Genomic DNA, 71213 nt, shown 5'->3' with positions numbered 1-71213 from the left:
CTCATATCACACTGAGGAGACGATCAGGGTAGGACATGTGCTATGTCATATTGTCTTCTGTGATGAGACTCAAAGTACGATTGCACCACGCTGCAGTGCGCATGTAAACGTCCGCCTTCCAACATTGATCAGATAATGGAGGAAAATTCTGACCGTTTGATGAGGGATGTTTTCAGTTTGAGGGAGTTTCTTTGAATTTGATGTACTAGTTCGGTCTGAGGGTTCGGTTTCTGTGTCATCACTGATACAGGAACAGACACTTAAAGGGATACTCCACCCAAAAATGAAAATTCTGTCATCATTTACTCAACCTCAAGTTGTTCCAAACCTGTAAGAATTTCTTTCTTCTGCTGAACACAAAAGAAGATATTTTGAAGAATGTCGGTAACCAAACAGTTGATGGACCCTATTGACTTCCAGAGAATCCATCAACTGTTTGGTTACTGACATTCTTCAAAATATCTTCTTTTGTGTTCAGCAGAATCCTTTTTTCAAATTAAATACGTAATTTACACCTGTGGCCTGCCACGTTAATAAAAGTCTGAGTGACACAAATGCCAGTTAATGAATACATAAACCAACCTTAATCCACATCAGCACATTCTGCAGATGTAAATCTGTTAAATAGGTTTGTTCACCAAGAGGCTTTTGCCCATGTGAGGTAATGATCTAATGTAGTTATCTACACCTTCCTGCTCTGATCATTGAGGTGCATGTGAGAAAGGGCCATAACTTCACAGATTATTCTTTATAGAGGCCATGCCTTAGTTAACAGAAACACAGAGATGTACGCTGTGATAAGGAATTTAATGGTGACTCAGATAAGATTTGTTCATTGTGAGTCATTCCTGTACACTGATTGTCATTACTCAGGTTAATCGCTGGAGAAGTAAAGTCATCTTGCTTCCAGAAATAAGGAAGACTAATAAGTATTACTGATCCATAGGCTAAAAACATGCAGTTCTTGTTCAAATTTGTTACATTTATTTTGAGATGTAAGATCATCATGCTGTCAGAGCTTTAGGTAAAGCATCAAAGCAAGCAACTACTGCACAGTCTTGTATTCTTATGAATATATATGTATTTATTTTATATTCTTTAATATCTCTATGAATATGCAAGTGGCTAATGTCCCTGAAATATATTCAAACCAGCTATCTTGTAAGTTTAGGTGTTTTCCAGCCTGTTTAAAACCAGCTCAGCGTATTTAGTGGGTCAGGTGGGATGTGCTATTTTCTGATAATAAACAATGTCAGGGCTGTTTTAGCAAGCTCAACATAAAACATATAACCCCACATTCTCATTAAATTTCATGCAGTGGAGTAATTTAATTTAAATAGAAAAAAAAAACACGAAACGCTACTGTGCCACACTAATTAGAGTAATGACGGATCTAAAACAAACTTGCATTCATTTACACAAAAAAAATATATAGAATTATTTTTTATTTTTTTTACCTCATTGCCATTTTTTTTTTTTTAAGAATAAACCTCATAACATTTTTATCTATTCTTAAAACCAGAACTCCAGTTTTCCAATAGAGTAAAAAAAAGTTTTAGAGGCTATCTGGAAGGTCTGAACTGAAGAACGATGACCCATGGCTTGTCATGTTGCTTTCTACACTACACTTGCCTCTGTTTGCATTGGCCCTGATACTTATGTACTTGAAGTTGGTATTTGCGTAACTGTAACATCAAACTTTCCTGTTTGAGTAACAAATAGTTTTATCCTCTCTAAGAAGGGTTAGGACAACATAGACTGCAACATATATGATCACCTCAGTTTTTTCCTTATCTCATGGTGATTTGGACACTGTTGTGTCAGAATCTTTGCAGAATAAGGCCTAGTTTACGTCTAGAATGCCAATGTGTGGAGACGATATCTTGTGTAAAGAAGTTTTGAAATTTGAATGGGAAAATAATCAAATAATATGTAATGTAAAATGGTACAATAAAAACCTGTTAATTGGTTAACTGTGAGTTACCTTACTATATACCCTCAAAAATGATTTGATATTAAATAGGACATGCAAGTACTGTAAAATATTCCCAAAAAAATCTTGAAGCATGAATTGCCGTATAATTTACAGTCAAAATAAAAACATGAATAAATAAAAAATATATGTATTATCTAACTATTAACTATTTATTAGGTTGATATTTTAACATTTAGGTATATTAATAATAATAAAAATAATAAAGTGATTATAAGTGATAATACAATTATTGTGGATGTGTTTATTTACTTGTGAACTATACAATAAATAACCACCAAAATGCATGAAACAGTAATGCATTAAACATTATTGTCACCACATTTTGTTTAACCATTTCTTCTGGCAACCACAGCTGCCAGTGTTTTACTGCAAATTTACCAAGTTATTTTTCGCAGTACCAAATGCTAGTTTGCATAGTTTGATGCAACTGGAACTGAGTTGTGCATCACGTGCACATTTAGAATGTTCAACAGAACAATGAGCTCTTTTACATAAAGGCCACAATTTTTACTCGGTGCGAGTTATAGCTGTTGTTTATTGTGCTAGAATTAACAGAGATTTAGCAAACACGTAATTTGCTCGTTGAAATGTGGACCATTACTCTCAATCTTATACATTCGAGTTGAATGTGAGTGATCTTTTTGTACTGTCTAAAATGTGTCAAGAACTAGAGAAAGTAAAGTGCTGAGACCGGCTATTTTGTCCAGTAATGAATTTGAGACAAACAGACATTAAAATAAGACAGTAAAAACCCCTGTTTGTCTCCGTCTCTGGAAAAAAAAAACAACAACTCTGATTTAGCACTTCAATCATTAACACAAGGGCCATCCCACTACAGAGCGGGGCCGTGCCCTGGGAGGAGGCCCGGACTGTCAGTCACAGCAAGCCTCATCTTTGCCCTTGAGGACATGGCCCCTGTCACTCAGAGGTGTCTACCCCTCCGAGAGGAGAGGAGGGGCTTGGCCTATGAGGGGGTGTCCGAATGCTGTAGAGAGGACAAGTCTTTCCCCCAGCATCAGGTAGTTGAGAATGCGTTTGTCCAAACCACTAGTAGACATGGAGATGGCAGACTATAGCGAGGCCTTGGACCCAGCCTACACCACCCTGGAGTTTGAGAACATGCAAGTGCTTGCGATGAGCACAGGTGAGTCATCTGCTCAGACCCTGCAGTGAACTTTGAGACCTTTAGTGACTTAGACTGCTTTATAGTATATGGTCAAGCGTGGGAGGCAGATGTTTAACAGGGTTGATAGGGTTATAGTTAAGTGCCAATTGGCAAGTTCATAACCTCTTGCACAGAACACCCAATACTGATTGTAAAAGCCCATTCGAAATGCATTTTTCAGGAGAAGATAAGAAGCAGAACATGCTCTGTCCTGCAGACATGGTACTCTATAAGGAGAAGAGGTTCATTCATCTCCTCTCGCTTGTTCTCATACAGTTGGCTTGGGATAAAATGACTTGTTTGGATAGTATTTCAAGAAAAAGTTTGACACCAGGATGAATGATTACTGAGCAAAGGGGGTGTCATGTAAATGTTTTGCAGCGAAGTCTCCCATGTCTAGGTTTTGTGCAACAAATTGATATTCAACCACTGTCAACATGACCTGACAAAGTAATCTAATATCTATGGTAAAGTTATATCTAAAGTTTTAATGAAGTAGTAAGAGTCTAATTTATAAAATGTTTACATTTTGAGTATATACTCAAATATAAACATAAATGTATGTGTATATATATATATTTTTTTTTTTTACTGTTACATTGGCATTTATTGGTGAGGTTATTTATTCAATAGAGTATATACAATTATCAATTATTTTAATTATTATTCAAATGTTTTTTTAAATAATGAAATATAGCCATTTTTTTCATCACACATTATACTTTTTTTCTTGTAACATTTTTAATCACATTTATTTTTAAGCAGTTCACAAATTGTTTTCCATTTAGATAATCATGACATAATCACTGATGAGTCATTTAACCAGATTTTGCCTTTGATCACTGCTGGGGTTTTAATGTAATTATCTCTGATTACCTCTAACCTAAAAATGAACACTTAACAACTCACACATCTTTCCTTTGAAATCATGAATGTTTCAATGATTTCTGTCTTCACCATATACAATTTGTTTTCTAGAATTTCTGTTCAATTGTTCAATTTCTGCTGAATTTGTTTAGTAGGTCATCAAGAACACTAATAAGAGTTTATATAATACAACATGATCTTGTTTTAGCTTTTGTACAGGTTTAGTCCTAATCACTTCTGGATTACTTAGCAAACGGTCCTTTCCAGCACATGTTCTTGATGATGATTCACTGCCAATTGATTTAGCTGTAAAAATGTCTTTTTGGGAGTGCTTTTCACCCCATGACCTTTTCCCTATTTACTTTAACTCTGATTGGTCTGGAATCAGGAGTCTGACTGGTTCAATCTGCAACCCAGATATTTAAGCCTCATTCAGAAAAAGATATATTTCACAGCCTCACATATATTTTATTTATTTTGAGTCTCGGGTTTTAAGCAGCTCTGCTTTCTCACACTGTTTTTGTTGCATGATTTGAAAAACAAAAAGCATACTTGTGACACTAAATTCAAGATCCCGCATGATTTCAGACTCCTCACCAGCTGAGAGTGCCAGCATGAATGCTGCCAACCACTTAGGGGTGGGCACCCTATGTGCCATCTGTGGGGACCGGGCCACAGGAAAGCACTACGGAGCCTCCAGCTGTGATGGATGCAAGGGGTTCTTCAGACGCAGTGTACGCAAAAACCACATGTACTCCTGCAGGTTAGAAAAAAAACAACCTCTTTGGCTAAATTTTGCATATATAATTTGCAGAATTCTGCAAGTTTCCATCCATAGTGTCAAATGACTTTTTATGCTTCTGTACAGGTTCAACAGACAGTGCATAGTGGACAAAGACAAGAGAAATCAGTGCCGGTACTGCAGACTAAAGAAATGTTTTCGAGCTGGGATGAAGAAGGAAGGTACTTGCTCATGCTGTGTTATTACATTCACACAATGCTACCAAAGAAATAAAAAAAAAAACACAGAGATTAAACGCTCCTGGCCTGTTTGGAAGGTTTGGGGATGAGGTGGTGCAAATGGGAGATGTTGCAACAGCAGGGAGAGAGTTAGCGAGAGACATTTTGTTAATGTTCACTCAAAAATGCACTGAGGTCTATGTCTGGTTTATGCTGAACAAACAGTTTAGAGCCATCATAACCGCACACTGATAAAAAAGCGCAACCTTGAGGACTCCCCCCTCTCACAAAGTCAGCTAATATCCCTCATCTCTGCTATCTCGATTGGTTGTCGGAACTGGGTGGCATTCACTGCTACTGATAACCAAAGAGTATGTTTCAGTGGTTTGCCAAGAGCTGCTTTTGTCTGTACAACATCCATATTGGTAAAATAAACCTTCTCTGTGTTTTGTTTTTTAATGAATGCAACTTTAATTTGCTGATTGAAAGTGTTCCTTTCAGCTGTGCAGAATGAAAGAGACAGGATTAGCACCAGAAGATCCAGCTATGAAGACAGCAGCTTACCCTCCATAAACGCACTCATTCAGGCCGATGTCCTTTCTAGACAGGTACGTAGTGTAATTCAAATTGAAATACTCTATTAGCAAATGTTGAGAAATATTAAAGGTTAATTGTGTAAAATATGTTCTCTCAACCCAGTTTAATATGCAGAGACTGGGAATGAGACATCTGCAGGTTGATTCTTCTGAAAACTGTAAATCAGCCCAATTCTGGGGGGTAGAAATCACATTCCAAAGGGTAAAATTTGAGAACCTGCAGACTAGAAAAAATAGAAAAGAACCACCGCTCATCCGTCAAAAATGTCTTGTAGAGAGGTGCTGCTACATTAAATCATCAGGAATTGTAAAAATACAGCAGCCGCACACTCAAAACACTGTGCAAAATCAATTTTTTTGCAAAATTGATCAAAATTGATTTTGCACAGTGTTTTGAGTGTGCGGCTGCTGTATTTTTACAGAACATGCAGACTAAAAAAACAACCAGCAGCAACAGTGTAAAAGTGGCCCAATTGCATGGGAAAACCACGCTTTTGGCAACACTGACTGTGGAGCACAACATTGCTCTGTTTGATTGAGCATCCCAATTAGAACCGCATAGCAACACTGCCTCAACCAATGGTATAAGTTTGGGGACTATCTGACCAATAGTAGATCGGGGGATTGTTTAGGAAACCTGTTCAGAAACAGTCAATATTTCTGCAATTCAACTGGGTGTTGCTATTATATATTTTGTATTTATAATAGGATTTATATTTATAACATAATTATACATATACATATATGTAAAATCTCTAAATAATAAGTATAATAATAAATTAATAATAATTTTATAAATTAATAATTAAAAACTATTATGTAGATCTCATCACCAGGTCCTATCATGAACGGTGACATCAGAACGAAGAAGGTCGCCACTATAACCGATGTTTGCGAGTCAATGAAACAGCAGCTGCTGGTGCTGGTGGAATGGGCCAAATACATCCCTGCATTCTGTGACCTCCCCCTGGATGATCAGGTAGGATAGACACCTCTTATTTAGCTAAAAATATGCTCCCACAATATATATTTCATAGATAATGGTGTGAATTGATTGAAATTTTTGTAGTTGGAAATAAAGTTCAGAGATCTTAAGTGTTGGTGGTTAATGTATTCAGATGGCTCAGGTTAGAATATGATGAGCTGGTTTGAAAGTTACATCTCTTCTTGAGACATTTCGAATCATTAACATGCTGAGCACTGAGGCATGGTAAATGATCAGTGTTTTAGCTGTGGGTGAGACCGTCTGAAACTGCATCTTCTCACACAAACATGCACGTGAAAACACGCATGCGTATATGGTCACGAAGACCTTATTTTGCCCCCAGATGCGTTAAATCTTAAGTGAAAATAATGTTATTATGGTCATAAAAATGACTCTAACCAAACAAATGCATGTTCATTTGTCTCAGGTGGCTTTACTGAGAGCTCACGCTGGTGAGCATCTCTTACTAGGAGCTGCCAAACGCTCCATGCTGTATAAGGATATTTTACTATTAGGTAAGTAAAAAAAGCAAAACACATTGGTAAACACATTCTTCTGGAGAGCAGAATTTTACCTCACAATTTTCCGTGTTTCGCCCAGGTAATGATTATATAGTTCCTCGAAACTGCCCTGAATTGGAGGTGAGCCGTGTGGCTATAAGGATCCTTGACGAATTAGTCCTTCCCTTCCAAGATCTCCAGATCGATGACAATGAATATGCCTGCTTGAAGGCCATTGTATTTTTTGATCCAGGTATACAACAAATTGTCCTAAAAAGAGACAAAGCACAACAGATTGTCAAGTGAGTTTTCAAACTCATCTAATGTGATGGTCTTTCTCTAATCATGTAGATTCCAAAGGTTTAAGCGACCCAAGCAAGATCAAACGTATGCGATATCAAGTTCAAGTTAGTTTGGAGGACTACATCAATGATCGTCAGTATGACTCACGGGGACGGTTCGGCGAGCTGCTTCTCCTGTTGCCGACGCTACAGAGTATCACCTGGCAAATGATCGAGCAAATCCAGTTTGTTAAATTGTTTGGGATGGCGAAGATAGACAACCTGCTACAAGAGATGCTTTTAGGAGGTAACTGATTTCTTTTTGAAAAGAAAGAAGTTGTAGAAGTGAAAATTCATGGTTATCAGACAACTGTGGCACTGCACTCTTGTTCTGTAAATGACTTTTAACTTTGAATAGCTTTCAAAACCTGCAGTATCTGGGACGCATCATGAAACATCTGGGAACAGCAAGAACAGCTTGTTATTATCTTGAAAACCGAGATAAAAAAGGCAGCCTATACATGTAGATCCTATTGACTGAAAAAACAAGTTATTTGATTCACACTTGAAAATTATCTTCCCAATCCGACATTTAATTACCCTCTTTTCCTGTCAGGTTCAGCTAATGAAGCTCCTCATTCCCATCACTCTTTACACCCACATCTGGTCCAGGAGCACCTCAGTAGCAATGTCATAGTTACCACCAACATGGCCACTTCGATTCACAATGGGCAGATGTGTAAGTAACTGCATCTTCTTGAAGTGAATTAATGAACATTTGTTATGAATAAAGATCTAACAGAGAATACAGGTCCTTAAAATGTGAGAATCAGGTATGGACAAACAGGCTTGTTGGAGTAATCCCTGCCAGAATCATAGAAACTAATCAGGCTTATTTTGTCAAAGAAGGCTACTGTAATTCTTTCCTACCCTAATGCCTTCAGAAATTTCATAAGCGTGCTTATTTCGTGTCAACCAGTGGTTTCTTTTTTTCACATGTTATCATGCTGTGTAAATTATGTCTATTTAAGGTTCCATAATACCCCCATGCGGACCCCTGAGCTAATGCATCCTCTTGCTCTTTTTCCAAACAGCCACTCCGGAAACTCCAATCCCATCTCCCCCCACAGCCTCAGGTTCTGATCTCTACAAAATGGCTCCTGGGGTTATAGCCACAGTTCCCAAGCAGCCAAGCTCTATCCCTCAATCTACCATCACTAAACAAGAGGCCATCTGAGTGCACAAACAAAGCTTTTTTTTTAAAAAGAAAAACAAAAAACTGGGTACTTTTAATAGGCTGTGCTAAGCGTGACAATTCATTCTCATAAACATTTGGACACAGTAAAACTGATTTATATTCACAAGCTGTTAAATTTAAGGTTTTTAGTAAAGACACTGCAAATGTTTCAGATTTTCCCATTTTAAGAACTTTAATCCAAAATAATAGAGTTTGACGGTGTGTAACAATCACACTTTAAATGTATATGTTAATCCCATCTCATCTGTTTGCTGTATGTATGTTTAAAACAAACTGGTGGTGCATATTTATACAACCTAAGCCTAAGGGGTCACAACAGCATTCAAAAAGTCAGAAAGGAAGTTATAATACAAAGGATATGCAAGTTTTCTTCTCCTTTCAATGAGTTTGAGTTCCATAAATGTTACAGCAGGCCTAAATGTGATCAGAGTTTGTTTTATTGTACAGTATTTTAACATCTTGCTACAAATGACTGGCTCTTATAGTACTTTTACAGTAGCCTGATAGAATACATAACATTTTGTGCCTTGGAAATATTGTTATTTACCAAAATGCTGGTAATTATTTTATGTATGCTAAGAGTATGTGCATTTCATATTCTTCTGTATGTGCCGTACTTAAATTGTAAATATAATGATTTCCTTTTTTTCATAAATGGATTTAGTCTATTCTAAGTCATAATTTTAGGATTAAAAAAAAACATTTTTGTCTCCTGAACAACCCCTTAACTGTGACTAGATAGTGATGTATATGTACTGTATGCATACAGTACATTTCAGGAGAAAATGTCACACTCATTTGTTGTTTTAAAAATTGGTCATTTACTACCAATTTACGATTACTGCCTTCAGTGAGAAGGGTAATTACAAACTTTTAATGTGAACAGATAATAAATGTCAAGGCTATATTTTTACATACAAGTGTGCTGCCGTTTATTTTTTGCTCCTATCTCTTTTTGAATCTTATCTTTAGGTCACAGAAGCTGCTGTGTACATGTATAAACAGCATACTATAATTTCAGTGGGTGGTCTGAACAAACATTTCAATAAGCTTTTTTATTTGCGAGACATATTTTTATATAGTCTTCTGGGAAAACCAACTTAAACCATTCTAAAATGGTTTGCTAGTCTGGATTTATAGACCAGCTTTACCAGCAAAATCGGTAGACTGGTTTAAGATTTTTTTTTCAGCAGGCAGTTGAATTGTGATCACGCATGTCCATCTCTTTCCAAATGACAAACCCTATTTAATAGCAAAAGTTTTCCAGAGGAACTTTTAAGGCTCACAATCATCTCCAGCTGTAAAACCTGCTTCAAAACAAGATGATAAAAGTGAGTGTACGTGGCAGAGCATGGTCAAGGATTTTTAGTGCTGGGGGTGTGTGCTGCTCAACACTGATAAAAGACAATAAACCAATTCATACAGCAGACGCCTTTACTGATAATTTCTCTTAAGAAATCTGTCAGGGAAAGATATTAACAGATGTGCCAATTACTGAATGAATCACGTTAATCACATCTATAATTCAATAAACCTGGTGTCAAGTAGCGTTTAAGATATAATTCAACATGTTTCGTAACTGTTTCAAACACTTAGGCCACTAAGATGTGACAAGATTGTAACAAAATGTACTGCATATTAAAAGATAAAAGTAGATTTTTATAACAAAGAGCAAGTCAATGAATGTTGCAATTATGCCACCGAGCTAGGAAAGTGTGAATTGTTGTCATTTTAGCTTTTTGCAAAATATCCCCTTCTGTATTGGGTTTGAAAAACGGGCCCGAACCCCGAAAAGCTCGCTCTGTCTGCTGTCATTGGCCAAAAAAATCCATAGCCCCGCCCCCAAACTCACGCCATTGGGTGAGCTGGTAGTGACGTCTGGATCCTCAAACAAGGACACACCGAGCAATGGTTTGATAGCGATAGAATCACATTGTTTACATGTTAGGTTGACTCAGACTCGCTCAGACGGCTGATTTCTTACCTATAATCTGCATATTAAGCTGAGATATCTAAATGTTTTAACTTACATCATATAAAAAAACACACTTCAGCTTTAATGGGGAAAGGGCGTCATGCATCACATGATAGAGCGTGACCAATGGTAGAACGGCTTCTTCCTCTACACACGGAACTGATTGCGGATTTATTTGGCAGGTTGGTAATATTCACTGTTTTGATTTCTGTTCTGTTTATGTGAAGAGCATCACCATTTCAACGCTTAAAAAGCTGAAGCTATCACGTCAAATTTCCCCATTCAGATTTTTAAAGTATTATTCCTAAATATGTTATTCATATATTTAATTGCAGTGCTTCATGAGCGTTAGAAAGAATCACATTGTGTTTAGCTATGGGTCTGACATCAGTTATTAATTTTTTTTTGTTTTTTTTTTTGTTTTCTTGTGCATATGACAGTACAGTTATTGTTTAAGCATATAAATCCAACTACAGCTGTTTCTCATAAAAGGACTTGCTATGTATAGGAAATAATACCATGATTACTTTTTTAATGGTCACCCAAAAAAGAAAGATTGATCTTTACACTAGATTTATTATATTGAAATATAATAGGGATTAGAAAATAGTTCTTAAATAGCTTTATATCTAATGCACCCACAGTAAACTTATACGTTTCAAATACAATGCAATACAAATATAAAATACATTTGGTGAAGGATAAATGTCAGCCTCATACAAACCTGAATTTGCACTACTTCTAAAGAATGACCCATATATAGTGCTTGATTGTATTTTCTAAATGAAAACATACCAATAAACTGCTGTATGTCTGTCATTTACATGTGTCCATATTTAATAGTCCATGGCAGACCAGAATGGTCACATTGATCTTGGCCCTCCAAGGGAAACAGTGGCAGGTGTAGGCTTCCCAGCTCCTCCTCCACCCATCTACGCCTGCACCCTTACTACTGAGCTGGTGGCCAAGGCTCGGGAAGAGCTCCAGGAGAAGCCTGAATGGAGGCTCCGGGATGTCCAGGCATTGCGAGATATGATACTAAAAGACCACCCTAATCTGAGGACACGGTTAGACGATGCATTTCTGCTGCGCTTCCTCAGGGCCAGAAAGTTCGATTATGACCGGGCCCTTCAGCTTCTCCTGAATTATCATGCCAACCGGAAAGCCTGGCCTGAGGTGTTTCAGGACCTGAAGCCCTCTACAGTCAAGCACGTCCTAGATCTGGGTTTTCTCACTGTCCTTCCCAGACCAGACCCTCATGGACGCTACATACTGTGTTTACGGCCAGGTAATAATTGAACTGATGAAGGCTTCTGCTTATACAGCCATGACCAAAAGTATTATGTGAACAAAGTTTGTGTTTTGCTAAGTTTGCTGCTTCATTATTTGTTTGTTGATTCTTTTTTCACATGTTTCTGTGGTATACTGGATAACAATTGTAAGTATTTCATAAGTTTTAAAGACTTTTATTGGCAAAAACATTCAATATGCAATGAGTCAATATTTACAGTGTTGACCCTTCTTCACAATCTCTGCAATTTGCTCGGGCATGCTGGATATCAGCTTCAGGTCCAAATCCTAACTGATGGCGATTCATTCTTGCCTTATTAGTGCTCGGAGTTGATCCAATTTGTGGACTTCTGCTTGTCCACTTGCCTTTTGACGATTGACCACAGGTTCTCTATTGGATTAAGATCCAAGGAGTTGCCTGGCCACGGATCCAAAATTTAAATGCAATGATCTCCAAGACACTTCATTATTACTCTTGCCTGATGACATGGTGCTCCATCATGCTGGAAAATGCACAGATCAACACCAAATTGCTCCTGGATCGCTGGGAGAAGTTGCTCTTGCAGTAAGTTTTTATACCAGTCTTAATTCATGGCTGTGTTTTGGGGCAGAAATGTGAGAAAGCCCTTTCCCTTGTTTGAAAAGATACCCCACTCATGGATGGTCTCAGGATGCTTCTCTGTTGGCACGACACAGAACTCATGTTAGCGTTCACCTTTTCTTCTCCGGACAATCGATTTTCCAGATGTCCAAAATAGTCAGAAGGGCTTCATCAGAGAGGATAACTTTGCACCAGTCTTCTTCTGTCCAATCCTTATACTTCCTGCAGAATTTCAGTCTGTTCTTGATCTTTTTCACAGAGAGAAGTGGCTTCTTTGCTGCCCTTCTTGACACCAGGCTGTTGTCCAAAAGTCTTCGCCTCACTGTGTTTGCAGATTCACTCACACTACCTGCTGCCAATATTGAGCAGCTCAATACTAATGGTAACATGATTCCGTAGCTGATTCCTCAGTAGGAGACAGTCCTGGCGCTTGTTGGGACACTCTGGGACGTCCTGAAGCCACCTTCAGTGCAGTTGAACCTCTCTCCTTGAAGTTCTTGATGATTCGGTAAATGGTTCTTTCAGGTGCAATATTCTTTGCAGCAATTTCCTTGCATGTGAGGCCATTTTGATGCAAAGCGATGAAGCTCTTAAATCCAATCAGAATGATACTGAATTGTACTCGTTCACACTTTCCCATGTGCTGATGATATGATTAGTGAAATGTTAGCTGGTCATTTTGTGCCAGGGCCAAAAAACAAAAAAAAACAAAAAAACGGGGAAATTTGGGTTTCTTTTTGGCCAATGAAGATTTCTGCAATTATTCAAAATGCATCTGATCACTCTGCACTATAATCTAGAAACAATGTGATTCAACACCACAGCAACTGAAGCAGCAAACTTTGCTAAACACAACATTTATGTAAAAAAAAATCAATACTTTTGGCCATGGCTGTAGTTTTAACAATATAGACAATATATAAGACAATTCATATTTTTATAGAATATTGCAATGTTTATTATACTTTATGTCTTGACTACATAAGTTGGTTGGCCGATAAAAATTCACAATGTGTTTTTAAATATTTTGTCATTTGCCAAAATAGTTTAGATGGACATTAAGCTTTAATTTTGTGCACACCTTGCATTAATACTGTAACTGGTATTTTTTATTTTAAATGTTAAGGGCTGTTTAATTTTTGTATTTTCTCTCATTCTCTCTCTGATTTGTGCACCAGTGCTAGATCACAACAATCCATTGATCCAATCAGAAGAACAATATCAAGTCCTGCCCTACTTTTTTTCTTGTTCGAGAAGCCGTTTCTCTAGGATATTTGTTACAATAGAGAAGAAAACACTATTACAATTTTCCTTTAATGCTGACTTTGATAAATATGTTGCTGTTAGCAATAAAATAAAATAAAAACTAAGCATTTTTTGTCTTTCACTTTCCTAGGTAAATGGAAGCCTAATGATTACCCATTTGTGGACAACATTCGAGCTATTTATTTGACTTTAGAGAAGCTGATTCAGCCTGAGGAAACCCAAGTGAATGGAATTGTTATCCTGGTGGATTATGGGGGAGTTGGCCTCTCTCAAGCCTCTAATCCAGGTCCACTTTTGGCAAAGAAAGTTGTTGGTATCCTTCAAGTAAGACATTGCAAAAGTGATTAATTACGATGAAGTCATTGATTTTGGCATGAGCACTGATCGGCTGCTTTTGTGTTTCAGGATGGCTTCCCAATCAGAATAAAGGCTGTAAACATTATAAATGAGCCACGTATCTTCAAGGGTATTTTTGCGATAATTAAGCCATTTCTGAAAGAGAAAATGGCAGAGAGGGTAAGTAACTAGCTACTTATCCTGGTATTTACACACAGACATGTCTAGCATAATAATACTATAAACAAGGGCCTCTCTTTCTCCAACAGTATGTCCTGCATGGCTCAGACTTGGCCTCTCTCCATCGAGTCATTCCTCAATCTGTGCTGCCTCAAGAATATGGAGGAGTGGCTGGAAGACTTGACATGTCTGCCTGGTCCAGAATGCTGCTGGAGGCTGAGGAAGAGTTTGTGGTGGAGTTCTGTCAGCCGGATCCTCTGGAGGGAGTCATTCTGCCAGACTCCATGCTGTTTGAGGGAGAGCAAGCTGGGGCACATGGAGAGGACACCTTCAGACATCTGCGTTCCCAGCTTTATTACTGTTACTGACCTCCTGGCAACGTGCAACTGGTTCTTTTGAAACATTTGTTTAGCTATGACCAACTATATATTCACAGTGTGATGAGGTCACCGGATCAGTCCGACCATTTAAAAGATCTGGTACAGACAGCCACTTAGATGCTGGATATACACCCATTGCTTTGGCTTAACCTGGTAACCCTGCATTTTAAAAACTTGATTCAAACCTCCAAACAATATCCTTTTGAGAAGGAGCCCTAGGTTTTAATATATAATCAGTCTCTATATGTTTTCAGTTATACAGTGAGCATTGAAATGTCTAAAATAGTTGTTTTCAGCGCTATATCATTTTATGTTACATCTCAAATTTTATATTACATCTCAAATAATGCTTGCCTTAATTTACGGTGAAGGGAATATTATTTATATTTATTTAGATTATTTAGTACATTGGAGATAATCACCCATGTCAATTAAACACAATGCAATAACAATGTGCAATTTTAAATTGAAAAACCTCTGTACAGAGAATTATTTTATCCTACAATAAGGATATCCTAGAATTAAATAATTACCATGTTTCTTTTTGGATTTGTGGATTGAACAGCTCTAAATTTGTTTCTTTTACTTTTCGCAAGTGTGCATCACTGAATTTACTGAATTGATTTTCTGTACACAATACCTTTGTCCATATAAGTTACATGATAAGCTTTAGAATTAGTAAGACATCAGATAGTTGTATGTTTACAATATATTAAGCTGATGTGAGGTTGCTCAATACTTTACATCCTGACTACATAACATTTTTAAAGTTGAGTGGCCAATATAAAATTCACAATGTATGGTTGTATATTTTCATTTGCCAAAATAGTTTAAATGGACATTAATCTTTAATGTTGTGTACCTTGTATGGATAATTGAATAGAAAATGTAATTCATTTTTTTGTCTTACTGAGCACATTTATGCCTAAGTTTCAAGCCTTATGTTTGATGCCAGTTTTGTAGCCGTATCTTATTATCTAAACACTTTATTATTTATGTTTGTGGAAACAGCCAATAAATATAATTTTCGGAGTTAAGAGTTCATTCTTTTATTTTCGGTTGACTGGTCAAGTGCTGTGTAGCATGGAGTTTGACAGAAGATGGAGCCATACACCATTTGACAAACTTTTTCCACTGGCACACTTCCCCCTTTCCCCTATAGCTGGCGAATAGAATACATTTGTCTTCAGATGCCAAGTAATACTATAAAAAACATTAGAGTAGAGTTATAACAGTAAAAACACCCTAAGATAACATCTTCTTAAAAGTATATACCGTGCAAAAGACATATCTTAATTTGTTTATTTTGCTGACAGTGGTGGCTATACGTTGCCACAGTTTGTAATAGAACAATCATTGTAGTGGTATTTTGGCGGAAACTGTGGTTACCATGGTCATTTTGTAAGGGAATTCAACACTCGTAGTCACCTGCTCGGCTGCTCCAAGCTTGGAAACTTGCTCCTCTTCATAAATCTCTCCAAACAATGTCAAAAATTTTTTTTTTGAAAGTCACTGTTCAGCGCACAATTTGACCGCAAGCAACTCCGCGTGGAGTCGTGAAGAGAAGTGCTGTTATTGGTAAGAGAGCAGACGGAGTGTGATTGGCTGTGGGATCCACTCCATTTTGGAAACAGCTGTTTAAAGCTCTATCCCTCTTGCTACAATAGACTGTCAGACTCAGAGGAGCGTTGGATTTGACTTGGAATCTCGGAATTGAATCTGTATGGAATGAGGGAAGAGCGTTTGGAAATGAAGGGAAATCCCGACAAAGAGTGAATGTCGTAGTAACAAGTGGAAGAAAGTGAAGCGGATTAAGGTTAGTGCTTGTTACAGTAATGATGGGTGATTGCAGCCGACATAGTTTTGATAGTGAAACAACAGGCGTTGCAAATGTAACAAAACACATTGACGCATTGATGTATTAGGCTATGCTAAACATATGCATAAAGATTGTAGTTAAATTGCAGTTTTGCTGTCATTTGTGACGCCTATTTGTAGCCTTATAGACTTTCAAGTATGGAGGAGTCGTAATGTAAGGAATTATTTTGCTTAAATCTAACATTCATAAGTCGACAAAATATTTAAAAGAAATTGAAAAGCTCCTCCGTCCAAATGTATAGGCTAGTTGATTTTTTTTTTTATTTTTATAAAATGGCCTGTGTTCTTTTTTTTCTTTACTTGGACATTGTTTACCAGTAGCGTTTCTCAAGTGTTGCTTTTATAGGCAAAAAACAACATATTTGCCAATAAATATTCAGTGACCTTAAAGGGACAGTTCAACCTAAAATTAAAATTTACCTACCATCATGTTGTTCCAACTCTGTATGACTTTCTTGTGTGTACAACGAAAGGAGATGTTTTTTAAAGGATTGACAACCTCACTCTTCCAGTGACTTTTCCACATAATGAAAGGCAGTCTGCCTGACAACAGGAAGATTAGTGACTGATGACAGAACTCTCTTTATGCAAAACCAGTTGCATGTTTTTAAGCAAAAGCCTTTATATACTATCATACTTGCAAGAAGAGGAAGTATTATCATGACTCATAGGAGGAACTTGTCAGAGACTGCTCGCTCTCACATGCATATTAAAGGTTAGTTCAGGGGTGTCCAATCCTGCTCCTGGAGGGCCACCACTAACGTCATGCAAAGTTTAGCTCTAACCCCAATTAAACGCACCTGAACCAGCTAATCAAGGTATCACTAGACATACTAGAAACTTCCAGCCAGGTGTGTTGAGGCAAGTTGGATCTAAACTCTGCAGGAGTTGTTCAACTCTTATTGTTTCAACTCAATAAGACTTTCGTTTATCTTCGGAACACAAATGAAGCTATTTTTATTATTCTCTCATTATTTTATCTGTACTTTGAAAGTCCAACCAATGAAAATTTTCATGTGCATCAAGCAAGTGTGTTTAAGCTTACTTTTACCATATTTGATGTATATTTATGTGCATTGATCACTGTTTACATGAGACTACTAGCCTTTATATAAAGCATTCTGGATTAAACCGCTTGATTCATATGGATTTATTTTACAGTGTCTATACAAATCATGCTTGTGTGCAAAAGTAATGAGGGAATTGTTTTGAAGATGATCAAAAGTCTTATGAATGGGAAACTGAAAATGCAAATTTTTGGGTGAGCTATCCCTTTAAGAGCACTTTGCATGAGTTCAGCAGTAATGTAGTAACAACAAAGAGATCAGCCATGCCATTTCAGTGGTTCAATCATATATGGACATTTTTATTATGATGTAGTGCTTTGGCAGCACACTCGTGAAGATGAGCCAAAGACATTATACAAATCGAATGTAATCTCTTTTAGTGTATGTGTGTGCATGTGGATGACCTGTTTACTTTGATCTTGTGTATTTATTATGCAAGATGGTCAGTTTTTAGCTCTTTCACTTGTGAGGAATCAGTTGTTTAGGTCACTACATTTATGATATCCCTTGCCAGAACAGGAGGAGGGTCCCTTGAATTCAAAGACATCATGGACTTGATTCACTGAGGCGTTTTGATGAGTCGCACATCAACAATGAATGAACAATCTGAAGTGGAACAATCAGTTCATTGTCGTCAGCCTTTTAATTTTTCATAGTCATGTGAGCTGTGTAAATGTATCCGGACTATTCGTCTGAAACTAATTCTGAGTGAATGTTAATATTTGATGGTGCAATGGACTTTATGCTGTATTGAACAGATTGATTGGTGCTGTAATGAACTTTATGATATGTAACTTCAGTTTGTACTATACAACCAAGAAATCGTTGGTGTATTTTGCTCTCATGAGCTTGGTTGTCCTACTTTCTATCTATGGCCCAACAACTTCACTATAGCAACTGCTTTTTTGGACCTCTGAGTCAAAAGATGTTATTCGAGCAAGTCATCATCCACTTGGCTTCTTCAGCTAGAGTAGGCTGATGAAATGGCAGGTAGTGGTACTCAAAGATGTGTTGTGACTATTATCATTTATCATTGTGCTGTAGCAGAAGCATTATCCTCAGCTGGCAGCACTCTGTTTGGTAAGTGCATTCTGGCTCTTTGCTTTAAGTGAAAAGTTCATTTGCATGACACGTCCAGGTCAGGCTATGGCAAGAGTTTCGCGTCAGTACTTCAGCCATTATCATGCCACGGTATCCGTTGATGGGTTTTGTGGTTGTTTTTGTTTCAATTTGTTTTCCTCTATTTTTATAAATGTTTTTCTAGTTGGCCTAGTGGATAGGCTACTTAACTGTCTCGCATTTTGTTGATTCATGAATTTAAATATATAAACTACTCCGTTCAAAGCAGAGACTATTTGTGGGGTCTCCCACTGAGTAGCTTTGAATTGAAACCGATGTAAACTTTTACTTTTAAGCTTGACAAAATCCTATTTGTTACCCTGAAATAATTTGGTGTGCAGACTGTGCACAAGTGCTTTGATTGAATTGTAGTACTGCAATGTCTTGAGGGCCTCATCAACAAGGCTGTTGATATATTATAACATTATTGCTGGGAAGCAATTCTCCACTTAATTATAGCCTGCTGGGAGAGCTGTTCAGATTATTATTTTTATTGCACATGAAACTTATAGAATCAACACAATGAATTTATACAACTTAATATATGTATTTCAGGAATTGACACAGCTGTCGCTGAATGAATCAGGGTTGACACTTTCTCATTTGAAACTTTCTTTTTTTCACTCCATCCACAGTTCTCTTGATCCATTTTCCACATTAAATAATTTCAGTCGATTTTAGTGTTATTTGAGTATTTATATACTAAAGGTTTTATTGAGGCTTTTATTTTAATATTTTCAGGTTTTCTTTTCTTTTAATTTAATTTTGTCAATTTATGTGCTTTTGTCTTTTCTTTTCTTTTTTAGGGCTGTCACGATTCATAGATAAAATTTGAGTACTCGATTTAAAAAAATCCTTGATTGCAATTTACCCGTGTCGATTAACCGGTGTTGTGCCGAATTTCGACCCCCTGCCAAATTATTACCCCCCTAGCATTGGTGGGTTTAGGGTTGGGGGAGGGGTTAGGATTGGGGGAGGGGTTAGGATTAGGGGTGGGGTTAGGATTAGGCAATCAGGTACTGCCTTCAATGAGGGGGGTAATAATTTGGCACAACACCGGCAAAACACCGGAAGTGGCGTATTCCAAAGACATTAATCCATTATCCGCATTATTAGACAATTTTATAAGGCTGCACGATATATTTTTAACCATTTAAAAATAATGATAATAACATAATGCTATTGTGAGGTCACAAAGTCTGCAATTCCATTAAATAAGTAAATATACTGCTGTTTTCAGAGTGAAGCGCAATGCTTTAATTATTTACATGCGTAAATAATTGTATTTACTTCCAGCGTCACAGAGCAGCTCTGTTCACAGTAAATGCTGCTCCACACAAACCTGCATATGCTGTGAGTTTGGGTTGCTTATAACGTTCATCTGGAAATGCAACGTGCGCCATTTCGCCAGATCTGTAATGTAAACCACAGAAAAATACATCAATATGTTTCTAAAAATGCGAATTGTTGTTCATTGCGATTTCAAAATAAAATTAAACCCTCGCTGTAGCATTTTTATCGTAAAAAAGTGGCCAAATATTAAAGATTAAGTGGACCTTTGAATAAAATGTTGTTTGGCCACACTATTAAACAAGGATTTGATCTGCTATAACAGATCAGTGTAACAACAACAATCACCAGGCCTTTGGCACCCTCTGCAGGCATTTGCTAAATGCATAATGTACATAAGTTTATTTGTTTATTATGTTTTGTATATTACCGTAGATTATGTATTTTAAGTGTTGTTCAATAAAACCATATAATTTATTATTTACAATTTATACAATTTATTATTATTGTCTCAGTGTATGTATTTGTAATTTTAAAGGCTATTGTTCACTTATTTTTATTACAAAAATCTGAATACCCAATTAATCGTCAAAATAATCGACCGCTTTTCTTTATTTTTTAAATATTACTAAATGGGTTTAATTTATTTTATTTCAGTTTGAGTTGATTTATTTACCATAATTTGAATGCTTTATTTTAGATATTTGCCAAAGTAAAATGTTTAATCTTTTATAGCTTTACTGTTTTTAATAGATTTAGTTTTAGATAACAATAATAACCATGGTCTATATTCTAGGTAATCTTTTATCATGTAAAAAAACAAACAGTTTGTCACAGATGCCTCACAGCTGTTCCCTGAATACATGTAATCAGCATAATCTGAATAAATTAAATTACATGTGTATTCTTTTCTCACTGTTTTATGCTGCTTGCTCTGGCCTTTTACTGTGCAGATTAGTAAAAATAAATTGAAATAATTTAAATCAATTCTTATTCATGTCCTTGACAGCAGCACACAAGAGCACATTGAATTGCAAAATGTAGGTCAAGAGAGACCCTTATGAATCTATTGGCCATCTGTTTATTAATAAAAAAATATATTTTTAATGTTTGTATAAAATCATCTCCTCAAATATCTTCTTCAGTGTGTTTTATAACAATCATAATGGTTTTATTTGGACATGCACAGCCTGTAAATGATCATGATTAATAATATGCACCTAATAATAATTAGGGTTGTCAAGCGTACCGGTACTTTTGGTACTTAAAAAAAAAAGAAAAAAAGTTGACTGTACCAGCATTTCTGCAGTTCCGGTAGTACAGAGTTCTGGGTATATTCGGTACGCTCCTTTCAAATGCGCTCGTACTCGTTTGTTTGTTTATTTGAGCGCTCTCTGAGCGTCAAAGGTTTCTATTTACAGTTGTTGGTTTTTTTTTTCATTGTAGCCAATCAATCATTGAGTGCCTAAATGCAATGGCTTATCAGAGTTGTTAGTCAGAATGGGCTTAAAGCTGAAAACGCACAAGTTTTTTTTTTTGTTCAACGCGAGCTGCATTCTTGCGAATCCTTTCATTATAACCAAAAAAGTGTGCTTAAGAGATTGACGGCCTTACTGATTATAAAGGGAGGCTCTTCTCTTGCTTTCTGTTTATTACCCATTCACAATCTGAATACAAGTTTAGTTCTTCATGCTGCTAAGTACACTGCAAGGATCAACGACTGTATTTGAATGCATGATTGAATCAGAAACTGCGATTATTGTCACTGAAAACCAATGGATGACAAAAATAAAGTACTTAATTCAAGAGGTACTGAGAACCGTAGAATTTTACTAGTAATTTTATTGGTAGTGACTACTAAAATTTTGGTACCGTGACACTGATAATAATAATAGCCTAATAATAAGACAATTAATTGTATGCATGTATGTATGCGTTTATTTATGTAGTAAGTATGGGAATTTGCATTTCACTTGGCTCAAAAACTGCCATGGCAGTTCTGATTGGAATAACGGCTTAATCAGGTTATGGCAATCCGGTTAAAGTGTTAACACGCTTACATCATTGAAATATGATCGAATTACGATATTAATCTGAATTTTCATGTGCATGTAAACATGGTCAGTGTGCCTTTAATGCACTTATGTGGGCTATGGCCAAAGCCGTTGGTCAGATTCATTCAAGCTGTCATTCAACATTTGAAAGCATCTCTCAGGATATGTTTTGCTTGTCTTCCTCTCTTCACAACTCAGAGCAAATCAAATCACTTTACGCCCACATCCTCCCTGATCTGTGGGAGAGAGGCGTGCTGCAGCTGTGTGGGATCCGTTTGCTGCGGAGAGAGAGAGAGAGAGAGAGAGAGACGGGAAGGAGAAGGACAGAAAGAGAGAGAATGAGAGAGAAAGAGAGGAGGCTCCCTCATAAACCCTAGGATCAGAGGACACCGCTTTCTGTTTCTCGTGTGGACTAAAATAAAACTGCCTTTATTCAGGTCCTTGGAGAGCTTTGTAGCACCATGTCATTAGCGTTCAGAGTGCGTTTGGTAAGTAATTGAAGCTGTGTGCTGTGACTAAGTTTGGATAATGGTTGTTAGCTTGAAGTATTGGTAATTGGAAGTGAGAAGGGGTTAAAGACAGGCCAGCACAAAGAGGAAACGTACAGTGACAGGTGGTCTTTAAGACTTAACAGCTGTTCAGCTTCGTTTGCTTGTCCAGGACATTTCTTTTTAATTGCTGTCTGGGTTTGGAGGCAGTGAGCACTGGCTGGAAGATCTCTCTTACATGTCATAAAAGTATCATAGAATAATTTGCATTTCTGCTAGAGATGTTTTAACAAAAGGATGTTCAGTATTTCTTGTGCATAATTTAAGTTTATCTGCTACTATTTTTGTTTTGTTTTGTTGGACCTGCAAATATAGTTTTGAAATTTGCAAGGTACCTACCGGTAGTTTAAAGGGTGTTTTCCGGGTCCATTTATGTTGTTCGGGCTGCCAATGTGGACTAAATCTACACAAACCTGAGGTTGACCATTCAGCGAACACCTCTGTCTGTGACATTCAAGAACTGTTCTCCTTCAATAACTGTGCAGAGTAGTAGACGGATATTCAAGGAAAAGTACACCCAAAAATGAAAATTCTGTTATAATTTACTTCTCATGTTGTTCCAAAAAGAAGCATTTTTGTCCATACTATTAAAGTCCATTGGGTCCAGAACAGAGTTTTCATTTTTGGGTCAACCTTCCCATTAAGCTTAATACATATGTCTGTATTCTGTTCTTGTCTGTCTGCACACCAGATGCTCAGTGTTTCTGGCTCTGTGTATCCTCCACGCTCTCTCTCTCTCTCGCGCGCGGTAAGACCTCGGCTGCAGGAGAAGGACATAAACGACAAGGACAGACGTCCCACCTGCTTCCTGTTATAAGGCCATGTGTTGTTTAATGCAAGAGCAGAACTGGATGTGTGTACAGAGGTCCTGTCAAAGAGACAATATCCTGCCCTTTAGAGGGAAATTTCAGCCAAAAATGTCATTATTTATTTGCCCTCTTGTCATTCCACTCCAGAATGTGTTTTTCCCGATTATATATTATGTGTGTTGTAGAATATATTCTCATGGATGTTTTCATACTGATAATCTTAAGAACCACTTCTGCAACTTTCAAATTAAATGTGACGTCAAACTCGCGCCATGACTTCAAACTATTTATTTAATTTCAGAGCTACAGTGGAAGGGAAGATTTTCAGTGACTGTTTTTCAGTCTGTTCCTCAAACTAGGCGTCCATTTGGCTTCAGAAGACTTTTTATGGTGCTTTTATAGGTTTTTGTTTTTGTTGATTTTGAGCTTGACAAGCCCCTGGTCAGTATATAGAAAACCTATGTGAAAATTCTTTAATTTGTCTTAATTATTATGAGAATTCTATTGTAAAAATAATGGTTTGAAACGACATATGAGTGAGTAAATAATGACAGAACATTATTTTTGTGTGAACTCTTCTTTTCCTGATTCACGTTCCCACAACTTTGTTATTGTTAAATATGATGATTTGTTGTTTCTTTACATTTTGTCCTTATGCTGCTCTTTGTAATAGCAGGGTGCAGATGGTGGTGAGCATATTTCAGTGTGTGGCATTTGGTTTGGATAGGTACTATAATTTGTGTTCAAACCATTCATTTTCAAAGCAGCGTGATTATTTTCAGAAGGCGTATGACCTTTTGACTGTTTGTAGGAAAAGAGTTTATGTGCATAAGTGTTGTAAACTCCGTTGTAACACTTACAGTAAATCTTCTTCTTGCAATCTGAAAATGCGTGTATATTCAAATTTGGTACATCACGCTTTGTCAGGAGATGCATAAAAAATGATGAATGTTTTGCATCATTGACTTCAAAAATGTTTGATTATAAGTAAATAAATCACTTAAATTTCAGTATTTTCATTGCACAAAGCTATTGAATTAGATTAGAGTTTAAATATAGCACACGATTCAATTTTATGAAGCCCCCCCAATTTGTGGAGCCTGACATTCCCTAAAGTTCAATAAAGTAAAGTTCTCCTCCGTTTGTGTTCCATGGAAGAAAGAGATTGAAATGACATGAACATGAGTAAATACTGAAAGGATTCTTGGGAGAACTTTAAGATTTTAATCCTTCTCCAACATTTCCAGCCAAATAAACTCCCACTGTTTTCATCTGAACGGCACCACCTGTTCATGACTCGGCAAAGATTCCTCCCTTCAGTCACTGTTGTCATAGTCTGATGTGTGATTCATGGGGAAATCCTAAACCCTGTTAGCACACTCCCTCTCTCTCTCTCTCTCGCTCGCTCCACGCTGTGAATTTAATTGGGGAAAGAGCCGCATAAAAACAATAAGTGGTCATTTATGCCTCCAAACAAGCAGCGGATTGATTCAGACATCTGATACTGTTAGGCTCAGACGGAGATTTGAACTTTCTTTCTTAACAAACCATTTTCTCACTGCTCATTTTCTGGCTGGGTGATTGACTGATGGCTGGCCGCAAACTGCATCACGTGCTTGTGCATATCATCATAACTGTGGAAAACATATGCCATCTTTCATTGACACGCAAGTTTTACTTCCTTTAAAGTGGCCTAAAAGGAAACCCTTTACCAGACAGGAAAATCATTGCTTAATTGAGACCTTTTCCTTTCTCCCCAAAGAACTTTCAAGTAACTCTCCTTCTGTGCTTTCATTATGGAAAATAACTATGGACTTTTTAACCTGCATTGTCTGATGACTTTGAGTTGTTACTTTTTATTCCTGCTTGTTATAGACATGAATTGAATTTGAGTAGGTAGAAAGACAAACACCACAATCTTTTTAATCCTTTATCTTCATGAAGCCTGCGTCAGCTGCCGTGGTTGGTGTGTTTCTTTCAAATTTTGAGGCAAATACATCGGCGTCCACCTGTGCTAGGCAAATAATGTTGTGACCGTGTTGGATGTGGGTGCTGTGGAATTATTAAAGGATTTGTGTCTTTGTGTGTCGGCTCTAAAGTTCAGCTGTCTCAAACTGCTGTAACATTTGACTCGGCCTCCCTGCAGTATCCTCATTATGATTTAATATTTGCTCTGATATCAAAAGGGCTGATAGGCCACACAGGGAAATGAAGCCCATCAACTCCTGCATTAGTAAAGAGGCGGTGGTTTCACGCCTTCATCTCCCCGAGCCTTTTTAAATGCTAACACTTTGTTTCATGAAATAACACCAAATACTCGCTCTGTTAAAGGGCCCTGTGAGCTAAAAGCCTCCCGACATCAGTGCGAGGAAAATGGCTTTAATCTCGATACGGCTATCGCTTCCAAATCTTCAGTTAATTGCTTCTTAGTGGCTTTGAAAATCTCTCGCTTGTAAAGTAGCAGCCCTTCGCTCAGCACCCAGGGAGCTGAAAGGGTCTCGATGACATGAGGAAAAACATCCTAACCGCAAACATTCTGCATTAGCTTTGCAATTCTTGTCTTGATCCTCTATAAAATCCTCATGGATTGAGTGGCGGCGGTCCTGAGGCATTAGAGGAAGACGAATGAGAGTGAGTCACGTGTGGGTGACACCACTGTCTCATCCGTATGACTGCAGGCCTGGCAGCCTCTCTTCTTTCTCTCCACAGTATTCATGCCACCTCCATCGCCAATATGCCCATTACACATTTAAGAGCTATTTTGTCTTACATGCAATCTGTCAGCGTTTGGCATTAAATAGGCACTTATAGGAATTTAGACCTCTGATATATGCAAACAGAATATAAAGACCCATATATCTCTTATATTTGCATTAAATGTGTACTTGCCATGATGTATACATTTTTCTCTTTACATTTTTTGAATTAAACAAAGAACAGTTTAATTATTTTTTTTAAATGAACATTCCCAGAAATGTATCATTTAATCGAAATCAATAATGTGTAAATGAAGTTTAAATATTTAGGTCATTATCTCATTGTGTGTATTCAAAAATGGGAACAAAATGTAGATATTGCCCTAAAAATATATTAGTCACTAGTTATTGAGTCTTTAGGAGTGACTTACACAATCCATTTCAAAATGATCAGTCTCTTGTGGATCCTTGAAAATGTTGCTAATCAAGACCCCAACAGGAAGTAAATTAGACATTTTGAAGAGTTGTGAGTTTTTCAGTTTTATGATGCTAATGTGGAACTACGTTCATGTTCAGTTCAGTCCTGCAGTGTGATGCCACCACAAAATAGAGATATTTTCAACTTTAATAAGTTAAATGTTTACATATTTGCGCGACTCAAACTGTTATGACTGAGTCAAAATAACTTGTCCTGTGGTGTGACATGCTAAACCAAAGAATTTATATACGGAAAGACGGTGCACTCGTATTACTAATGGGAGAAAGTGCAATACGCAATATGGCGGAATAAGTCCCACCTTCTAAAGAAAAAAGCCAATCGCCGATCGGTAAAGTCATCGTGTCACTGCAGCTGCTGTTAGAAGCTCCGGTTTCTATAGAAACAGTCAGTGTTCTGAGACGCATTAGCTTGGTACAGCTTGAAAAATAAAAAATAAATTGTCACGATTCTAGGGTTTAGAAACACAATTTATGAGACAGTTGTTGTCAGATTTCATTGGTGATTTCAAATATAAAATTTAATCGTAAGCTTGGCGAACAGTTTGAGAATTTGATGTTTCCCCATTCAAGGAGATAGGAACTCCACTTGTATGCCCGAGAGGAGTTTCAAAGATGGCCGCCGAGTGAAATGACTTGTCTTAAAGGGACTTTGGCTAAACTGAAACTATACATGACATTTTTCCTAATTGACCTTTCGCCGGCCCCTCCCCCAAAACGGCCATTGTCCAATCACACATCATAGCAACCGTTACTATGTGAGCAGGTCCGTCAAACATTGACTCCAAGCAAGATGGTGAAGCGGTGCGCCCACGGCGTTTGTAAATCGGACACTAGGTACCCCGAGATATTGTCTGGAGGAGTTGTGTTCTTTCTGTTTCCAAAGGCGAAAACACAACGTGAGCGGTGCCTACAATGGATAAAACAGTGTGGACGGCCCCACTCCCAGTTAAATGTGTCGAACATGGTTAACTCGCGTGCAGCGTGCGTGAGACTGAGACACTGAGATTAGTCAAAGAAACATGGAGAAAGCAGATCAAGAGGATCCACAAAGGAATTACATTTTCTAAAGGGTTGTTGTTAACATGATATTCTCGGGGGGGAATGAGCAGCAGTCAACTAGCAGTGCGCAGCGCCTGTTTAGAGGAGTGCACGCTCGCAACGGGGAAAGCATGAAGCTTACTTGACAACATCAGTTCATATATCAATATCGTAACGAATAGAAATAACCTTAAATAATGTATGGTTATCTGCATCTTTCCGTCTCTTATGTATAGTTACTTTTTAAACACGAAAATCGCATTCAGCATGACACGCAAGCGGTTGCCGTGGTGGTAATGAACAACCTGCTTGTTAAAGCGAATGTATAACTTAACTGTTAATCCTGTATCTGAGGCAAAATGACTAAATATGCAGCGCGAGTTATATATTTCTAACTCCAAACAATTAGCCACTGAACCAGCTTATAAAATCTTCAAGGCTGTGCTGGTTGCATTTGAGGTAGCAGCTACAGGTCATGGGGTTTCTCAGATTTCACTTGAGACCGGTGTAAGCATTCGCCTCGATAGTAGTCGTGTCTCCTTCATTGCGTATTTTTATATTTTTAATATATCCCTCCACTGCATACTGTAACCACTTTTGCCTCGATCTGGAGGATATCGCTGAGGTATTACTCCAAAAAAGGTCACTGACACGCACAGGTATACCTCTTCCCGTCATGGCAATCTGTTGCGCTGGTCGTGTTTGACCATTTGTTTGACGGGCATAGTAACAATAACTAGGGGGCGTGGCTTTTTGTATTACAATTATAGTGTGTCATTTTCATGAGTTTATCTTATTTGAGAGAAGTCTGAATATTTGGCAGACAATATTTTTATTTATATTTTTAAGCTTAAATGTTATGCTATTTTACTTTTGCTGTCTGTTTGCTTGATGACTTCTGTCATTCATAAGCATTATTTTGCTTTAGAGTTGTTTGCCCATTTGAATGCAATTAGATCTCATTAATTTTAGGTGCAGTGAGAATGTGTAATGCACCAGCAAAGTTCCCTTGCGGTGGTCTCATAACCTTTTCCTGGAGATGCTGAACATGTGCTGGGAAATGTTATAGTATGCTGATAAGAGGCTGTGAAAGTGCAGCTGAAGTGCTTGGGGACCGTAAAGTTGGCATTTAAAAAGTCATGATAGCACAAAATGCTTGGTCGGTGGAAGAAGCTTGGTTCCTGGTCCTGAGTAATATTACCAGCATGGAGATTCAGGCAATGGCTCTTTTGATGTTGCTTGAGAAAAATAGTTGTGTAAAAAGCAAGGCCCTTCAAAATGGAGGAAGGAGACATAGGACGACAGCAAACAAACTTTGAATTGTGAGGTTTTTTTCTATTGTAGTTGAAACCAATGGCAAAAAAAAAAAACCAATGCCTGTGCAATGGTGGATAAAGGGTGTATTTTCCCATTCTTGGACTGAACAGTCACTTACGTCATGTGAACACAAAGTGTGTGTTCGTTCAGTTGAGCTGTGGCTCATCATAAAAAGGGGAGTGCTGGAGCTGGTGCACTTATCTCAAGAGCAGCTAAATGTGCTTGCTTCTTTAGACAGGCTGGAGTCTATTCAACTTGATTAGATGCAGCTCCGTGGTGTCCAGAAACTCTTCCCTGATAAAGACAGAATATGGGACATTTTTCAAGCTCACTTTATTCCATGGAAGATATTATATAAACATTGTTCTCTTGCCCAAAACTGGAGCTTTAAACATATTATCAGCAGAGCAGACTCCTCCATCTTAAATTCCTTTTTAAAAGGGCTGAAATTCTTGTAGTCAGGAGAGTGTGCATGTCTGTCTGATGGAAATAAGACAAGAAGGTTGTAATTTCTATGTATAAGCTTGTCCCATTTGGGTGTTTTTACTTGGGCATTTTTCCCCATAATACGGTACTCCAACAAATGCTTGCAGCAATATTTCAGTCTGGTTGTCATATTTCTATTACAGATTGAGTGTGTCTTCTGGTGGTATGTGATTTGAACAGGGTGCAAAAAAATGGCTTTTGAAATGTATAACTAATCTCATTTTGTTTGATCATTGGTTTGTTCAGTTGTGTATTTATTTGTTCAATTGTTTGTTCGCTTATTTGTGCTTTCGTTTATTTATTTGTTCATTCAGTAATATACTATAGTTCATCTATTAATTTGTTGGTTTATTATTTAAATTTTTTTAGTTTGTTCAATCATTGGTTTATTCAATCAATTGTTTGTTTGTTTGTTTATTTTGTGCTTTTTATTTGTTCATTGGTTTTTGTTACGATCCCAAAGGACATAAGGAGAGAATGAGTGCAATATGTCAGAAGCATCTGAACTGTTATTTGACAAACGTACTTAAGATTGATCATTATTAAACCCTACTCGAGCCAAAAGGTTTTCGACCATTCATTAAAAACGACTATTAAAAACGACTATTCATCGTTCATTAATTTGTTCGTTCAAAATCAAAATGTAGGGTTCAACATTCTTAATCACAATGACCATTTGTTGAATAATTTGTTCATTTATTCATTTGTTTGTTCATCCATAATCAAAATGATTGTGATTAATGTCTATTTTACTGACCTGTACGATAGACAGGTGGTACGGAAAGCTAAATCTATCTATTTCCTCTAGCTAAGAGCAATAGATACAAATTTATTCCCACAGCCATTTCCCTTCTAAACTTAGGCAATGGAGGTAGTTAGTAGGGTCAGGAGTTTATTCACGGTCAGTGTATTGTCTTTACATTTTATGTTTTTTAATGGTTGTCTGTCTCTATGCCTTGCTGTAAAACTAATTGCCCCCTGGTGGACCTAAATAAAGTTGAAGTTGGAAGTTATTGGCAGATTCAGCTGCATTTTTTTTTTAAAACTGCAGGTTTATTCCCTCAGGAAATGTTAAATTAATGAGTTAAATTCACTGTTTGTAAGGGCATACTGCTGCCACCACCAGATATGACGTTTATTACTCTCAGAGGCACAGAGGGTCCCATGTGGAATTGTAGCAGTAGACTTGTATCCTCCACTGGGCGCTCGGGCCTTTGTTGATAATATCAGTAAGAGCTCCCGTTACACTCTGTTCAGAATATCCCCCATTCATTAGGTCGACAGGAGCAAGGATGTAGGACTAGAAATGGAACCTATTTGCTTTGCAGGTGTGCTGATTCACACTGTATTCATGGCTCCAATAATGGGCTCCCACTGCTGTACTGTGCCGTTATATGATTCGAGCATTACGGTGACACAGAGAACAAAGACACTTTTCCATCCGTGATTGACAGTGCTCATGTTACATCAGGTTTAATGAGATTAGTTTGCGGCCTTTCAGTTCAGAGGTGATCTGGGTAGAGATCAAGTGTCTAAAGTGAACTAGATTGAAGGTCACATTAACATTACATGGTTCAAGTGACCCAATTCCCAAAAAATATATATATTTTTTTATATTCCCTCCAATGTGGCACAGATCAGATATGACCCACGAATGTGTAAGCAGAAAAAAGCACATGGATTCCGATATTCTCAGATCGGTTTAGGCCTCATTCATAAGTGGAAATAAATCGAATGAATGAATCGGATGCGTGCCTTTGCATCTGCCAAGTGGACAGATCGAATATTCCCCTGTCAATTCAAGTCGTACGTCATTGAAAAAGTGACGGTGACGAATGACGTACCAACCACAGTGATTACAGCAGCGAGCATTGCTACATTTGCTCAGGCTGCAACAAGGCCTATTTTTTCCCTATGCCTTAGGAGACCAAATGTTTGCTGAACTTTAAAGACTTAAAGCGGAAAGCAAAAGCTTGTATTATCATTTTGTCTGCTTCCACTGCAAATCACGCTGTTTTTACTTCCTTCCCGGCCTAAGCTTTTTCAAATCAGTACCTCTACCTTGGGTTGTTTCGCTAAATGTATAGTGTAAATGCAGATATCGGATATGGGTCACTTTTAAAAGAAGCTGGTCTTCAAAGAAATCGGATATAGTTAACAAATTGGAATTGGGCATTAAGACCTGCAGTGTAAATGTGACCTAAGACTCTTGCAGTTACGGTTCATCTCCTGCCTTTTGAGGAGTAAGGGTTTCTTGTCTCAAGGGTCCCATCTTCCTTGTCCAGTTCCGGCCTACACGGAAGAGGCTCTTTATTGACTGAATAAAGTCAACAGTCTGCTGAGAGTGGCCGCATACCCTTTCAAGCCAGGGACTGATGGACGAAGTCAAGCAGTTATGAGCAAAAAGTATTTAAACCATCCATGTAATTGCTTAGGCATATATTGACACACCCTGTGACCGGTTTGATGGATTAGAGAGCACTGGAGACTCACTAAGTATTCCTGTTGGTTTCTACACTTGAAAGCCACATGAATATGGGAGATGCACATATTTGTCCATAAAATGTATTTGAGGTTAATATCATTACACCGGACCACAAGCAGAGTCATTTTATTTCCCTTTAGTGTGCATTCCTGAGTCTCGGTCTGAACACTTTGCTTTTCATGGAAGTGTCGTTCCCTCCTGAGGTTTGTGAATTGTGCTATTTGTGGTCTAGAATGTCTTTCCATCACAGCCGTAATGTTGATAATTAAGACAGATAATTTTGCCGAAGGGCCATTTATGGAGTTTTCTAGGAACCCAGCGGTGTGACGCAGGCTTCATTAACTGAGGAAAGTGACATCATTTCTGAAAGACCAGTGAACTTTAGAGAATTACTGTCAGTGGTGAAATTTACATATTTTCACTGAAGTCCACATCTGTTACTCTTTCAAGTATTATTTGATACTTTCCTCTCCCTCTGAGCTTTATAATTACACAGGCTGCATTTTTTTACTGTAACTTTAAGACTTGTACATGTAAATTAGTTCTGTTATAATTGGACTTGTCCACATACAGGAGTAGTTGTGCATGGAAGTTACCGAGTATGAAATGTCGTCGGCAGTGCTCCTAATGTCAGTCGACCAGTGATTGACTCTGATTTTGAGTGAAGATCTAGTTGGCCGACTGAGTGGCTGGATTTCATTCTCATGATCCTAATATCTCATGATTTGTCCAAATATGGAATTGAGCAATGTGTTTATGTACCCAGTGGGCTGTGCAGACTGTTTTAGACACTGGACATATCCAAACATCTAGTGAGAGTGAAAGCGTGACTCTTTCTTTCACTGCTTTTCTGTTTTTAATGATGATTATGATGATGTTTCATTTAATTTAAATAAAGGTTAAACATGAATTTGTCATTTGTTTAGGCCTGCTGGCGACGCAGAACTCATGTAAATGATAAACATGTCAGTGCTCAAGTTGGTGTTTTGTAAGCCTCTCGTTCTTGATCCCACAAGGACTGCAGGCTAAGGGTGAGCTGAGCCGTTTTCCCTCTGATATGTGAGGTGTTTTTGGGATATTCAGGGATTTGTGCACACCTGCATCGTTTGAACTCTGACGCTGCCTAGCCGCAGTTGACTCCCGTTTCCTCCTTGTCCATCTGCAAATAAAAGATTTGGTTCAGTAAGCTGGGTCACATGCAAGGGAAAATATATCAAATTACCTTTAGTGAGCCGTAGTGTCACTTTATTGTAATGAAATTTGGGAGAGTAAATGGAAAGTAACTGAACACTGTACATTTGAGACAAGCAAAGCAACAGCCCCCTGTTGCCAGATAAACTCACTAAATATAGAAACTTTTACATAAGGATTTCCAGGCTGGAGCATTATTGGGCACTGGCTATCAGATATATTCTAACTATACTATGAAAAATAATTGTAAATGAAAACAATAAATGTACATCTATATACACCATTCAAACGTTTGGGGTCTTCAGTGTCACATGATCCTTCAGAAATGCAGATTTGGTGCTTAAAAACATTTCTTATCAATGTTGGAAACAGTTACGTTGCTTCATGTTTTTGTGGAAACCTTGATACTTTTGTTCCTAAAGGCCTACTTTTGCAGTTCGGTTTGGTGTCCCAGTAGCAGAGTAATTTTACACTGTTGTCAGACATCAACTTGGGGTATTAAACTTTTGGTGAAAAGACATTATTATGTGCACTTTTCAATAGAGCAAAGCTTGTGTTTTGTTGGGGAAGATTTTAAAAGCCTCATGCACTTCGTGTGACACTTTCTTTAGTTTGTCTCTTCACTGGGGAGTCGGTCTCTGCAGGCCACTGTTCCAAATTCTTCTTCACCGGCTGTGACCCCAGCCTGACCTTTGCTGACTTGGGTCACACCAATACAAATCTGCCTGCATTACCTAGGACATGTGAGTGCTTGTAATTATAGATGCTGCATAAACAGGTTGATATTTGGAGAACACGCCAGCAAAGTTTGCATGAAAGCGAAATTGGCTCACATTTCTCGAGGTCCTGGGTGAAAATGAGGTTGGGAGTATCAGGTAACTGACATGCTGGTGCTGGCAGACGTTATGTGAGATGACTCAGCCTGCTAAAACACACATTGGCCAGTGTTGAATGTGCACAGACTGGGATATGGTGGCAAACAGTTCAGGAAAACACTGCAGATCCTCTTCATTGTGATGCTAAATTATGTAAACCATGGGCATGTGGAGCTTCCTTGAACATTGCTGAGTTTATGCTAAATAATACATGGCTACTTTAAATGACCATCAATAGATAGTGTGGTTACATCATCTAGCAGGGGCTGACTGAACTGAACCAGCCGAACTTTGACCCCTTTGTTCCACAAAATTGTTGTCCAAAAGTTAACTTCTGTTCTGTTGCAACACATTCTGACATGGGCATCCTTTACTCTTTGCAGAAATCTCTATGTTCAGCTCCCCACATTTTGGGATATAATCATTACTTTTCAAGTTAAAGTCCCTCCCACTTTTCAGACTGTTCCTAAACCCCTGATTTGCTCAGCACTACTGGAGCATTTGAGAATAATAGAAAGGAAGGGAGAACTATAAAAAGAAAGGGAAAAAAAGAGGAGGGTTGAAGGATGAAAAGAGAAATGCAGGGATGGAGAGAGGTGATTCAAGGGAAGGAGGGATGAGCAGTGAAGACTAGCACAAAGATTTATACCCTGTAATTTTCTCTGCCTGTTGCTCCCTCACACGTCACACCTCCCCCTCTGCTTCCAACACATAGCATCACATTTATTTGTATTTGTCGTCTTTCCCTCGCCCTCTCACATTCCTCTGGAATATTCCGTCTCATCTCTTCAGACAGACCAGCTGTACAAATTGGTGGTATTTAGAGTCATAAATTGCATCAAGTCAACAATAGTATTTGCAGCCCAATGTGACGACTCTTTGAGTGAAACAGGATATGCGATAAGATGAAAATGAAGGACGGAACTTGATTTTATCCATCATGAATTGATTGGGTCTTAAAAGTTGTCTTCAAATGGCAAGTGGTTGGCGATCTCAGCCAAAAAAGGAATGTGATTTGATGAAAGACTATTTTTGAGTAGCACCTTAAGAAGTAACGTGAGTGTTACTTTTGAGACGTTATCAGCAGCATTGGTTAAAAGTAAATGGGGTAGTTTTTTGATTTCATGTTGACTTGGAAGAAACTTAGTGAGTGAGTAGCTAATGTGTTTTTGGATGCATTATCCGGGAGGATTCCTCTCTTGGCATAATGCCCACCCATGACTCTCCTTCTGAAAGCTGTTTGATGAGCTCCAAAAAGTGTCTAATCGATCGCTTTGGGTTTTATCTCTTGTTTGCGTGCCAATAAGGCTCCATTTGCACGCTTGCACTGATACTCGCAAGAAACCCGGAGTGTAAACAAGCATGAAAAGAATGACGAATGCGTCCAGGTTTGGATGAATGCTTTTAGCTCTCTTATATAATTAGGCCATGAAATGAGTTCAGTGGCTGAATCTATTAACTTTAGCGTTGAAATAGAGCCCCTGAAGTAATAATTACTCCAATTCATCAGATGGAGTGTTCTGTCATGGGCATTGCTGAACTGAGAGATTCACAGCTTTTCTCTGGCAGGATTTCTTTTCAGAGCTCATTAAATGGAGTTCATAAAGAGTTTTTTAGTTTAACTGTTGGTTGATTTCTTTCTTTCTGGACCGTAAATGTTCTACCGTTTTGTCTGTCTTTTTGTTTCTTTTAGGTGTAATGAGAGGGCAGTTTGTGAGCAGATGATGGACGTTGAGGCGTCATATTCAGAGTTCATAAACTGTGATCGTACAGGTCGCAGGAACGCAGTGCCAGACATTAAAGGAGAGACGGTAGTGGTGGGGACCAGTGAACTAACCAAAGACATGGCTCAGATGGACCTGAAAGCTGCAGGTACGTCACACACCGAGCTTTACTGTTCATCTTGCAAGACAGCACCTGTATTGACATTTCTTCTTTTCCTTTAGAGTTGTCCTCCTCCTCATCTTCATCACCCTCCTCCTTACTTTTTCATAATCATCTTCTTTGTCTTCTTAGTCTCTTCCTCCTTTTCCATCCTCTTTTTCCTTCTCCTTTTTTGTTGTCATCGTCATCTTCTCTTCCTCCTCCTCCTCCTCCTTCAACAACTCTGTATCCTTCTTCCTCTTCTTTTTTCTTCTCCTCCACAATTCTCCATTTCAAACTTTGTTAATAATGTTCACCAGTTAAATCTATCATCTGTCTTGCATTTATTTGCATGAAGAGTTGTCATTGGTCCTCTTTATTGTATCTATTCGATCATGTATACCGTTTTATACTGAAATGTGTCATGTTTTGAAAATAAGTATAAGTGAAAACTATAAAGTGGTTATGCTATGAAAGCTAACCTTACTTAAAACTTTTAACACAGTACTTTTATTAAATTTATTCTGACAGTAATCCGTATAAGTAATTCTGCACAACTAGTGCTGCTCATGTGATAAAAGAACTGATAATGTCTCTTGACTGCCAGTGGTCTATTCGGTCATGTTATGCAACACTGCATCCATATGGCCCCTGTAATGACTTGCTTTGTGAATACGATAAGACTGAGATACATGAACACATTACAAGTGTAGTTTACCAAAGAAGATGTGAACCAAAGACTTTCACTGGCCTTTTCTTTCAAAATGTCCCTTACTTTATCCAGGACACGACTCTGTAAGGTCACAGCGTCCAGATTAAACACAAATAGGTTTGGTGAGGTTGAATGGAGACTGTCACCATTGACAAAGATTTATTATCTGCCCTCTCAACAATAACCGCTTCCTTGACCGTTTCCTATTCGTATGGGAACTTTTCAACTCTTTCCTACTGAAATAAGAGCCGCATCTGTCTCTATTTGACCCAGTTTCCTTAGTTCACATTCTTGGCACCATTTTATCTCTGAAATAACCTGAGACTTTCCCATGACCATGAGGACCCTGTCAAGAATGTGTAGCTGGGGATGTGCACATGTATGTTGTGGCAGTACGTTTTGTCATATCTGTGTCTTGTAGAGGTAGATGCTTCTGGATCTCCAGCCCCCGATGCAGAGGCCTCCGGGAGCCAGGACAATCAGGGGAAAGAGGGACCGTCATAAAGATCAAGAATGACCCGGAGGAGAGAGGAAAGCTGAGGAGTTCTCTCCTTTTCTCATCAAAATTCTCCTCATCTTTGCTCATCAGGCAACAGTGAAGAGTTCCTCTCATAGACTGCCATTAAGGTGGACGTCCACCCGTTGCATGCTGTTGAGTGCCTAAGAGACAGATGGAGAAGACACTGCCTTTGCAAACACCACTAAATGGGACGAATCTGTCAAGGACTGTATTCATTCACAGCGCTGAGTGAGGGAAAGTTGTTTTTTTCTTACAGAGGTTGAACAGAAGCACAGGCTTTTTGATATTTTTCCAACCTAAACTTAAACTAAACCGTTCAATCTCATGTTGAGCTACTGTATACTATAAAGTACCAAATATAGCCTTTTTGTTACTGCCTGACATGGATGGCTCAATTTTAATTCTCTTTTTTTTTAAACAATGACCACTACAGTTGAAGAAGTTCTGATTATAGAACAGAATTCTCAAATATTGCCTGAGGTCTGAAGAGATTTGTTTCTATACTTCATTACATATTGTAACACAAATGTAACATAATTAACAATATTTATGTAGTATCTTAAGTTACTGCTCCTGGCACTGTTTTGTGGTTTTTGTCAAACTCTCAAAAAACACTTGTTGAAACACATTGCATTTATATAGTGACTATAAATGGAAGTACCTCAAAATAAACAGGAATGACATTATTTCGCTTTCAGTGTCTTAATTCACAGTAAACATTCAGTCACTGAGAAAATTATGATTTATATGTAATGGATTATCATTATACCAACCAAATAAATAAATATGTGAACATAAATTGTAGTTGAAATTATGCTTATACTTTTCAAAAATAATAAAGAAAAATAGTAGGCTAAATTAAGGGGCAATTCATATAGAATTCAAATTCCACAGTACTGCTTACCCATCGTTTTTCTATGTAAATGTGCTACAGTGATTACAACATGAGTCTAACTATATTTTAGATGGACATTCTTTTTTCTAAATACAAGTTTACCTTGAACGCCATGAAAGTAGCGTCGCTTTTCAGCTATGCGGATACAAAGTTGCCATCGACAACAGCGAAAATACAGAAATATGAGACCGTGGAAAGCCCCGACTGACCAATTAAGACCCTCTTAATGATAACATTACAACATTTTTGTCATACCAAAGTTAAGAATCACAAGCATTCAAATGTAAAATTATTTGTATTGATAGTTTATACAGTGAAAGCTCTCAGTCCCTTCCTTCCCACAGTATTCATATAGTCCTAATGTTTTCCTATGCAGTTCAAGTTATACAACAGAAAATGTAAAACCTGACACAAATATGTTTCACTAAGCTGATAAACTCCAAACCTGAGTTATAAGAATCGTCTTTTGGTAAATGCCCTCTGGTGTTGGAACAAAGCAACGACAAAATTAAAAAAGGTTTTGCACAGCATTTCATCATCAGACCCGGTAACATCTAATAATAACTATAATATTAATAGTCATTTAATTGTTACCCAAAGGTTTGTATAATGCATAGGCTATACAATATACATAAGATAAGCACCATACATAAGATCATATTCTGGTTTCATGTTTTGGATTTATACATTCTTACCACTGTAAAAAAAAAAAAAGCTGAGGTACTAAATTAATTTGATTCACATAGCACCTTTCATACATTGTACAGCTTAACATGTTTAACATTATGTTTTTCTTTACATTATGGTCATATTCTGTGCTTGTACTGAGAATAGCATAAAGTATAGTGGTTTATACTAAGTAAATATGAAATAAGACTAATATTTAATGTTTAGGCTACAGATATTACAAAACCTGAGGAAAAAATGTTCATGTAGATGAAAATCAGTGGTTAATGAAATATACAGACAAATGTAACATTTATTTTGATGAACTTATTCGTCTTAAGTTAAATCTTTGATGGAGGGTTGTATTTATGGTCTTTATTATTTTTGTGTAAATATTAAATTGAGAAATATGTATGAGTTCTCCAGGTTTCAAGGAATCAGGACCCACATTCACTTGTGAAAAGGCAAATGCCCTGAAAGGCTCTGTTCACTGCATACTTGTTTACAACAGCGCTGCGCTCAAAAGCTGGTGCTTAGCACCATGTCATAGGCCTTATAGAGTTGATTAAGAAGCTCCTTTTTCTCATTTTCAGGAAGGAAGCAGGACTTGGCTGCATTTATATTCTGTGGGAAGGGAAGCAGACAGGTTAAATAAAATCATTTTCTCCATGATATTTGTATCTTGGACTCCATTAGAGTGTTTTTGGCAAATTGTATCTCACCAGTCTCTCGAATTCTTCTTCAGTGAAGCCCATGTATTTCTGCACCACCTGGTAGTCTGAGTTTAAGTTGGAGTCAAAGATGGTAGGATCATCTGTGTTTAAGGAGTAGTTGGCTTTGTCCTTCTTGAATCTGAAACACAACAGGGCTTTGTGTTTAACTTAACTTCCAACTAGTTAACCCTGGGTCATTCTAAACCCTGGGTAAACGGAATCCTAGGTTACTTTAGGGCTTTCCACACTGCGCTTAACCTGGGTTATGTTCTAAACCCTGATTTTAACCCCATAAGGAACGTTTCACACTTGTAATTTAGAATGGAGTGGATGAATTGTGTTAGAATGTTATGGCAAGATGCTTAGCTACAGACAGCCAATCATATTGCTCATATCCACTGGCTTTGGACAGTCACAGACATGTACATTTTTCAGCGTTTGAGGGGACAAATGTCAGGTATGCTTAACATTCTGTCCTTTTTAATGTCGCATCTTATCACATCACATCCTGTTTTTGGTTCGCTTAGATTTCTTTAGTCCGTGTTGCGTTCATATTTCAGTCGAACCGCGCCAGAGTTCATTTTGAAGCGGACTGAGACTCATCTTTTCAGCGGTCTCTGTCCACTTGCTTGGTGTGTTCGGATGACAGTGTTCACAATAAACTGTTCAAAGGAACCACACTAACAGAGCAATCGCACCAAGTTTGTTTTAATCGAACCAAAGCTGCCAAGTGTGAACACACCCTAAATTACAAGTGTGAAACCTTCCTTTACCCGGGGTTAAAAGTGGGGCTTAGAACGAAGATAACCTGTGGTTAAGCATGGTGTGAAAAGCTCTAACATGAATTGCCCAATTTACTTCTGAAATGTGTCAATTATTAAAAATGTACAGCGGTAGGCCTATTTTATTTTATCCTTCTGGAATGGATTAGCTGAAAAAAGTGGACGTTATACGCAACAGAAATGAAGTCAGACCGAATGGGAGTTTGCTAAAGCAGTGTTAAAATAGCTATTTGTTGACATCATCAAATATCCCAAATGGCCTGACTGATGGAAAAGTGGAATAACATGCACCAATATATCGTTCACAATAAGACCAGGAACATGCATTAAAAAATGTAATGAAGTAAATAAACCTATTCTCACGTGATGAGAGGATGTTTAGTGAAGTCTGGGTCACAGGCTCCAGTCAGTCTGCTAGAGATAGGACACGTCTAAAACAAGAACACACACAAACACCATCAAGATCACAGTGACGTTGAACATTGTGTGTATGTCTTTAAACATCTCATAAATATTCTGGTAGCAAAAATATAAATATTATTACACTGACAGACTGTACAGTGACATGTATAAACAGATGTTAACTAAATTGTCCACTAGAGGGCTGTATGGGTTTACATTTCAGGAAATATTCCACTCTGTGTTTCTCAGTCCCATTTCTGTCCAGAGCCCCATAATGCAACTTTCATGTCTCACTAATCTGACACACCCAATTCAGGCCAAGGAGCACCCAACGAGATGTTACATAACGAAGATATCAGGGTAAGTGGCCATAACCTATGCAATAATATCTGGTTATCTGTGTCAAATATTTTCAAAGGTGACAAACATCAAAATGCGCAATATACTAGCAAGTGTGAGTGTATGTATGTATGTATGTGTGTGTGTATATGTATATACAGTATACAGTAGTCAACATTTGAAGTGGATCAAAAAAGTTCATCAAAGTTGTCCTAAGACAAGAACGGGTATTGTTCAAAATTCATGTATATCTTTGATGAAAGGTTTTGATCCACTTCATATGTATGTATGCATTATTTGCCCCCTTGGTAAATATGATCAAAGATGGCTATAAAAAATAAATCTGCATTGTTTATCCTTTTGATATTTTATTTTTAAAAATGGCAAAAATCTAACCTTTTATTGAAGTAAAATAATTGAAAGTGGGGGGAAAATCACATTATGAAATAAATGTTTTTCTCCAAAACACGTTGGGAACAATTATTTGCCCCCTTTTATTAAATACTTTTTGCAACCTCCTTTTTCCAAGAGAACAGCTCTGAGTCTTCTATAATCTGTAATGCCTGATGAGTTTGGAGAACACCTGACCAGAGATCAGAGACCATTCCTACAGAATCTCTCACAGATCCATGCTGGCGCTTCTTCTCTTCAGTTCAGCCAACTCCTGTATGGAGGAATGATCTCTGATCTCGTCAGCTGTTCTCCAAACTCATCAGGCATTAAAGGAGAAGACTCAGAGCCCCCCCCCTCCCCACCCCAAGTCTACTATGCTCAACAAAACTGCATTTATTTGATAAAAAATACAGTAAAACAATAATGTTGTGAAATATTATAATTTAAAATCATAGTTTAGTATTTTAATATATTTTAAAATGTAATTTATTCCTGTGATGGTAAAGCTGAACTTTCAGCATCATTACTCCAGTCTTCAGTGTCACATGATCCTTCAGAAATCAGTCTAATGTTCTGATTTGGTGGTCAGAAAACATTTCTTCTTCTTCTTCTTCTTATTATTATTATTATTATCAAAATTTGTACATTTTTCATATACATTTTTCTTTAGGATTTTTTGGTAAATCGAATGTTCAAAAGAAGCATTTATTTAAAATAGAAATCTTTTGTGACATTATAAATGTCTTTACTGTCACGTTTGATCAATAATGCATCTTTTCTGAATAAAAGTATTCATTTCTTATAGTGAAATTAGTTCTGAGAAAAGCTTTATCATCATTGTTTGCAAATGCTACTTTCTCATTGGGCCATTATTGTATATGAGCACTTTGACCAAGACTGGAGTCCAGTGCAACATGCAGATCTATATGACACATTGTAAAAGTCATGCACATTAATGGCATTTTTATCAGACTAATGATGTAAATTTATGTGGATGTGTATCTCAAAGTGATTTCTGCAACTGTCAGAAAGCTGCCATCTACTGTTACCTCAAAATGCATGTTTTGTTGGAGCAGTTGTTGGTACAGCGCTGGATCTTTAGGCGTGTTGTATCCGTGTCCAATGCGTTCTGCTTTCAGAACTTCCACAGCCTGCAAAGGGAACATATATTATGCAAAGGGTTGGCAAAAATATTCAGATTCAAGGGTGTTTTTTTTTTTTGTGGTGTGACATTTTGAAAAATGAGCTGAGCAGTTGTGGTGTTTTCTGAAATATCTGCCATATGATTTAGTACTTGGGAAGGAAATGTACTTCACAGACAGAATTTCCTCACAGAATCACACTAAAGCTGATAGTTAAGAACAGACTCCGCATTGTTACACAATTTTCCATCTGTACAACAGAAAGCAGATGGACAAACACTGTTGTCGTGCGAAGCACATTCTGTGTGGTTAGCATTTAAAATATAGAATTCAGCAAGAACACGCTAAGCAAAAGAGGAAACATGTACCTCCTTCACCACACTGGCAGGGCCCACTTCTCCTGCGTGCACTGTTCTGTGAACCTCGCTTCTGACTGCTTCCTGTCAAAAACAAAAAACTCAGTAAACTCACAGCTAGAACACTGCTAAACACAGCACTGCAGCATCTGTAGTATGTGATGTGAAAGATATGGCTTTCAAACACTTGTGATTGTAATCTTCAGTTAGCTCATGGGATGACAAAAAAAAGTGTGTTTTGTTTCCTGAACGTCTCAGCTGCAGCTCTTAGCACGCTAATGGTACAAACAGATGGCTCTGTCTGTTATCTAAATTATGGATAATAAGAGTTTCCAAATCAACAAAGTACAGTTAAATCTCTTTAAGTTTTAAATACATCAACTATTCAAATAGTTTTACTATGATGTTAGACTTGTACATGTAAAGTCCTTCAAATATCCAAAAGTATTACCTTTTTTTCTTTTTTCAGGGAAGTCAGGGAAAAGAAAACCTTGACGAAACTATTTGTTGATAAGACATACGATTAGTATATGTTCTTTCAAATTCATTGAATCCTGTGCAGGCAATTTTTTTAACAGGCATAATAAAGACGAGTTTGTCTCTAGATTATCTACTGAGAAAGATGCAGCAGTGACATTTTTATGGTTTTCCAAGCAGGAAACAGTTTGTAAAATGCAGCTTATATGAAGTATGCATGTTCTTACCTCAAATGCTCTCCTGTGTCCTGTGTTCTCACAACTTAGGGATTCATCTCCTGCTAGGTCTATTGCCACAACTCCATCTTTACAGTACTTCTTACACAGCTCGACCACTTCCATAGACCAATCTACAATGACAATAAGCAATAGATTATAAAGGTCATTGATTTGGGTGCATACATACTGCCTGGCCAAGTCACTGTTTGGATTTAAATAGACAAATTTAACAAATCCAAATCAGAGTTAAATTAAAAAAATGTCCTGTCAAGTTTTTTAATGGCAGTGAATGGATGCCGCAGCCGCGTGGAGACTTTTATGATGGATAGATGCACTTTGATGGACTTCAAAACAGAAACGGTCATTTACTGCCATTATAAAGCTTGGAAGAGCCCGGACATTTTTTAATATAACTCTGATTGTATTCGTCTGAAAGAAGAATGTCATATACACCTAGGATGACTTGAGGTTGAATAAATCATGGGTTAATTTGTATTTTTGGGTAATCTATCCCTTTAAGATTTAAATAGACAAACACTTAAGAGTCTATGACTGGATCATTATTTCTGTGATTATTATGTTTCTAGCATGTTATATATTTGGCAACAGTTCTTCTAACCCTAATTGATGGAGTGAGTAGCTTTTCATTTCTTATTAAAGGCCAATTCATATCGCACAGACAAACACCAACAAATAAGTTAGCAGTTGGATTTAGAATTTTATGAAAAAATACTGTCACACTAACACACTGCCCCAACAAACAGAGACTAGCGCTGATTCAACATGTTCAGTCGGGTGAAAATCTTTTAATCTTAAACTTTCTAAGTGATGATTATTACTTCCTTTTATACTACCGTTCAAAAGTCTGGAGTGAGTTAGTACGATAAAAAAAAAAAAAAAAAAAAAAAACCTTTTATTCAGGAAGGATGCATTAAATTGATCAAAAGTGACGGTAAGGACATTTATAATGTCCCTAAAAAAAATAAGTTTCAAATAATAATGCTGTTCTTCTCTTTCCATCAAAGGATCCTGAAAAAAGCATGTTTTACACAAAATTATATCGCAGCACAACTGTTTTAATGTTAATGATAATAAAAAATGTTTCTTAAGCACCATGTCAGCATATTATGGCCTGTTCACACCAAGAACAATTACTACAAAAATAACTATTAACAATATCTATATTAGCATTCACATCAGCGACCAATATCGTTCTGTTTATTATAGGTGTGCACTGCAGTTTTGTCGTCTGTCGCTTTAAATACTCGAGCTCTAAAAGGAGAAATGTTTTTATTGTTCATCAACTAGAAAAATATGTGCTCTGCGCTGTTATTGTTGTGGTGTGGTTATTTTTGGTGTTTTTTTTAAAAGATTTTTTAATTATGTCTTTATCATTATCGTTATAGTCCTTGTTGTGAACGGGCTTTTAGAATGTTTCTAAAGGATTATGTGACACCGAAGACTAGAGTAAAGGCTACTGACAATTCAGCTTTGGCATCACAGAAGGAAATTACATTTTAAAATATATTTAAATAGAAAACTGTTTTTAGTTTTGATCAAATAAATGCAGCTTTGGTGAGCAAAAAATACTTTTCAAAAAAATGAAAAGATTATACCAACCCCAAACATTTGAAAGGTAGAGTACATGACAAATCTGTTGTTTCAAGGGTTACTTGAATAGTGTCTGCATTTACAAAACACATTGCACATGAATCACCAAGGCTTCCAAACTCACAACAGCATTTCCAAACACCCCATCCTATCTGAATTTAAGATGGTAACAAAAAATCTGCTAATCTGCAGGAGGAAGGTTTGACCAGTGGTGTGATTTAACACCATTGGTCATGGCAGAGAGCTGTGGATTAATGGGCTAAGGATGACAGTAAGGCGTATCCTCTCAAACACACAGCACACTGGGTGGGGGTGGGGGTGGGGGTGGGGGTGGTTAAGGGTGAGTGTGCATTACTTGGCATGTGACGCATGCAGCACAGAATGGACCTGACTTTAGTTTTGAAGGCCTTCTCTCCCTCCTTAAATCCCTGGTTCACCAGGTCCACCACATCATCTGGAGTGATGTCTCCTCTGGGAGGAAGAGCGAGAACAAAGCCAAGAACAGTGTTATTGTGGAAGAGAAAATGCAAACCAACATGATTATTGTAATCTATATGGACAATAAACAATGCACGCAATAAAACAGCAGATATGGTACACGTACGGTTTTTGGTTCCATTGTATAGGATCCACTCCCTTGTTGGCCAGTAGATGAGGGCTGTATCTGGCTTCAACGTAAATCACTTTCTCGTTGGCCTTTGTCTCTACAAACTCATAAGCTATTCTCTTGATGGCCTCTCTGTCCCCTCTGCAGATGAAACATGCAACAGATAAGACATCATGACAAACAAACAAACCCCCTACCCGAATAGGCCTTGTGACCTATAGAGTCACTCCATACCTCTGAGGAATGTCAAGGACTCATAAATGTTATGAAAGATATGCTAGATGTTAGAAATTGCTGAACGAACAAATTGGCATATACGTATATCCAGGGCTTGACATTAACATTGACATTGAATTTTATATATAACATACATTTTCAATTGTTGTCTTTTAAAAAGGCATCTGAAATAATAAACTAAAGCCGGGGACACAACTAAGGACTGTAAGGCTGATTATGAATGTAATTTGATACTTACTAATGATGATCATGCCCAAACGCGGTTTAAAATCTATACTCCAGTCATTGGAAACAGTCTGTAAGCGTGTTCAGTTCAGTCTTAGAATCTTTCAGCTACGTCAAGTGTGTCCCCGGCATAATAGCAATGTAGTGTTGTCAAAAATAACGATTTTCTGATACATAACACTGAAAAATCTTAAAGGCTTTCAATACTCATTTTCCGCAGAATAGATATAAGTATTAAAACATAGTGTTGTTTTAATTTAAAGTAAACAGTTGAGAAAGAAAACGCATGTGTAACAGTATAATGGATCCGTGTGTCAGGTCTTAAAGTGACAGCAGCCTAATATACCTGCTGCCAAATTATGAGATAATATTAAAAATATCTATATGGCAGTTTTTCCCCATTGAAATCGATGTCAAAATTGTGGCCAGTGAAAATGCTGAGTGGCTAACTTTGGAAAACCACTAGCCACAGTGGCTGGTGAGCAAAAAAGTTTGTCAAGCCCTGTGTGTGTGCGTGAGCGTGTGCGTATTTTCTGAGAAATGTTGTACTTTGACTTTAAAAATTTCTCAGGTTACTGCCTCCTTAGAAACGCTTATGTTGTCAGTTTTCTCATTTGTAAGTTGCTTCTGATAAAAGCATCTGCTAAATGAATAACTGGTAATGAGATAATTATTGGAAAAACACATACATGATATCTCTGGTTCTTTTGCTTATGAACTCAGTGTTGTGAATGTGTAATTTGATTTATTTTTCTTCTTTATCAATGGACAAATATAATACATGCTTTAAAAAGACGTTCTGTTAGAAATGGCTGAATTGACTGAATCAACCAAATGTTTGAAATGTTTTATTTACACACTCATAAAAAGAAAAGTTTCTTAATTGCATAAGCATGTTCCAATGTTCACTTGTTCCAAGAACACCCACAACTGCAAGATAGCAAAGGCCATAATCATTTTTACAACTCATTAACACTAACGCTATGATACTGATTTTAATCAGCTCACTGGCACGGATATTTTTTCCTTTTTTTGTTGGAGTTCCCTCTCTTAGTCACAATACGCTTGAAAGTCCTAAATAAAAGTGCCATTTGATTGGAGCAACAAAGCATGTTTCCAGTTTACACCACATGACATGCATTGAGCCTGTTTTAAAAGCACAGGACAATTAAGAGTCTAGTGGGTGCCAAAACAGCCAGTGAGTTCCCTGTGTTGTTTTGGGGGAGGCGCATGCTGTAAACAAGGCCCTTTTAAAGCTTCCAAGGACTAGAGGTTCCTTTTCAATGAAGCTTGTCAGCTGCCGGCCTACAAAACCGCTGGCGGCTCTGCCTTTCATGTCTTCGTGTCAAAGCATTTATCTCTCATGTTCATGAATCTGAGTGGAAACAAGTAGAAAATGTCCCATTATCTGACTCTTGTTGAGGGGATTGTGTGCAAGGACAACAAAGCCTATGCCGAGGTTATATGTCCATCGCTATAGTGACACGTGGTGAAGCTGTGACATGAGCTGCATGTAAAGATGTACGTTGGACATCAGAAATGATACTATGGCCTTGAGAGTGTATCCACCTCCAGGCTCACTCACTCACTTATTAACTACTTGAGCGATGCTTCAGATATGTGTGAAAAATTGAGTAAACATCCATGGAATTCATTATTGACTTCCCTGTGCTGAAGGACTCAACAGTATATGGTGCCCTTGATTCATTTGATGCATGAGGAACCACATTTTTTCCTGATCTAAAGAGAGTAATATAATATACTATGAAATCCCATTACATGCAAGATCTTTAAGCAAATCCACAACACAAAATATTTGCAGATATTTTCTCAACACAACTACTTACGCAATGACAGGCATGTAGTGGTTGAACTTGTCAAGGAATTCTTCAAATTTTTTGACCGGCTCGTGAACTTTGCACAGGTCTCTCGTTTTATCCTCACCGCTCACGGGTAGAGTGATTCCCCGCCGCCTGAGACACAGTTACAGCAGAGGGCACTGGTTAGAGCTTTGACAGTTTTAATGGAAAGACCACAGAATTGCCTAGAATTACTGTCTCATAATATCCATTTACCCAAGAACCTATGGTGCTTTTGGTTAATTATAAAAATTCATTTGAAGCTTATCCGATAGCCCAGGCCAGGGTTTTATTCCACTTGAAAACCACTCGATCCCCGCCAGATGATTTTTATTTCATGAATAAATAGGATAAGTTAGTATCACAAGCTGTTTCTTTGCATTTATTTTGGATTTGTTGTCAGTACTGGGCTTGCAGTTCACATGGGTATAGGGTACTTTGTACTGTGTGTGGATGACCATGTTTGTCTGCCACCACCGAAGACCAATTTTGACCAAGGAAAAACCCTGTAGGCATTCAAAAATCTTTAATTCTTGGCTAAAAACACACTAAAGCAGGTCACAACTTCTTAGTTCACAGTGACCATGGACTGACAGGCTTCAAAAATAAGTCTAGACAATCATTGTAAGTATAGTTCATATTTCATTTGAGAGTTGCAGTGCAGGTAAGATTAGCAGTTAATAATGACTTAAATTGGGGATTCTTCCTTTTGGCTTCAGAAGGCTTGAAATATAACAGAAATGCTATTTTCAAAAACAACAATAATAAATATAAATAATGATACACTATTATTATAAATGGTCAATACAATTTTTATAAATTATATTATAAAATATTAGAATTATATTATATTACAAATGATAAAATAATACTTTCTGTAATTCATAGAAAAAATAGCAACACAGGATTAAACAGTCATGGGGATGAGCAAATAATAATAGTTTTCATTATTCCTTTAAGGAGATTCTGAGAAGCTATGAAAGACATTTAATAGTTTCTTATAGGACATTTAAATGAATGGTTCTTAGTGTATTTATCACAGTATGTAATAGGAATGCATGTCACTTACTTTGCTACATCTATAATGGTCTTAATTCGAATAGCACCATCAAGATGCACGTGTAGCTCAACCTGCAAAGATAAAGGAGCAGCAATAAAATACATCTGTATTTCAATTGACTTTTTTCACACCACTGAACAACATGTCACAGTGAATTATAAAGACACTTGTTAATACCACAGAGCAGAAGCACATTTGTCAAAACCGAGCTCAGCTTTCAGCCTGTCGTATTCAAATAGTTAACGGAGTCTCCTTCTCAGGCAGCTGTGAAATGCTCCTCATAAAGCACATCTAGAATGTGGAATGCACGACTGGGTGAAATGAGTTCAGTGGAAAGGCTCTGGGGATGCCAGGGACGGCTGTGGGAGAAGTTAATGTAATGGCTCTAATCTGCTGAGATGTACTGAGAGCATGGGGGAGTTGTCCTGACAGATGACCAAATTAAATTGTGACCCCACTCACCAGCAGCTGTGAAACAAACAGCAAGGAGGATAGAGGCAAACCATAAAGAACAAACCTAAGTCTTGTCTACTGAAAAACCCTCCACGTGGCATCAACTGCTCTATAGTGTCATGTGACGCTATGACTACTAATGATCCCTTTAATAAACACACAGAACAATCTAGAAATGTTTACATTACAAAGAACAAGAACAGATGAAAACAAAGGGCTTAAATATATAGGCCTAGATGATTAACAAGACAAGGAACATGTGAGAACTAATCAGAAACATTTCGGGCTTTCGCACCGGAGAAACATTTTCATAGTTCCTAGAACTATTGGCGGAAGTATCCGTTTTTTGATGTGTTCGAACCGCAGGAACTATGGACGATTTTAGTTCTAGGAACTCCTTTTGGAAAAACTAATTTAGCTCCTACTTCAGAGTAGGGTCTAAACCGTCTAAACCAGCACTATAGGAGGAACTACCAGTAATATTAGTACGCTGATTGGCCGAACGCCGCCATTTTTTAACACAGATTATAGCCTATATACTTACTCCAGAAACTAACACAAATATACTTTATATATTTAATCTCACTTTATTAACCAATGACTTTGCTGCTGCTGAAAATCAATGATGAATTCCACCATACCGATAAGCAAAAATTACTTTAGATAAATATCACATTTGTGTTTCTTTCTTTTTTTTAATTGCTGAAGTAAGAGTGTAAAACTTTCTTATGCGTCTTATTCTTCCGGAATGGCAGCACAACTGAAAGGTTTGTTTGAGCTGCGCCCTCTACTGTACAGGCGTGAATTTGCAATTCCTTAGCAAAATATTGTAATGCATTACTTTAAAGTCCCCATGAATTCAAAATTGACCATACTTACTTTGTTTGCCTAAATTGATCGTTTTGTGGTAAACAATTCATCCATGCAAGTCAATCCACACAAAAAAAAATTTTGGCTTCGTAAAAATCTGAAATTTCCCCTCCCCTCTGCATTGGAGGACCTTCCCTGATGACGTAGGTTGAACGGTTTGGGTGTCTGCTTAACATCCGTAACCACGCCCCTCCAACTGACAGTAGACAGGCTGAATGACAACACCTACTTTTCTAATATCCAATCAGATGCTAGTTGGGTAAAAAGCCACGCCCACTATTTTGCCTCATTTAGTATTCCGTTTCTCTCGGAAATACGTCACAACACTGGAGAAAAGTCGTTTGCAACTTCCGGTTCACGGGGACTTTAAAAAGTAACTTTCCCCAACACTGAAACTAAATCATAAAGAATTCACAACATTGTATTACAACAGTTTACTAATTACAATGTTATTTTCTTCGATTTTTTTTTGTGTTTTAGCACCATTAGTGTGAAATCAGAGACCAATTTTGGGGAAGTGGTGAGTTTAGGAAATTATTAGGAGAGAAAAGGGGTGATAGGATCATTGTGCACATGTGTAAACAGCTGCGGCACATCTTTGACCAAACTGCTCTACAAAAAAACCTAAGTAATGGCTGTTAAGTGGGTCATATTTTCTCAATGCAATAATATACAAAAGATGAGGCCACTTTAAAACAGAACAGACCCTCATGAGCATGATAGGAACCAGATATTGAAAGACATCAACACTGATTATGCAGTGTGATCTCCAGGGACCAGCCAGACACAGGGAAGCACGCAGAGTATTAAGTCCCTTCCCCCACTCCCAGAGGAAAAGATGGTGTGCAACTGCATGTAGCATTTTACATGAAATGATATCAACACCTTCAGCGCAGCTCAAAGACGGAAAAACACATGCTTTGTTACTTGAGGCGCCTGATAAATCTACACAATCTCAAAGCAAACTGGCCTTGATGCAAGGAAATAAAACTATTCTTTACATTCATTTCAGTACAAAAGTACAGCGTCAACTGCTCACTTAGCCTAAAGTGAAGCTTTAGAGTCTATAATGTTAGAAAAAGCTAACTGCACCCTCGGACAATATTAAATAAAAACATTCCAGAATAATGTGATTCATATTCATGTGAAATGTGAACGTCAATGTGAAATCATTTTCTGCAAGACACTGTGTGCCTTTGGCAGAACTAAGCAAGGATGATGTCACCTCCAGTGCTTTCACTTCATTGGTCTATAGCTCAGTTACTCGGATCAGGTTAACAGAGCATGAGGCCCAATGGGACCGCAGTGAGTCAATACTTTCTTCAAAAGCTCGCTAGGCTGCATTAGTCTTCTTGCAGTCAGTTTAATTCATAAAATAAACAATTTGCTGAATATAAAATCTCCCAAAAGTATGCATTTATGCTGCAAAGCATTCTACAATATGACGAAAAGTTGCTCACATGCTCTACCAGTTATTTTGCCTGCCATCATGCGAGCCATGTTGCTGTGCTCAAATATCAAAAAGACATTCAGTGGAAAACCTGTCTTGTCTGTACAAGCTTAAGTTGCCAAGTGCCAACCTCTTTATACTTTAATTGATTCATATGTACATTGCAAACAACTACTGCAGTTGGTTTAATATCAAAGTCACTGGGTAAGAGGGTTGAATACGCATGGACTGCATTGCATTTAAATATTTATAAGATTAACCTGCTTGCAACTATTCACATTTGGAAATCAAATGACGCTTAAATGCTGCATAGTTTGTTATCAAAATACTGTCTTGTTGTTAAGGCATTCTTGTGTATAGATGAGTAATTCAGTGTTGTTTTTACAATATTGCTAATATGTCACTCAGACTGGATAAAGCACTTATTGTTTGTTGGCAATTAAAACAATCGAGCTGTGTGACCTTTCTGTGTTTTACTGTATAATCATGTACACAGTCTTGGGTAGTTGATAAATTTAGGAAATTACTGCCTGTCAAGTGCCACTTAATCTGTTGAATTTCTCATTATGCAAGTATTATGAAGGGTGAGATTTAGTCAAGGAATGGTCAATTGTTTACCACCTTCAATGATTGCAGCTCTTTGTTAGGTCTATGACAAATTACAATCAAATTGCCCTCTTGAATGCAAATTAAACAACTGATTAAGGCCTTTTGAATATGTGTTTACAAGAGTCATCCCAAAAGAATGCTGTGCATTACCAGGGCAGATTCTCACACTATACTGCTGACGAAGGTGTAGGTTAAAACCTAATTAATATGCAATTCTCAAAGAAACTGCAAGATATGTGCATTCAAAATGATTTTATGGATAGCACACAATCACGAAAGATAATTTAAAAAAAGTGGCAAGGGTATTGCATAAGAATAAGGCTTGAATTCTACTTTCAGTGATGCAGCTGTCAGTCCTCCACCTGCATTGGCATAGTAACACAAGAACAGTACAGAGAACTTTTGTCAACTCTTTCACATGGTTCTTGACACTGCCACAGATTATTTGCTTATCTGTAAGCTTTTGGTATCAGTTCTCCAGGCTGACTTCTGCTTGCTGAGTCAGTGTAATAACTCCAAAGGGCAGTTACAACGCTCTGTGTGTATCTCCCTGGAAGGCCGAGAAGTGTGAACATTATCCTGGAGCGATCTCTCCTTCATCGCTGCTGTGCCACTGTATGTGGCCAATGTGCTTATCACTGTTAGAATATTGATGCACCAGCTTGCATCACTAGATCTCCTATTCTTAAAAAGATGTCTATTTGTATGAATGTTTCAATTTTCTCATGACAATGTTAGTATACTATAAAATATAAAAATAAATACTTTTTACACTTAAAATACCTTTACCATTAAGTCTCCCTTTTTTATCATTATTTTTATTAGCCTATTATTATTAAGCATCAGATTTAAGATGACTTTAGGTGTTATGGCTATTTAATCTACATTTATCAGTCATAAATGTTGGCATTTTAATGTGTGGTGATTATGGCTTTATGGGACACACATTTTTTTAAAAACAGCATTCCACCCCAAATGCATATAGACTATATTAAGAACAACAACAGTAATGACACTAACCTTAGGTTTGTCAAATGCTGGTTTTCCATTCTTCTCAGCCATTGGTTTGACTCGAAGAGTAAGTTTGTCGTGATATAACTTGAACACACACACACACACACACACACCGGAACCTGTCAGCTCAAGCAGCGAAGTTCAGCTTCCCCGTGCGCGTTACTATTATACACGCGCGGACAAAGAACACGCCTTATTATGAACAGATAATGTAAGCAACGAACCCGCCTCTACTTCAGCGTACAAGCCAACTAAACACGCTCAACTGGTTACAACAATAACCGAGCAAACCAAACTGAAAGGAGCCCACCTGAAACCTTGCGAAGAGATTAAAACGGAATCCTATTAGAAGCTTTTAAGAAACACAGAATGGCACATCTACACTGATACAGACGCGACGCGACACACTTGCTGAAGCAAGCGTCGGAAGCGTTATATCCGTCGCGTTGCGCTTTGAGGTGGTTTTAGTAAAGGTTTACTAAACTAACGGTTTGCTTAATGATATTTTATGTCAGTATAGGCATCTTTACACAGCCGAGTTACGTTATGTGACAAAAGAAAGAGTCTGGTGCTGGTCAGTTTCACAACTGTTTAGCCTAGGCTATACTGTTGCGTACAGACTGACTAGAAGATGAAGTTATAGGCGAATAGCTTGTTTGTTTAACCCAGCATACATTCTTAATGAAAATGTAAATTTAAATACTAGCTACCAATCGAGAATCTATAAGAAAATGATAGGTATGACCTACCCAGTTGTGTGTTTAAGATCGAACCTTTCTTTGATCTTTCCGATTAATCTGTTGAACCGGTTCACAAATTCGGTCACGATTCACGAATCGGACTGAATCGAGCGGTCACCGAGCAGAAACATCTCTTTCGGGCATGTCCGATTAGTAGGCCTAATTTCCTAAAAAACATATGAGCCGACATATGAGCCTTGACAGGTAGACTGAAAAGTAAAAACAAGAACAGTATAAGTGTTACAAATAAAGGTTATCCCAAACATTTGTTGACGACTCGATTGTAGGCCATGGCAGTTTTGTGAAAAATATTCGTAAAAGGTCTAGAAATAAACTGAAATGCAAAAAACTAAACTTGGTTGCCCAGTCTAAGTTGCCCAGCCCTATCGTGAAATAATAATAATATATATATATATATATATATATATATTTAACGTATCAGGGCTACTTAAAAGGAACTATTAAAAAAATATAATCACGAAAATTCACGGTCGACCCAAAAGTTAAACAAGGGCCCCCTCGTGTGGAGGCTACCAGCACTGAATCACTCAAGTCAGTCAGTGTACAATACTTCAAACAGACAAACTATTTGAGATATTTTGGATTCATAACCAGGATTTAATATTAATTATTTTCTATTATTGTAATTTCTTGTTAAAGATGATTTATTTACCAACTGGGGCTGAAAATACACTACGGTTAGACTTAGACATGTAGGCCTGAACTGCATGGCTTATGTAGTTGGCCACTAGATGTCAGCAGAACGTCATAGGTGAGGAGGTGCATTTATTTCGTTGTTAAAGGGAGTTCACCCAAAACTAAAAATTCTATCATCATTTTCGCACCCTCAAGTTGTCCCAAACCTGTATGAATTTCTTTGTTCTGCTGAACGGAAAGGAAGAAGATATTTTGAATAATGTTTGAAACCAAACAGTTGTGGGCACCATTGACTTCCATGAAAAAAAAAATACTATGGAAGTCAATGATGCCCTACAGCTGTTTGGTTACAAACGTTCTTCAAAATCTTCCTTTGTGTTCAGCAGAACAAAGAAATTCACAGGGTTGGATCAACTTAAGGGCGAGTAAATTATGACAGAATTTTCATTTCTTTGGGTCAACTATCCCTTTAAGTGGAGATGAACCCCATAGTGTGCTATGCCCAAATATTATCCTAAAATCAGATATTAATGATTAGTTGCTAAGAAAGTTAGGGCCTAAAACTGACACATCTTGTGTATATCATGTTTAGCATATGGCAATTTCATCTCTCATCAAACTGAGAATCTTTTATTCATGACATTGCATATTTGAATGCATGCACTGCTGAGAATTTTCTTGCCACATGTTTTCATAAACCATGTGGAAAAAACGTAAGATAAATAAGAGACATTGCCATGTTATGCATGCAACATAGCAGTTACTAGATGCCTAAAGTATTACATTTTAACACAGAGTAGTTCCTAAACAACAACCCTTGTTTAACTTGGCCTAATCTAACCCTACATGAAACCACATGGGCCTGGTTTCCCAACCAGCAAAAACATCCCATTAAATGTGTCATACATCAGTCTGCTGGAACAGTGCTTGAGAATGTGGTAGCACCACGCTTTCTATAAATCCCTCAGTGTGCTGTGCTCTATGCTTTTAAGACATGCTAGAGATGTAAAGCTTTTGAGCAGATGTAAAAACGTTCTTTTTTCCTTTTTCCATTTATTTACGTCTGTTCTCTTTCATTTGTGGCTCGTACATGCCCCCTTGTCTGACGGAAAAAAGCACCACTTTTTGATGTTCATGACTCTGTGACGTCTTCTGAATTCACCCTATGCTATCACTAAACTGTCATCGAATATGAGTCATATCATATGTTATTAACCAAATGTGGTTTGAACGTATTGTTTGATCAAGCATTTCCTTAGCATTTCTTATGCTCTTTCATATCAGTACCTTTGTCTTCATTTAGAAAGTGAAAGAAGCTTTCAGTGGGTTGGAGGTCTAAGAGATCTTCTCTGCTATAGCTACAGTAAAGAGCAGAATATACGTTCAAAATATTGACTCTGCTGGCCACATGTTAGGAAGTAGCTGCTGCTGTGAATCTATCCCTTGTCCTGTATTTATTTGTTCTCGTTTATTTTAAGGCATGAACTCCTGTAATGGAACAGGGTTGTTGCTATAGTCTTATTATATTAAGACCAAGAGGATATTTTAAATATTTGATTTCAGTTTCCAGTAACCTTGTCAACTGAGTGATTCTGATCTAGTATTGTTTCAGAATATTATATTCATAAATTTGATAAAACAACATCCACGCTCCCAAATAATGACAAGTACATTTTTATGAGCTGCAATGGTAACATGATTAGCAGCACAGGTCCATGATCATGATCATGGACACTTTTTCATATTTTCCAAACTAATTTTGGAGGAAAATTTGTGTTATTTAATTGGATATGGTTAATCGTTAAATAGAGCTGAAAGAACTAGATTCTTACTGGTAGCTGAATGAAAAATGCAGTATTTTTCAACTCATATTCAAGGAATATGCGATGTGTAGAACTTGAATGATGGCATCTTTAAAGGTTCCAAAAGGAGTTTTTCTTCAACAATGCCCAAGAACCATTTTTTTTTCTCTAAATAACCTTTCCCTGAGCATGTCTTAAAAGAAACATTTTAAGAACATTTTAATAAGCAATTCTGCAGAATGTTGCATCTCTCATACTGTAAATTCCAATGTGACTCGAAGCTTACAGTGATAGATTTCACAGATTCACCTGAAATATTTTAATATTCCCTTCCAGGCGGTTACTGGGCTCTTCCCATAAAGCTGTTACTGCATGTGTGTGTGTGTGTGTGTTGTCTGACATCTTTCCTGTGACTGTCAGATTTGCTTCCTCTCAAACGTCATTACCTGACCCTTGTTTAGGACAGTGCTCTTATCAGAAACCAAAGGCTTTCCTGTTACGACTCTCGCAGTTCACACATCTAGTTAGAATGCTTGGAACGTATCATTTCCTCTCCTCAAAAACAGTTAGTCAGATTCAAGTTCTTCCTTGTAGAGGGTAATTTGTCTACATCGCTTCACATCTGGGCTGCAGCTGCGATTAAAAGATTCGCAGTAAAAGGTCTGTTCAAATGAAAGGGACAAGAAAGGAACCTGGAAGCTTTAATGTTTTACTTTGCATGCGGCGATTTTGATGGTGAACAAATCAACAATGACGCCAAGCAAGAGAATATACAAATGATATAAGTCGATCTGAGACATTAATCATTTTTGCACGGCTCTCACCACGACTCGCTCCTTTGTTTTATAACGCAACTGGCGCCATCTCATTTGACTGTATAATATTGTTGCAGCGTTCGTCTAAGCAGAATATTGTAAAGTATTGATTTTAGCCGGAGCGTTAAGATAATATGGGTGTAGAATTATAAATTATCTTCAAATAATAATACAAATATTTGTGACCCCTCTCAAATGACGGCTGTACAGGAACGTTCTCAGAACTTTGGCTAACGTTCTAAGGTTCTTTCAAAGTCATGAGCAAACTTTCTTCCAGTAACGATAATAGAACGTTCGATCAGTGTTATGGTCATTAATAGGCTAATGTCGGACCGTCGTCTATGTTTTTTAAATGTATCATTCGGAGCGTTCAGAGAACATTAAAAACTCCAATAATGTTTGCAAAATTTAAATGGAATGTTCCCTCAACATTCACATTTTTTTTAAACTGTGAGTTTTGAAAAATGTTCTCAGAACATATATTTTGCTGGGTTATTCATACAATTCAGAAATGTATTTTGTTTGCAAACATTTTTGGTCTCACTGTCAGGTTAGAGATCCAAGATTCTGAAATGTGACTAACTATGACTCCAGCTGATTAACTGTGTTACAGTTGAGGCCAAATTCTTCAAACCTCAAAGGCAAATCATAGGCTTTTTAACATTAAGTCAATAAGGAATTGTCTGGCGAATCCTAAGAAATGTTAGAATTATGTTCAGTTTGTCTGGTCAAGCATGTTGATTCATCAAGTAATTCTTCTTTATTACAGAGTGTGTGGTAACATCTGGAAATTGGAAAGGTCCTAAGCCATAGCCCTGAAGATCACATGTGCAGCGCACAAGAATTGGGATGAATGGAATAAACACAAAGATTACCTATTCCCAATACCAAAAGCATAATGAGGTTTACAGACCACAGCATCTTTTTTTAATAAAAACCAATCACACCACACTGAGAGAGGTTTCCTGCTATGGCGGATGTACATTCATAATAGAATTGCCATGTGACTGTACTGCTCTGTCATTTAGTATTCAGGTTTTTACTCTGCTGTACCAAAGCAGGTGTTAAATGAAATCACTCCTGCCCACAGCCGGTTTAGAGCCTGCCTTTCCAGTATTTCTGTTAACTTAAGTCAGTTCCCCCGCCACTCAGCAAGTGTAGAAAACAGTTTGATGCATGCATTTCACTTTAAGCCAAAACTTTTCCATGAGACATTATTGGACTAGTCACAACTGACTGAATTTTAAACATGAAAGAGGGTGTTTTTGTCCCACATCTGCTTTTCTTGCCCAGTTAATCTCTAAACATTTAAACAATATTTTTGTAGATCATCCTTCCAGAACAAATTTAGACATTTCTGACAACTTATTACATATTTCCAGTGGACTTTAGTGAATGTTTATTGTAATAACATTTATATGATAATAATATTTCATTTGTTTGCCCTCCCCACTCTTAAACCTAATCAAAAAGCTTTGCATAGCATGATAGAGTTGCACAATATGTTTCTTTCTGAATAGCTAACTGTGTTTTGCATAAAGAATGCCTCGTATACCCAAAACGACCCCTTATGGTGATATTCCAAACATTTGTGACTTTTGGAAAGGATGTCAAAATAAATATAAGAGTGGCTGGACAGAATTTTTAGACAGAACTAATATCCACTCCACTTTTGCTGTATCTGGCAGGCCACATGTGTTCCAGCTGAATTATCAAGAGCTGTGGTATTAGTAAAAGTGAATTTCCCGTCTAGGTCTATTTTTAAACTGTCGTTCCCAGCGGGTCATCTTGCATTTCAATAGGATTGTTTTGTCTGAGCACTCGACGTGAAAAATGTATAATGTCTTTTTGAGAAGCTAAAAAATCTTTTTCAGTGACACCCACTTTAAACTGGCGCAAATGCTTTATTTTAAATGCTTTTAAAATTTAAACCACAATTAGTTCCGGAACCTTAAATTTGATGACCATGCAGTTTTCCAAAAATTCTGTTTTTGCATCACTTTCCAGAAAGATTGTCAGTGTGTTGGGGGATTTTCAATGACTTTTTCTGCAAGTTACATATTTACGCCAGTAGGTGGGGAAAAAAGTGAAGAGCTTTATTGACACGTAGCCTACACACAGCAGCTAAATTCAGTTGTCAATTCACCTTTTAGTGCTTAATCCTGTTCTGGAGCCTACACACACTGTTCAGTAATTCAGTTTGCCTTGACTCATTTGTGTTGCCAGATATTGCAGTGAACAAGAACAAAAACTGAAATAAATACAACTGCGTTATATTTAAACAAGACCAAAACATTGCGACCTTCCCCTCCTCAATTTAATAACTCCATAAACTTCGCATTATGAGCCAAGCCCAAACAACAAACCCCCAAAAATGTTTATAATAAGAAGACATTGCAATACTGCAAGAGAGCAGCACGTGCTGCGTATAGCCTTCCCAGCTTAAACAAAATGGGATAAAATTGCAGAACATAAGTGTTTGGTCGCTGTAATATTCCTGGCTTTTGTCAAAAAATACCTCATACCAAACAAGTGAGACACAATGGTTACAATGGTGTCAATTGTCGCATTTCCGGGAGAGCGTCGTGTTCCGAACACACACAGATCGATAATTTAGGGGATTCACTCCCTTATTTAAATGCGGTTGTCACTCCTGATACTGAAACTTTGCAGTGCGTACATGGTCTATGAGTGAGTCATTGAATCGTTTACTCAACAACCTATTGATTCAGAACCACTGATTCATTCAGGAGCGCAATGACTGTGTGATTATTCTATTTGTTTGAATTCTGCTTTGAATCATTTTCGTTGGCGAGCAATTGTGTCTAAAATGTATGCAATATAAACCTTTTAATTGAACTGTTGTGCAATACCATGCTCCCAATTTCTTATCAAACGTTTGTTTTATTCAAATACATTTGATGTAATTCAATAAACAAAAGCGGTTAGACTCTAAAAGTAAACAGAAAACTTGGATGTGGTCAAGAGAAAGCCTAATGTGCTGTCTCCTCTTCCAAATGTCCATGCTTCCCCTCTGCACGCCAGAGCAGACGAGCAGAGGGAGAAAATAATTCCTGGTTGTGGAAATGGGCAACGGAGATGTGGAATTTGAAACATTTCTGATCCAGGTCCAGCCACTGTTTACCCTGCAGTCAGGCTATGACATCAGAGCGAGGACTTTATAAAAGTGCATGTGCACAGAGCCAGGCAGTGAGCAAACAGTAACACAAGTAGAAAATCTTATTGTGGTGCAACACATCGAAGAGCATGATGGACAAGCTACAGAGAGACAGAATCATCCTGATGGCATGGGCACTGCTGTTTTACCTGGGTTCACAGGTGAGAATCACACGTTCCCAGCAAACTTGTTTGCATGCATGCATGTGTTTTGCCAGTGGAAACATGTTTCTGTCTGTTCAAGTTTATGTGGAACAGCTTGACATTATATCCTGTTATACTTTTGTGAATTGGCATTGTAAGAGTTTTTGTTGGAAGATTTGTCTTTGAGAACTCATTCATTATTAAACAGGGGTTTTCCAATATAAACTGAATGCAATGTAGCATTAATTCCTAATTAAAGCGTGAATGTTCTGTACAAATGAAATATTTTGTATTGAAGTTTGTTTTTTGGCTCTAGCACTAGATCATAATTGAAAGCATGTTTTTATGCATTTAGAGCCTGGAAATACTTACCGTAAGTGATTCACAAGAGGGGAGATATTTTTTTCCTTTTGCTTCTCCCTATGCATATTATCAATGCATGGTTTTGAAAATCAATCTGTGCTATTGTTAGAGTCATTCAAATATAGTCAAATATATATGAGAAACTTGAAAGAAATACTTTATATTAAAGTAATGTTTGATTATTGAAACTGCATGCATTGACATAGTATTATTGCACAGATGTACAGAATATCTGGTGAACTATCAGAAATCCTTAAATTAAATTCACATGTATTTGTATAGCGCTTTTCACAATACACATCATTTCAAAGCAGCTTTACAGAAAATGCACGAGTCCACATTACAATTTAGATTGATCTGTTATCAGAGGTAACTGTCTAAGTTGTGTTTTTCAGAAATGTGCATATACAAATCAGTTAGCTAAAAATGTATTAATTTAAAAATCCAATAATTTAAGGCAGAGACAATGACTCTGATGCTTTGTTGCATGCGTTACATAACACTTGTTCCCATATTCTGCCTTAGGTGTGCTGTCAGCAATGTGGTGGCCCTTGTCAGTGCCAAGGCTCTGTGCCAGTCTGCCCAGAAGGAGTTCCTCTGATTCTCGATGGGTGCCAGTGCTGCCAGATGTGCGCCCGGCAGCAGGGCGAAGCCTGCAGTGAGGTGTTCCCGTGTGACAGTCAGCGAGGGCTACAATGTGACTACAGTGCCAGCTTCCCTGGTGACCCAGGAGAGTGTGTCAGTGAGTGCAAACTACTTCAACAACCAAATGCTCTGTCTCAAAGCTCTCAACACTGCAAAACACTGTCCACCCATAGCTCTTGAAACTTCTTAAATATAATTTACAACGTCGGTTTGAACTTTTGATCATCATTTGGGACGTCATTTGATTTATCATTTGTAATTTCGGTTTGAGCATTTGATTCATCCTGAGATGAGTCAATGCTATCTCACGACCAATTCTTACGAATTCGTACGAGTGATTAAAAGGTGGCTAATTCGTACAAATTTGTGCGACCTCACTCGTACGAATTCGTACGATTTGTCTAAACCCACGTGATGGGTAGGTTTAGGGGCGGGGTCAGGGGTAGGTCATTCGTAGGAATTCATACGAATTTGGTATATGTACGAATTAGCAAAAATCGTACAAATTTGTACGAGTGAGGTCGTATGAATTCGTACGAATTAGCACATTTGATTTATCATTTGATTATTACATTATATTTTGAATTATGATAGGGTTGTACTGAATTTATAATAAGTAAGGCCTGTATCTAGGAATCCTATACAGCCTTTATGAGAACACCAAAACATTTAGACCTTCATAATCCCAGTATCATTGTGAAAGCGGGCCGACCTATCCAGTTTTAGGCATTGCATAGTGTAATCTTTTGGACCTTTGTTTTTAGGTCAGAAGGAGCTGGGCTGTGAGCATAATGGAGTCTCTTACCAGGAGGGCCAGGTATTTCAGCCATCTTGTGCTCTTCAGTGTCGTTGTTCGGGCGGAGGGGTGACCTGCGTGCCCCGGTGCAGTGAGGATGTTCTCCTGCCCACCCCAGACTGCCCTCATCCTCGAAGGGTTCAGCAACCAGGAAAATGCTGTAAAGAGTGGGTGTGTGAAAATATGGACAACACAGTGCTCCAGGACGCTCACATAGGTACTTTATTCACTTTTTTTTGTGTGCCAGCAAACAAATCAAAGGCTGTTGTTGTTCATGTAATTATATTTCATGAGCTGGAATGAAAACGGTGTCCTTTATTGGGCGATTTTGCATATTTTTTTTTACACATTTCTTATTCAAAATCCTATCTAAGAACACTCTCAATTACATTCCAGACTGAGGTTTTCATTGTGGGATTTTGACCATTTAATTGAAAATGTCTTGCCAAGATGGAATCCAAAAGCACAAATACTGGCTTCTTCCTGAAGCCAACTTTCCATGATTCATAACAGGACTCATGTCTCTGTAACGCAACAATTAAACTACAGAAAGCCAGACAGAGTGTAGAACACTGGTCAGGAGGGTGTTCAAAAGCAATGTCACCCAAGTTACATCGGCTGGAATGGTACATTTTGTTCTGAGTGTTTGGAGAGAAGACGTTAACAGATCCATGTGTATAAAACACTGCCAATGGTTGATTATCATCTCTTATATAGGGATGGAGGTATTCCTTCTTTGAGATTCTCAGATTATAACAATTATTGTCAGATGGAAAGGGCTGATTACCATACTGCTCTAAGGTTTTATGAGATAAGAATGAATATTTTAATTCAACATTATATAGAAATTAATACTTTCTAAATGCATATTCCATGTCTTATTGTGAACTATTCATTTGTGCGTGTTATTTAAAAAAAACATTGTCTTCATAATGCTTCATCAAAATTCCTCTGAAATTACTTTTTTCCATTGACGTCACTTCCATGGGTTATTGGATAATGTTCACAAATTGCTAAATAGCTATTTTGGGGGGTTTTTGTAGCAAACTTGTATTTAGTCTGGTTTGGTGCATGATCAAAAACATAGCATGTGATTGCAGCATGAGCTAATCAGCTAGTAGACTCATTATATTCTTATTACTTAAAAACAATGTTTATGTTCATGTTAACAATAACAAAACGTAAATTGAATTGAGCTGGATGATGACACTATTGTCTTCTGCAAATTTATATAGCTGAATCGAATTAATTTAATAATTCGTTCAATTTGCAACATCAACACTGTTATTGAGCTAAATTTAATCAACATTGAACTAACTTGAGCTGAATAACAACACGATTGCCTTCTGTAGAGCTGCATATACTGTAGCTGAATTGAATTTGTTTCCTAATTGACAAACTTTACAGTTATTAAACTGAACTGAATCAACACTGATTTGAGATTAAAGGGTTAGTTCACCCAAAAATGCAGTACTCTCTTGTACCAAACCCGTAAGAACTTTCATCTTCGAAGCACAAATGAAGATATTTTTGATTAAATCTGAGAGCTTTCAACCTTAATGTTATGAGGCGGCGAGAATACTTTTTGTGTGCAAAAAACTAAAATAACGACTTTATTCAACAATTTCTTCTCTTCTGTGTCAGTCTTTGATGCTGTTCACATTGTAAACACAGTGCAACGCTTCCGGGTTCTACGTCAGAACGCCGGCTCGGTATTTACCGGCTCCTGCCTGAAGAGCGTGGGAGACTCACACGAAGAGAAGAAATAGTTGAATAGTCGTTATTTTTATTTATTTATTTTGTGCACAAAAAGTATTCCCATCGCTTCATAACATTAAGGTTGAACCACATAAGTCACATGGACTATTGTAACTTTGCTACCTTTCTGGGCCTTGAAAGCCTTGGTAATAATGTTGCAGTCTATGGGTCGTAGTGGGTGTGGGGGTCATAAAGCTCTCGGATTTCATCAAAAATATCTTCATTCAAGCCCGTAGGCAGGGGGGGTTCGGGTGGTTCGAACGAACCCCCCCCTCACTGCCAAAGGTCCAAAATTTAAGTCGTTTTTTTTTTTTTTTTTTTTTTATGTGATTATTGTCATCATTGTTTTAATCAATGCTTGTGACAAATATTCTGTGTTGCTGTTTCAAATTAATATGATTATTGTAGCTGGACGTGTGTGTGTGTGTGTGTGTGTGTGTGTGTGTGTGTGTGCGCGCGTGCAGTTCAGAGAGCGTTCTCGCAATACACTTTTCAAAGCAACGCGAAGAAGCATCGCATCTGAATGATAGGGCTGGGGATCGAGTCCAAAAAGAATCGATTCCGAGGCGTTGGGAATTGAGAGTCGATTCCAAAGGTTCAAAATGCAATGGTTGGAATCGATTCCGGGGAATGATCTTACTCGTTGTAGTTTAGGACAAGTAATACATCTGATTTATGAAATCAATCGACAAAAACAATCAAAATCATTAAGTCATTAAATTCAAGTTCACGTAAACGTTTCCCTCCGCTGCGGCTGTCAGTCATTCTCCATTCAGCGTTCAAACAGCGCGTCGTGTTCGGTTACGACAGTCAACATGATGAAACTCTCTCCAAGATGATTCACTGTTAATATTATTGTACTTGATCTGTAGATAAAGCTCTATGGTTTCGCATAAAATGACTATATTGCTGGACTGTATTGCTGTATCTTAACCATCTTCCTTTCTACCGTGTGTCTGTTAGAACACAGGAGAGCACTATCATTCTTCACGCGCACTGTAACTGAAATTTAAAACTGTTAAAAGAAAAGGCTCAATAAACTATTGTATAGATAGATGGCAAAAAATGCATCTCAAAATGCATCAGATTGATGCTTTAAAATATGGAATATTTAAAATTTTCTCACGGGGGAGCATGCCCCCGGACCCCCCTAGAGGGGTAATATCCCTCTCACCTGGGGGAGGAGTTATTTATATATATATATATATATATATATATATATATATATATATATATATATATATATATATATGTGTGTGTGTTTATTTATTTATTTTTTAATTAAAAGGATTTCTATATTTTATCCACTCAATAGACTACAATATAATAGCCATATAAACGTAGTGTAATTATAATAATAAAATATTTTAATATCGTTAACCAGCAGACAAGCTAATCCAGCACAAATTAGTGCATAAAAGGTCACCAAAATGAAGTATTTGAACCTCTTAATTAAATACAAAAGGAGGAAAAAAACGGCAAAAGGTCCACTTTTTGAAAAAAAAGAACCCCCCCTTTAATAGGCTGGCTACGGACCTGTCATTTGTGTTCCCGAAGATGAACGAAGGTCTTACGGGTTTGGAACTGTATGACAGTGAGTAATTAATGACAGAAATGTATTTTTTGGGTGAACTAACCCTTTAATAATGACAGTACTGTCTTTTTAGAGCTGCTTAACAGCAGAATTGGAATTTTTCTCGTATTTGATGACGTTTCCATTATTTAATTCTGTTATTTACTTTTAAGCTGTAATTTAAAAGGCGTTATGTATTTTCATGATTAAGAATATCTACAATATGTGATAATTTTTCTAACCAGCCCTCGAAAAGAGTACCCATAAAACATAGTATTCTGCAATGGCATCTACGTTGTACGTTACGCGCACTTCTTACGATTGCAATAGATTCCTGATGGATAAAATGATGTAACCTTTTTCATGGTTAACCAGGTTTCTTTAATTATATAAAACAAAATATGGCATGTTTGTGAAAGTGATTCAATCCTAAACTAGGAAGTCATTAGTTCATTGGGTCTGAAATAATCAATATGTGGCAAATAATCAATTATGTGTACAAAGTTGCCCGTTTCATATTAAAAGAAGTGTAAGTGCTGCAGTTTAATTAAATTGTGTTTGGGATGGCAGCTTCCAGAATTGACCAGACATTGCCTGCAGACCCTGGATACCAAACCAGACCCGGCTCGAACTGCATAGACCAGAGCTCAGTGTGGAGTGCTTGTTCGCACACCTGCGGGTCTGGAATATCCACACGGGTGTCCAATCAAAACCCAGCCTGTCGCCTGGAGATGCAGATGCGCTTGTGTATGATCCAACCCTGTCAGCCTGTTCTCCCCAGAACAACACAGGTGAGTCTCCATTAGGATCTACCATAGGATTCTGACCATTCAAAACAATCTCTAATCAACCCCCGCATCTGTGTTTCAGTGGTCGAGGAGGAAATGTCAACCCAGTTACAGGTCAGCAACCCCAGTTCGGCTTTTCCACCAGGGCTGCTATAGTACACAGTTGTATAGGCCCCGTTATTGTGGCTCATGTACAGATAGCCGTTGTTGCACTCCTAACCATACTGGCACGGGACTGGTCACTTTCCGCTGCCCTGGGGGAAGACTGCTCAATCATGCTGTCATGATCATCAACTCCTGCATCTGCCATTACAACTGCCCCTATTCATCTGGAGGGGCATATAGAAGGACACCACTCCTGGGTTAGACACTCACTCGCTTGTAGGCTGACTTTGGATCTAGTAGCTTCATTTGAGATGCTCTGGGTTTACATGTCTTATTGAGTGTTAGTTAAAAAATGTTACATTGACCAAACTCAAGGTTTGACGTTTCAGATTAATGACTGAAAAACCCCTCTTCGCCTTTGACTCTTTTTATTTTTCAGGACAATGTCTTAAGACTGGATAGGTTTCCACAGCTAGCAATAATGTTCTAAGAACGTTTTGCTAATGTTCCCGATAAGTTTCTGAATAAATAGTTTCAGAAAAAAAAGTTTCATAACCGATGTATAAATATTGTTTTTATGCCACCGTTTTAAGAACATTATTAAAGACTAGATAACACTGACCAAACATTCTATTAACGTTACTGGAAGAATGTTTGATCTTAACTTTCAAACCTAACCAGAACGTTGGACAAAGTTCTGCGAACGTCCTCTGTCAGCTGGCTCTGTACTTTTACAAGTTTAAGATCTGCCAGAAATGTCATTTTTATGTTTTTTTTTATCTATTGGTTTTACACAATGGCATCTGTTTTTACTTTAAGTGGGAGGATACATTAGTTAAAGTAGTACACTTGAAAATATTGAATGATTATATAAGAGTAAATCCGTCAATATCTTTGTCAGTTTTGTTCTATATTATTGGACAACAACTGTGGCTTTCAATGAATTCCAAAGCTATTAGCTCGCAAAAGATTACAATTATATAAAAGATCAAACATTTTCTCCCCTTCACCAAAAGAATCTAAGCAAAGAAACTCATTAGTGTGTGGTAGATTTTCCCCCTGACCTAAGTTTACCTGGGTCATCTCCTAATCGACGTCCCTAAACGTCTCTGATCGACGTTTAATGAAATTGATCGCATTTCCTAATCGACGTCGACTGAGTCGGTCAACGTCTTGACCCCTACGAACACTAACACTTGGGAAATAAGACCTCTAGTGTTCCACTAACCTGCTGCGCAGTATTAACCAGACAGACTTCAGACGATGCCTGGCTTAGAATATGTTTTAATCACGGCCGGAGGACCTCAGACCAATTTCAGAGAGAATCCCACCAGCAAAAAGAATTCAACAGTTTTTATAGAATAAGAGCATGGCAAAGGTGATTCATTACATCGTTTTTCTACAATATGATTGGTTCTTCATGTATGTAATTCAGCAAACCCTTTACTACATAAAAGTCTGGTACCTTGATTACTCCAAATCATGAGTTCATAAATGTAGACATCTGTCTAGTTTCATTTCCCCTTTTGTTATATTCGGACATGATTCAGACACACGTTGACTGACTGAGTGTTTGGGGACATTTCAGGTTTCAAAAGCATATAATTGTTAATCCTGCCAGAAAAATAAATGCTAGTTATGAGTCATTTAAAAAATCCATCACAAGTGTTAGACAGATTTGAAATGTACAGGAAAACCCATTACACATGAATGCAGAAGTTCTTCAGGTATTGGGTGATGCTATATGCGAAATTTACATTTAAGTGTGGCATGTTCATCTGTATTTACTGTAGGCTTTTATTTGAAGACTGACACTAACTGTAGTGTTTACAAATTTCATCCAAAAAGATGTACTGTATATAAATATGTAAATACTTTTTATGTCTATTTTTCTGTCATTAATACTAGAATTTGTATTATTTGTGTTCATTTATTTCAAATGTTAATTTCAATTATTTGTTTTATTGCACTGTCATTTGCCACCTCACAACATTGCAGTCAAAATTTAATAGGGTTTGTCAGATTTCTCATAAATTCTCAATAAAAAGTTTTGAACTTGTCACCTTTTCTTTGTATCTAGTAGCTTCATATTGAATGGCCAGCATGAGTCTCTTGCTTTACAATGATTCTGAAGTGCAAGGCTGCCCTCTTTTGTTTTTCTGAGGAAGGGCAAGCAAGAATTTGATGCTTCAGTGACTACAAATGTTTGCCCCCTGCTTGAGAATCACTAATTTGCTAGTGATTGTAGAATAATTTGTACCATTATGAAATAGCTTATGTACAGGAATGGGCAAATATAATATAAATAAATAATATATGGACTGTAATGATAATGAGTGCAGCATTCGAAATCAAAACCATATGCTTTTGAAAATCAAGAACAAAAAGCCTTTCTCACTTCTTCATTTTTTACATTAGGTTCCTGGGTATAAAAATGTAATAGCCTGCCCTAAACAGGTCCTTTCTGACTCATAGACAAAAATGTATCGCTATTTCTATCATAAATGTTTTTACAATCTAAAGAGATTAGTTCAAGTTCAAAGTTCATACAGTAGTTCAAAGTTTTGTTTGAAACACAGGCTTTGGTTTGAGCTCAGTTGAGGAGTCAGTCAGCATGCTCTCACTTCCTGTGACACATTTTCATGTGCGAGAATGTCATACATATCTTCCAGCCTCCATCAAGAAAGTCTGATAATCGTCTCCAATGATGGAGACCAACTCAACCTGTCAATTTGTCAATTTTGATTTTACGCACAAATTTTTGCCCTCAGTCTACGTGACTGTTTTCACTCTTGGAGTGATTGCCAACTGCTTGGGGCTGAAATCTGTGCATGATAACTGGAAGAAAATGGGCAATGTAAATATATTTGTGCTCAACCTTTGCCTGGCAGACATTTTATATCTTTTGACTTTGCCTTATTTGGTGGTTTACTACGCATCCAACAGCGAGTGGATATTTGGAGATGTTTTCTGCAAGATTTTAAGATTGTGTTTTTGCATCAATCTGTACGGCAGCATTGGTTTCCTCACGTGCATCAGCGTCTACAGGTATCTCGGCATCGTGCACACTTTGAGAGTTAAAGGCAGAATTGCAGCCAAACACTCTGTGGTGATTGTTTCGCTGGTCTGGTTTTTTGTTTTTCTTCAGTGTCTGCCTGATATGTTTTTTGACAAAACCTCCAGCAACAAAACAACTTGTTTTGACACAACTTCGGACCAGCACATTAGGGAATACCTGAAGTACAGCATCGGAAGGACGGTTGTTGGATTCGGGATCCCGTTGTTAATCATGTTATGCTGCTACGGACATGTGGCGTTTACTCTGATGACCAAGAAAGACATCGATGTCATCTTGAAGCTGAGGTGTATCAGGCTGGTTGTCGTTCTCACGCTGCTCTTCTCTATTTGTTTCATTCCTTATCATATTTTTAGAAATTTCAACTTGGCGACTCGAATCTCCAAGCTGGACGGCTCGTGTCTGAAATGGTATTCTGATGTGTACATCGCAAACCAGGTTGGTAATGCAATGGCCTGCATGAATAGTGCGATCAACCCACTGGTTTACCTCTTTAACAGTGATGAACTGCTAATGAAGTGTTTTATGAGGTGCAGACGAGCACGCCAATCTCCCGATGTTGTGGAGGAATCACCCTTTCAGACGCATAATATTGACAGCATGGCCATGAAATAGAGATGAATGGAGATTCTTTGCATGATAACTTTTTTTCTTGCCTCGAGGTTTACAGTGAATAAAATGATTCTTATCTCGTTAATTTTTATGTTACATGCGGTTGCCCTCCATTTCAGTAGGCTAGCACATCTTGTGACAGGATATGAATTTACCGCTTCACTGGATTATGTCACACAGAACTGAGTTTGTTCTTATTGTGTTCCAGTTCGAAGCAAGGACATGCTTATGGGATAATCATAGCTGAATGTACACAACTTTGTAAAGTAAAGACCCATTAAATACAATAAAAATGGGTTCACTTGGAACAAGGATAAATGTGGATATATTTTGATATTTAATATAATGTATAACAATTCTAGGAGCATTTTAGTTTACTTTTGTAAGATAAATATTACTGTGTTGGGTCAAAACAAAAGGTAATAGTATTTCTTTATCCCATTATTATCTTTGTCACAGTTTGTAAATATTCATATTTTTTTGTATCTTTGTATGTTCTTTTTTTAGCATTGAGGTTTTTTTAAACACCATGCACCACAAATACTGTTAAGATCAAGTTGATTGTTAAATCAATAAATATTTTGGAAAAACGTTTTGTCTATAGCTTTTGGAGATACATTATTTTTTAACAGTTCACTTTGAAGTTCATGACTGTCAAGTACACATTGATCTTGCTTTATATAGCGATGCATTAAAATGTTA

General features: G+C 37.5%; 6 protein-coding genes across 8 annotated transcripts in view; 5 read left to right on the top strand and 1 right to left on the bottom strand.

Annotated features, from left to right (window-relative positions):
- The window catches only part of hnf4a (hepatocyte nuclear factor 4, alpha), a 17689-nt gene extending 9102 nt beyond the window's left edge, over positions 1–8587 (top strand). Inside the window, exons 1-10 of one of the 2 annotated variants that reach the window (XM_056268194.1) lie at positions 2935–3140; positions 4617–4791; positions 4897–4991; positions 5490–5596; positions 6408–6563; positions 6997–7084; positions 7170–7322; positions 7421–7657; positions 7967–8089; positions 8445–8587. In XM_056268194.1, the coding sequence (XP_056124169.1) occupies positions 3026–3140; positions 4617–4791; positions 4897–4991; positions 5490–5596; positions 6408–6563; positions 6997–7084; positions 7170–7322; positions 7421–7657; positions 7967–8089; positions 8445–8587 (1392 nt within the window). In that variant the 5' untranslated portion in view covers positions 2935–3025. Of the gene's footprint in view, positions 1–2934; positions 3141–4616; positions 4792–4896; positions 4992–5489; positions 5597–6407; positions 6564–6996; positions 7085–7169; positions 7323–7420; positions 7658–7966; positions 8090–8444 lie in introns of those variants that run through there. The other variant, XM_056268195.1, reaches the window with a different exon arrangement.
- Positions 8588–10651: 2064 nt separating this feature from the next.
- ttpal (tocopherol (alpha) transfer protein-like) lies at positions 10652–15246 on the top strand. Its single transcript, XM_056268203.1, has 5 exons — positions 10652–10765; positions 11427–11871; positions 13871–14064; positions 14146–14256; positions 14346–15246. The coding sequence occupies exons 2-5, from the start codon at positions 11430–11432 to the stop codon at positions 14622–14624; spliced, it is 1026 nt and encodes a 341-aa protein (XP_056124178.1). The 5' UTR covers positions 10652–10765; positions 11427–11429; the 3' UTR covers positions 14625–15246.
- A 1107-nt stretch (positions 15247–16353) lies between these two features.
- On the top strand, positions 16354–37495 carry pkig (protein kinase (cAMP-dependent, catalytic) inhibitor gamma). 2 transcript variants are annotated; one of them, XM_056268208.1, is made up of 4 exons: positions 16354–16452; positions 22243–22532; positions 35681–35859; positions 36984–37495. In XM_056268208.1, the coding sequence occupies exons 3-4, from the start codon at positions 35709–35711 to the stop codon at positions 37064–37066; spliced, it is 234 nt and encodes a 77-aa protein (XP_056124183.1). In that variant the 5' UTR covers positions 16354–16452; positions 22243–22532; positions 35681–35708; the 3' UTR covers positions 37067–37495. The 2 variants fall into 2 exon arrangements, with proteins under 2 accessions (XP_056124183.1, XP_056124182.1); XM_056268207.1 differs by lacking the exon at positions 22243–22532.
- A 758-nt stretch (positions 37496–38253) lies between these two features.
- On the bottom strand, positions 38254–53629 carry ada (adenosine deaminase). Its single transcript, XM_056268201.1, has 11 exons — positions 53467–53629; positions 49074–49135; positions 47993–48118; positions 45681–45824; positions 45432–45547; positions 43475–43596; positions 42783–42854; positions 42322–42423; positions 40502–40569; positions 39366–39495; positions 38254–39267 (listed from the first exon to the last, which is right to left on the bottom strand). Exons 1-11 carry the CDS (start codon positions 53506–53508, stop codon positions 39163–39165), a joined length of 1089 nt encoding a protein of 362 aa, XP_056124176.1. The 5' UTR covers positions 53509–53629; the 3' UTR covers positions 38254–39162.
- A 6849-nt stretch (positions 53630–60478) lies between these two features.
- Positions 60479–67164, top strand: ccn5 (cellular communication network factor 5). The gene is made up of 5 exons (XM_056268202.1): positions 60479–60813; positions 61684–61900; positions 62568–62816; positions 66501–66721; positions 66801–67164. The coding sequence occupies exons 1-5, from the start codon at positions 60742–60744 to the stop codon at positions 67083–67085; spliced, it is 1044 nt and encodes a 347-aa protein (XP_056124177.1). The 5' UTR covers positions 60479–60741; the 3' UTR covers positions 67086–67164.
- A 2272-nt stretch (positions 67165–69436) lies between these two features.
- On the top strand, positions 69437–70756 carry si:dkey-78k11.9 (P2Y purinoceptor 1). The gene has a single exon (XM_056268204.1). It carries the CDS (start codon positions 69528–69530, stop codon positions 70512–70514), a length of 987 nt encoding a protein of 328 aa, XP_056124179.1. The 5' UTR covers positions 69437–69527; the 3' UTR covers positions 70515–70756.
- The last annotated feature ends 457 nt before the right edge of the window (positions 70757–71213 follow it).

This window comes from Rhinichthys klamathensis, unplaced genomic scaffold (assembly GCF_029890125.1).
Source record: "Rhinichthys klamathensis goyatoka isolate OS25496 unplaced genomic scaffold, OSU_Roscu_1.1 h1tg000269l_1, whole genome shotgun sequence".
Lineage (NCBI taxonomy): Eukaryota > Metazoa > Chordata > Actinopteri > Cypriniformes > Leuciscidae > Rhinichthys > Rhinichthys klamathensis.
Note: the sequence above shows the minus strand (reverse complement) of the source record. Positions and strands in the feature narration are given on the sequence as shown.

What these genes read in the sequence shown, in the direction of transcription:
- ttpal (XM_056268203.1), top strand. Translation starts at nt 11,430, where the DNA reads ATGGCAGACCAGAATGGTCACATTGATCTTGGCCCTCCAAGGGAAACA. An exon ending in CATACTGTGTTTACGGCCAG is followed by an intron (nt 11,872 to 13,870) that starts GTAATAATTGAA and finishes TCACTTTCCTAG; the next exon opens with GTAAATGGAAGCCTAATGAT. An exon ending in AAGAGAAAATGGCAGAGAGG is followed by an intron (nt 14,257 to 14,345) that starts GTAAGTAACTAG and finishes TTTCTCCAACAG; the next exon opens with TATGTCCTGCATGGCTCAGA.
- pkig (XM_056268207.1), top strand. Translation starts at nt 35,709, where the DNA reads ATGATGGACGTTGAGGCGTCATATTCAGAGTTCATAAACTGTGATCGT. An exon ending in GATGGACCTGAAAGCTGCAG is followed by an intron (nt 35,860 to 36,983) that starts GTACGTCACACA and finishes TGTGTCTTGTAG; the next exon opens with AGGTAGATGCTTCTGGATCT.
- ada (XM_056268201.1), bottom strand. Translation starts at nt 53,508, where the DNA reads ATGGCTGAGAAGAATGGAAAACCAGCATTTGACAAACCTAAG. An exon ending in CACTACATGCCTGTCATTGC is followed by an intron (nt 45,825 to 47,992) that starts GTAAGTAGTTGT and finishes TTTCATCTGCAG; the next exon opens with AGGGGACAGAGAGGCCATCA. An exon ending in ATACAATGGAACCAAAAACC is followed by an intron (nt 45,548 to 45,680) that starts GTACGTGTACCA and finishes TCTTCCTCCCAG; the next exon opens with AGGAGACATCACTCCAGATG.
- ccn5 (XM_056268202.1), top strand. Translation starts at nt 60,742, where the DNA reads ATGATGGACAAGCTACAGAGAGACAGAATCATCCTGATGGCATGGGCA. An exon ending in TGTTTTACCTGGGTTCACAG is followed by an intron (nt 60,814 to 61,683) that starts GTGAGAATCACA and finishes ATTCTGCCTTAG; the next exon opens with GTGTGCTGTCAGCAATGTGG. An exon ending in TTCTCCCCAGAACAACACAG is followed by an intron (nt 66,722 to 66,800) that starts GTGAGTCTCCAT and finishes TCTGTGTTTCAG; the next exon opens with TGGTCGAGGAGGAAATGTCA.
- si:dkey-78k11.9 (XM_056268204.1), top strand. Translation starts at nt 69,528, where the DNA reads ATGATGGAGACCAACTCAACCTGTCAATTTGTCAATTTTGATTTTACG.